Source organism: Delphinus delphis, chromosome X (assembly GCF_949987515.2).
Source record: "Delphinus delphis chromosome X, mDelDel1.2, whole genome shotgun sequence".
NCBI lineage: Eukaryota > Metazoa > Chordata > Mammalia > Artiodactyla > Delphinidae > Delphinus > Delphinus delphis.
In genome coordinates this window covers 97,307,508-97,379,596 of record NC_082704.1, presented here as the reverse complement: position 1 = coordinate 97,379,596, position 72,089 = coordinate 97,307,508, and the positions used below count along the sequence as shown (strand labels likewise).

The window sequence follows — 72,089 nt, the reverse complement described above, 5'->3', positions numbered from 1 at the left end:
GGTTGAGAGTTCGCCTGCCCATGCAGGGGACACGGGTTCGTGCCCCAGTCCGGGAGGATCCCACATGCCGCGGAGCGGCTGGGCCCGTGAGCCATGGCCGCTGAGCCTGCGCGTCCGGAGGCCTGTGCTCCGCAACGGGAGAGGCCACAACAGTGAGAGGCCCGAGTACCGCAAAAAAAAAAAAAAAAAAAAAGCAAGCTAACAACACAATTGTCCCAGGGTAGGGTGATTGTACATAAATAGAAAGTAAGAGGGTAAATAGGCCGGTCAAGATTCAGATCAAATGCCTACTCTGCTCTTCTCAGGGCCCGTTAAAAGTAGTTAAATTTCATTTATAACAAGCATGCACATCTGCCACACATTACCTGCTGGGGTCAAATCAAGCTCTCCATGTACATGGTAATGGGCATAAGCAGCTCTGTCAACATAACCCACGAAGCCCGTCATACTCCTTATCTCAGTGCTTTAGATACCTGCCTAGAAGTATTCCATCTGTCTTCAAAATAATCACCTAGTTAAGTACCTTGTGGTCTAAAGTTGGATTCTTTGGAATCAGAGAACCGTGATGAGCTCTCAGACTTTCTCTAGAAAATCAAAGTACTTTCCCCTTGCTGCAAACCTTTAGCTATCTCATGTAATTAGGGTGATTGGCATATCACGCGGCCTTATGCTGGGAGTTCGCCAGGTGCTTGGAGAGTGAGCTGAAGCCCGGGTGGGTCAGTGAGTTTCACACAGAGAAAACCCCTTCACAGCCACAAACTACACCCACAATTGTGGTCTCAAGACAAATTCTGTCAAATTAGCCCCAAAGGAGCCTGGATAAGCATGTCTATAGCTCTCCACAACCCATCATTGCTAATGGAAAAATGAGTCCTAACACTTCTCTTCCTGGTTACATCATCTCTCTGGGGTTCTGCCTACTCACACGCCGTCTTTCAGACACACTCTTCCCTAAACTATCACTACTTTACAACAGAAGAAATACCTACTAAAGAGCTGAATGCTTTTTATCAAAACTATCATGTTAATTGAGCCCTTTCCCCTGAGCTCTGAAGCCAGTAGTCACTGTCTGACAGAGCCTCTTCTCCTGATGTCCCAGAACTCCCAGGGCTCAATTAAAACACAGGTCATCACCTTTCTCCCCTATCTGCTTGGCCTCCTGCATGGCCAGGCTTGAGAATGGTGAATCAAAGCGTGAAATCTGGGAGTCCTAGACTCCTCTCTTTCCCTCATTACCCACATCCATCTTCAAATTCTAGTGCTCTTCCACCTCGATGACATTTGCCCCCCATCCTTCCTGTCTATTTCCCTTGCCACTGCCCTCCTCTGCCCAGAAGTTTCCCAGCTGTTTGTTCTCCTTCTCTGCAATCTCATGCCCTCCCGCAATCTACCTCTCACTCGTGCCAGAGAAACCTGTCTAAGACAAAAATCTGATTTTGACAGTCCTCTGTTTTGAAAAGTCTCAAGTATCCCATTAGGTAGAGAATAAATCCCAGAGCCGGGCTCCTGGATTTCCAGATTTCTCTCAAAATACTTGTGGCTCTCCCCCTTGCATTCCCACATCATCCATCACAAACTGCTAGGAGTTGTCTGTACATGTCACATACTTTCACACCTCCATGCTTTTCCTCCTGTGGGGTCACTAACTGGAAAGCCCTTCCCTTCAAGTCCTACCTGGGGAATTTCTACTCATCAGCTCGAATGTCAACTCTCTGAGGGCACTCCTCAGCTTCCTTCATGCTTTTCCTTCCTCTGTGGACCCACTGTTCTGGTAAAACTTTCTGACCCTGTGTTTCAGTTACCTTTTGCTGCAAATCAACTCCCTCCCCCTGCAAAACATAGTAGATTAAAACAACCACCATTTTCTTATGGTTCATAATTCTCAGTGTGAACTGGCTCAGCTCAATAGTTATTCTGTTCTTTGTGATGTCAGCTAGGCTGCGATCATCTAGAATATTTAAAACGGCTCACTTGGGCTTCCCTGGTGGCGCAGTGGTTGAGAATCTGCCTGCCAGTGCAGGGGACACGGGTTCGAGCCCTGGTCTGGGAGGATCCCACATGCCGCGGAGCAACTGGGCCCGTGAGCCACAACTACTGCGCCTGCGCGTCTGGAGCCTGTGCTCCGCAACAAGAGAGGCCGCAATAGTGAGAGGCCCGCGCACCTCGATGAAGAGTGGCCCCCGCTCGCCGGAACTGGAGAAAGCCCTCGCACAGAAACGAAGACCCAACACAGCCATAAATAAATAAATTTTAAAAATAAATAAATAAAAAATTAAAAAATAAAATAAACGGCTCACTCACATGACCTGAAACTAATACAACATCGTAACTCTACTATATTCCAATATAAAATAAAAATTAAAAATAAAATAAAATGGCTCACTCATGTGGCCTTGCACTTGGTGTTGGCTGTTGTCTGGGAACTCAGCCTCTCTTCCCCTCCTTCATGTGGTTCGATTTTCTCACAGCATGCTGGCTAAATTCAGAGGGAAGGGAGTGTCCCAAGAGCAAAACTTCCAAATGAAAGGAAGAAAAGTCTGCCCGTCCTCTTTGAAGTCCCAGAATGCCACTTCCATCACATTGGTCAAGGCAGTCACCGGATGGGAAAAATAAGTGCCAACTCTTTAAATGAGGAGCAGCGTGCTCCAACAGGGAGGGGAGGAATTGTTGGGGCCGTCTTTGCAGACTAGCTACCACACCCTGCTGGCGTGTATTCAGACTCTCCTGACCATTCTAAACGCCTCCTGATGATAAGCACTGTGTTTTAATCATCTCTTTACCCACAGCTCTTAGCACAGCTCCTAGAACATGGTACTCATTTTCAGATACTTCAAAATGTGTTTGCTGACTCTATCAATCCAATTACATCCGATCAAATCAGCCCATCGTTTCTGAGCTCCTATTCTGTGCTATTCTGTCTTCTTGGGTGTTGTGGAGTCGAAGAAAGGGTCTTTGCCCTCCAGAAGCTTATGAGTCGGGGACAACATTGCACCAAAGGGACATAACAGAAAAGGAGATGATTAATAGTTCGAGGCAATAACAAACAAGCCATCACTGGAGAATCCACGATTGATTTCCAAGCTAATTGTGTGGGCACTAATCCCTATAGATCTTCGAGGAGGCTGTGTTCACTTCATAGAGAAGAGGTTTTAGGTAAGAGATGGGGTTGGATTTGAATCTGAACGTCAAGCTAGGACTGGGATGGGAAAGAAATATGACCATGGTGGAATACTAGAAGCAATGATGTGGAGATGGGACCACACAAGTTGCATTACTTAGCATGCTTACACACACAAACGCACACACACACAATTGTACATTTTTTTCAATAGGATCCTTGCTATAACCACACTCTAATAAGTGAGAAAGTAAATAACAGTGGTCAAAAATGTGAGTTCTAAATAATTTTAAAATATAACTAGGAGAAATAGATAAAACATGCACAGCATAGATTAGATTGCTCACTAAATATCACGTTTTCCCAGCCTCTTTTTTTTTTTTTTTTTTTTTTTTTTTTTGCGGTACGCGGGCCTCTCACTGTTGTGGCCTCTGCGGAGCACAGGCTCCGGACGCGCAGGCTCAGTGGCCATGGCTCACGGGCCCAGCCGCTCCGCGGCATGTGGGATCTTCCCGGACCGGGGCACGAACCCGCGTCCCCTGCATCTGCAGGCGGACCCTCAACCACTGTGCCACCAGGGAAGCCCCCAGCCTCTTTTGAAGTTGGTTTGGGCTGAAGTGAGTTTGACTTCTGGTCCAAGGCAAGAAAGAGCTCGTGGGAGGTCTCCATGCATCCTGTTTCCCTTCTGTGTAGCTGGAAGTAAAGAATTCTGAGATGGGAGAACTGCAGGATGGAACTTAGCCTGCATCTGTAAGTTAACCATCCTTGGAGAGCCATGAAGGAGAGTCACTTCACCTGTCTCAGACTGCGATGTGGCCAAGAAATAAATATTGTCTTCAGCCATTGAGAAATTTCAGTTTTATTTGTTACTGCAGCATAGCTTACCCTATTCTATTATACCTAGTGTTCTCTATGAAGGAATTGCAATATCACATAATAAAAATTATTCATCCTCTATTTAGAAAAGACAGCAAGCAAAGAAAACTTTTAAAATCTACTTTTGGCCATCTGCAATAGAGAGGTATGCCTTCCTGCCTAGGAGCAAGTGACTACGAGGTATCTAATTAAACAGTCAGCATCTATACCCCTTGTGTACATTGATTGGACTCACTTATGCATTGCTGTGCAGAACATTCTGCAATAGCTCTAATCAGTGGCAACAGAAGGTGAGCAAGGGAAGACAAAGGTTATTTGAAATAAACAGATAATTCTCAAACCTTATTAAGTCAACATCTTCCCCAACCAGACTTTTTAACATGGCTACTAACAAGTAGAATATGACTCTCCTGCTTCCTCTTCCCTGTTCCTCATCTAATTACATGAGCGATAACCAAAGGACCAATCACCTAAGAAGGGAGCCAGAGGCCAGAGAAATCCACAAGCTAGAACACTGGAGCCAGAAGCTTGGGTGGCAGCTCCACCTGGACCATTATTTTATTGCCTGAGACTGTCCTAGATGATACACTATTTTTTCTATCAGCTCCATTTATTCTCTGGCTGGAAGGAACGTCCAGCTGCATACTGGTTTCTGGGTCCTCATGAGTTTCTTAGGCTGTGCATTAAACTTGAGACAGAGAACACTTGTTTTTTGGAATAGACGCCTCTGAAGTGAGCAGTGTTCGCAAAAGGCCCATTCTGAGAATGGTCCTACTTGATCCAGGGAGCAAGGGATGTAAAAGAGTAATAGATTTGCCTCTTAATTATTTGCCCTGAAGAGAGGAAGCCAAGAGAATAAACATCCCAACCTCACTCTCCTCTTGCCCTCCCATCTCCTGCCAGTGCCTCCCATTGGCTAACCCAATCAGAAGCCAGAGGGCAGAGGGGCCCATGGATGCAGTCCACACAAGCCACGCTCCCAGGAATCAGAGTAAGATGGAGAAGGACAGAGAATAGTCCTGGAGAGGCAAGTGGAGACCATCCAGCACAATGATGAAAACCGAAAGGTTACAACCTTAGAGAAAAGTCATATTTAGCTGAATTAGTATCAGTCATCAACTTACACACACCAGTATATACAACGGGCATGTTTAAATTTAGAGGACTTTCCTTTGCCCAACATAGCGATTCTCCTTTCTTTCCCCCAAGGCGGAACGGTGAGGAAGTGGAGACTGGAAGGATGTGGGTGTCGGACATGTCTCATTGGCACCCAACCAGATAGGAGCCACCACAAAACTCTCTTATGGCCTTTGTGCTAAAAAGATGCCCTTTAGTGGAGCCGACCCGGATGCATTAGAACTTCCCTGTCTCTGATTACCAACTGGAAGAGCCTTCCCTGGAAGGTGGAGCCCATGGCCCAGTCCTGAATACTTCACACCCTCAGTATCTGGGGGTCCCAACACCCCTTTCAGGAGTATGACTCAGCACAAAAGTGCTGATGAAGAAAGCCTTTCTCCTGGCTCCAAAGGTTCATGTTTCTACCTCATTCCAGCGTTAATTTTACCCAGATCGTGCATCTCAGCCTGTGAGAATCCCATGCGAGTCAGTCAACCGTCCACTCCTCAAATCTCTGCTGACTGCTTTCCATGCCTGGAAGCTCTCACCAATGCCCTGGTTCTCAGCTGCTTCTGGTTCTCCATGGGCCTTTACTGGCCACGGCTACTTCCCTGCCAGCCCTAGCACGCACTGAGCCAGCCTCACCCCACAGTGTACAGTGTCCTGCTAATGAGGTCCCTCCTGTGGCTTACTCTCTAAATGCCTCCTTCCTCCCCTGGTTTGCATTGGTCCCCTGCTTCCCCAGAGTCCCCCCTGCCTCCTTCTCCTCAGAGATGCTATCCTTCCAGTCTACATCCCCGTCAGGAATTCTATGCCTTTAGATCCCCATCTTTTCTGGAATCGTATATCTGATGAGCAGCCCATAAAAGCAGTTAATGTACTAAGCCAACTCCTGCGAGCTTCGACTGTGTTCTTAGTGGGGGTGGGGGTGAGAATGAGAAATGTTTTAACATTTTTAAAAAATAAAATAAAATCATGGCTCTCATGTAAATATAAAATAAAAACATGTCAAAGATTTTATTTAACTCATTAATTAATGAGGAAACCAGTAAGATGTTACACATCATTCAAAGGAAAACTCAGAGAGCCATACATATAGAGGCAGGCGATAAGTAACGTTGGGATGAATGCACAAACAGCTGCAAAACTAGTCCCAAATAAGTCGCATTCCACCAGACACAATTCATTTGCATTTCTGTGGACAAGAATAATTTGCATTATTATTAGTTTTCTAAAATTTCGTTATAAAATAGCTCAAAATCAATGAAAGGTGGAAATAATCACGAAGGGTACTCTAAAAAGGACACCCAGTAAACCTTTTCTTTGCCAATTTTAAAATCTTTCACAATTTTTCCTGATAGGAGAAAGGCCTCTCCCCTTTCCCATAGGAACCCACATCTAACATAACTACTGGAAGCACTGTCTGTGAGTGGGAACGGGCATTTCTGCTTGTGGAGACCAATATATGTGTCTTCAAATCCAAACCTCAATAAGTGCTATAGACTGAATGTTTGTGTTCCCCACCCAAAATCTGTACGTTGAAATCCTAACCCCCCAGTGTGACGGTATTAGGTGGTGGGGCCTTTGGGAGGGAGGTGAGTACATCGTGAGACTGGGGCCCTCATAAATGGAATTAGTACCCTTATAAAAGAGACCCTGGAGAGCTCCCTCGAAGAACCCGACCACACCGGCATCCTGACCTTGAACTTCCAGCCTCCAGGTACTTTGTTACAGCAGCCTGAACAGACTAAGACAACAAAACATGGCAGCTTCCTCCCTTTTAGAGCATTGTTATTAAGAGTGTGGTCTGGCATCACCTAAAACGCTGGTTTAGAAATTCAAATTTTGGGACTTCCCTGGTGGCGGTGGTTAAGAATCCGCCTGCCAATGCAGGAGACACGGGTTTGGTCCAGGTCCATGTGGGATCTTCCTGGTCCAGGAAGATCCCACATGCCGCGGAGCAACTAAGCCCGTGTGCACAACTACTGAGCCTGTGCTCTAGAGCCCACGTGCCACAACTACTGAAGCCCACATGCCTAGAGCCTGTGCTCCCTAACAAGAGGAGCCACTGCAATGAGAAGCCCGCACACTGCAATGAAGAGTAGCCCTCGCTCACCACAACTAGAGAAAGCCCACGCGCAGCAATGAAGACCCAATGCAGCCAAGAACAAAATATTAATTAATTTAAAAAAAAAGAAATTCAAATTTTAGCTTCAGTCTAAATTAGAATCTATATTTTAAAAGGTCCCAGACCTAAATAAATGGAAAGATATCCCACGTTTATGGATCAGAAGACTTAATATTGTTAAGATATCAATACTCCCCCAAATTATCTACAGATTCAACACAATCCCTATCAATATCCCAGCAAGCTTTTTGGGGAAAAAAACTGTCAAGCTTATCCTAAAATTCATATGGAAATACAAGGGACCCAGAACAGCCAAAACAATCTTGAAAAAGAAGAATAAAGTTGGATGACTCACACTTTCCTATTTCAAAACTTATTACAAAGCTACAGTAGTCAAGGCAGTGTTGTACTATCGTAAGTTTAGATATATAGATTTACAGAATCGAACTGGGAGTCCAGAAATAGGCCCATATATTTACGACCAATTGATTTTCAACAAGTATGCCAAGACCATCCAATGGGGAAAGAATAGTCTTCTCAGCAAATGGTACTGGATAACTGAAGACCCTCACACAATAGAATGAAGTTAGATTCCCTACCTCACATCATATACAAAAATTAATTCAAAATGGATCAGAGATCTAAATGTACCTAAATCTAAGAGCTAAAACTATAAAATTCTTAAAAGAAAACCTAGGTGTAAATCTTTGTGACCTTAAATTAGGCAATGGTTTCTTGATATGACACCAAAAGCACAAGTGACAAAAGAAAAATAGATAAATTGTACTTCATCATAATTAAGAACTTTTGTGCTTCAAAGGAATCACCATTAAGAAAGTGAAAAGACAACCCACAGAATGGAAGAAAGTATTTGTGAATCATGTATCTGATAAGGGACTTATATCCAGAACAGATGCAGAACTCTTACAACACGACAATAAAAAGACAAACGATTCTATTTTTCAATGGGCAAGAGATTCGAGTAGACACTCCTCTAAAGAAGGCATGCAAATGGCCAATAACTACATACAAAGGTGCTAAACATCATTAGTCATTAGGGAAACGCAAATCAAAACCACAACCACTTACTATCCACTAAGAGGATTAAAATTTTAAAACAGACAGACAATAACAGTGTTAGAACCTTCACATCTTGCTGGTGGGAATGTAAAAATGGTGCTTTGGAAAACATTCTGGGAGTTCCTCAAAATATTAAACAGAGAGCTACCATATAACCCAGCAATTCCATGCCTATGTATATTCCCAAGATAATCAAAAACATGTATACACAAAAACCTGTACAAGAAGGTTCATAGCAACATTATTCATAATCGCCACAGAATGGAAACAACTCAAATGTCCATCAACTGATGAAAGGATAAATAAAATGTGATATATCCACATAATGGAATACAATTTAGCAATAAAAAGGATAAAAGATTTAAAACATTATGCTAAGTAAAAGAAGGCAGATACAAAAGGCCACATACTATATGATTGCATTTATTTGAAAAGTCCAGAACAGGCAAATCTACAGAGATAGAAAGTTGATTAGTGGTGGCCAAACCTGGGGGGAGGCAGGATGGGGAGTGAGTGCTAATGGGCAGAGAAGTTCATTTTGGAGTGATGAAAATACTCTGAGATGTGGTAATGGTTGCACAACTCCATGAATATACAAAAAAACAGGTAAATGTTCACTTTCCAAAGGTGAATTTTATAGTATATGAATTATATCTCAAAAGGGTTATTATTATTTTTTTAATGGTCTCAAGACAGTGCAGAGGTGCCCTGGGTTTCCGGCCTCACCCAGGTTCCTAGGGAACCTAGAGCATGGTGCCCCGCCCCCTTCCGGCCACCGTCACCCCCTTCCGGCCACCGTCACCCCCTTCCAGTAATGGACTCGCCCCCCACCCTCTGTCCCCTCCCCTTCCCATCCCATAACGGACTCCATATCCGGCCCATCCTAGAGAGGGTGCCCAGCGCTTCCGGCCGCCCTCTTCGACCACGGGGGAGAGCCCCGAGGCAGCTACCGCGGGCCCCGCGGCTTCGCCTTCACCTTGGCCTTCACGCCCGCCACGCTGCCCGTGCCGTCCGCCATGCTGCCCGCGCCGCCCTCGCAGGTGCGCCAGAGCTACCACCCCGACTGCGAGGCCGCCATCAACAGCCATTTCAACCTGGAGTTCCACGCCTCCTCAGTGTGCCTGGCCGCGGCCGTTTACCTCTACCGCTACGACGTGGCCTTGAAACACTTCAGCTGGTTCTTCGTGCGCCGCTCCCTCGAGCACAGCGGTTGGGCCCGGCGCCTGATGCGCCTGCAGAACCAGCGCGGGAGCCGCATCCGCTTCCAAGACATCGGGAGACCAGTCAGTATCGAGTGGAAGAGCGGCCTCAAGGCCATGAAGTGCACCTTGTTCCTGGAGAAGTTCGTGAACCGCAGCCTGCGCCACCTGCACCAGCTGGCCATCGACAAGAGCGACCCCCACCTGCACCGCTTCCTGGCAACTCACTACTCCAGCCAGCAGGTGGCGTTCATCAGCGAGCTGGAGGGTCATGTCACCACCCTGAGCATGATGGGGGCCCCGGACGTCGACCTGGCAGGGTCCCTCTTTGACAAGCTCACCCTGGGCGACAGCGACAAGAAGAACTGAGCCTGGACTGGACTTCCCCAGAGCCACGGGGTGACCAGAGCCCTGGTCACCGTGCCTGCCATGCACACGGCAATAGTGCCCTTGCAGAAGAAGTTCACTTAAGTTTTTTTCTTCCAGTTTTGCCACTTCTTCCAATAAAGTTATTTGGTTCCTAAAGAAATAAAGGTCTCTCCTTGGTTCCTGTGTGCAAATCGCTCACTTTTTAAAACAGGTATCCAGGAGGCTCTCCACGCACCCATGCCCCACCCACATGCCGCTCAGGATCTCCACAGAGGGAGGGAGAAGGCATTCCATGGGGCCCCGGAAAGTGCAACATCCATCTTCCCCTTATAAACAGTGTGTGTGGGCTGGGGTGAGATGGGTGGCCTGGGGCCCTAATGGGTGGGTGGGTGGTGTCTGCGGGTGCCCATATATGGTAAAGATATAAAAGAACATGGTCTAGAATTCATCACAGTAGTTGCCTCTGGGGAAGAAGTGAAGGGAATGGGCAGGGATTAAAAGAAAGGGGATCTTGGGCTTCCCTGGTGGCGCAGTGGTTGAGAGTCCGCCTGCCGATGCAGGGGACACGGGTTCGTGCCCCGGTCCGGGAGGATCCCACATGCCGCGGAGCGGCTGGGCCCGTGAGCCATGGCCGCTGAGCCTGCGCGTCCGGAGCCTGTGCTCCGCAACGGGAGAGGCCACAACAGTGAGAGGCCCGCGTAACGCCAAAAAAAAAAAAAAAAGAAAAAAGGGGATCTTCAGCATTATCTGATGTATCTTAATTCAATAAATTACGCAAATGTTAATGGTTGTTGATTCTCAGTAGCACGCTGGGGGCCCTGGAAGCCAACATGTCAGTCTGTTGTTGACAAGCTCACCCTGGGCTACAGTGATAATGGGGAATGAGCCTTGGGCTGTCTTCCCCATAGCCAGGGGTTGACCAACTAAAATAATAATAATGGCACTTTGCAAGTCCAAGTCCTCTTATTTACATTCTTGTATTTTATTTATATAAGAACCTCAAGAAGTAAGAAGGATAGGTGTTATCAGTGAGGAAAAGGTAGGCCACACAGGTAAGAAGTAGCAATGTGGAATGTGGACATGAACATAGATTTTCTGATGCCGTGTGTGTGTGTGTGTGTGTGTGTGTGTGTGTGTGTGCGCGCGCGCGCGCGCGCGCGCGCGCGCGCGCCCTACCCCACAGGTTAACAATGGGTTAAGAAAGATTGTGTGGGTAGACTGGGAATCCAGCCAGATAACTAGCCTCAGAAGGGAGGGAAATCCCCGACACTCTTAAAGACATCCCTGATCACTGCAGTCTCTCTAATTACAGGTGTGCCTTCCAGCCTAGGGTGGGAATGGCTGCTAAACCTCCGCCAGAATCCTTCTCATAGGAAAGAAGTCTTCGGAATTGGCCACCGGATGCATAAGAGGTCGCAGGGCACCTCGCAGGAAGGCAGTCACCACCTATGCACATGAATCCCTCTGTTCAGGCTCTCTCCCTCACACACGCAGCGACACTGCTGCCTGAGTTGGCCCTGAATACCTGGAAAGAACTTGGGACTGGAAATCCCCAGAGATTGCATCTTTGCCTGTGGTGGCTTCTCTTCAGGCACAAAAGGTGAGGGGAGTGGCTGCAAAACACACATGTTCTGCCTGCGAATTCACCTCATCTGGACTGAGAAACCCTGTATTTTTGCCATGCGTGGGGTACTGTAATCTATATACCAAAGCACTGCCTGTCATGGGCTCTGCACCTGGGTTCTAAAGCTGACTCCAGTCTTGGGCGCCGGGCCCCCCTTTTTATCCCATCTTTTCCTTTTGTGTGATTCAGAGGGACTCCCCGGGATAACGCAGAGAAGTCTACTTAGAGCTACATCCTCTTATTTTACCTGGAAAAGAAGGATTTCCTCACCTGCAAGACTCAAAGAGACTTGTGATTATAACACTCCAGTGCCTATTACAAGCCACTACTTGTAGTGTCACATTTCCCAGCTTTTCTTTAAGAATCCCTGGCAGGGAAGTTTAAATACGGGGGCAGCTCAATTATTTCTCTCCTTGTTCTTCTACAAGACAAAAGTGAACATTCTAAATCCCCCTTTTCCTAGTTCAGTTTTGGGGTCCACAGTCTTTTGAACATGTGGGGCAGTGATGGAAAGAAGTAAGAAACATTCAGACTAATGGAGTTTGCCCCCTTGTACTTTACATCTTGACTTTGTCCATCACTGTAAGTCTCCTCATTTTCCCACCCTCCCCTGCTTGCCGTATACCTCTCAAAAGGGGTGAGCAAACTTCTGGTGGGTGTGTCACCTTCCTGCATACTCACAGCCTTCCCGACTCCTCGATAACCTGACTTTCAAGACATGGGAGTGAGTTGTGACTTGGTCTTCCAGCCCTGGAAAATACCACCCTGAGATGCACAGCTGGATGGCTGTCAGTCATTGGCCGTGCTCTGTTGCTTGGGGGAATAATGTCTGAAATAGTGGCTGTTGCTATGGGTACTGGAGTCTCAGGCAATGATAATATCAGGACAGACTGAGGGAAAATGATAATAAAATTGATAACTTCATCTCAGGCTCAAACACAGATTCAGATTAACTGTGTTGAATAATTTACCTCTGGGGGAAAAAAATCCTCACTCTATCACAAAAGGAAATTTCTTAATAGATGGTTGTCACTGACAAATTGTACTTCATTTTCCAGAAAAAGGAAAAGTTATTTTTTTCCCTCAGAAATGTGTGACAAGCAGTACAAAGCACCCATTAATTTCTCCTGAATCATCTCTACTCTTGAAATTTGTTCTACATTTCTGATTTTTAAATTCTCCTTTAATTTTTTTTCATTTGCCAGCAATTCCAGTTTCTTTTCACAAGCCCAAGAGACATATCTAATCAAGTATTCAGGAGAGGAAGGCATTATCACTAATCTTGGAAGTGATACTATGCTCCAGGTTTTAAAATAAAAATTTTTATTACAGATTTTTTTTTTTGCAGTCCTGAGTTCATCTTCAGAGGGATATTGATGGAGAATATGCTTCAGGAAAGCTGAAGTGAAGGTGATTAGAAAAGCATTAGGACACCTAAAAAGTAAAGAAATGTATGCCTTGATTCATTTGGTCAAGAAGGATGTAAGAGTGGAATACGTTACAGTGAGAAAGCAAAGTAGTAAGGGCTGACATAATAATCGTGTATCAGTTTGGATTGGGTTTGGTTATGAGTAACTGAGATCAGAAAAGCAGTGGCTTTAAGAAAAAAAAAAAAAGGTTTTCCTCTCCCATATGTAAAACAAGTATGGAGGAAAACAGTTCAGGCTGCTGAGGAAATTCCTTCCATTTCATTTCACTCATTCCAAGAGGTGCATTTTTTTCCACATCTTTAAAATTGGGATACATCTTACAATCACTGTTGGCTACAGCTGTCATTGCCTGAGCAAGCGCATCAGGACTCAATGGAGTGGTCTCACTGGCTAGGAACAAACTTCTAGCGCCATTAGAAGAGTACTCAAGAAATTCTGCATCACCAACACTCTTGATGGTACGGAGGACGATATTAAGAGATACCAATATTATTAAGAGATACTGAGTACAAAACTGATTAGAAGAGTTGAAATTTGTTTTACTTAAAGCATTTGTTTATCTATTCCAGCTCTATTGAGATAGAATTGACATATACTATTGTGTAAGTTTAAGGTGTACAACATGATGACGTGATACACATATATATTGTGAAATGATTACCATAATGAAGTTAGTTAACACATCCTTCACCTCACATAATTACCTTTTTGGGGGGTGGTGAGAACATTTAAGATTTACTTGAAACCATCGACAAAACAAAAAGACAACCTACTGAATGGGAGAAAATATTTGCAAATGATATGACCAAAACGGATTAATATCCAAAATATATAAACAGCTCATACAACTCAGTATAAAAAAAAACATAAAACCTGATTTTAAAATGGGCAGAAGACCTGAATAGACATTTTTCCAAAGAAGACATACAGATGGCTAACAGGCACATGAAAAGATGCTCAACATCACTAATTAGAGAAATGCAAATCAAAACTATAATGATCTCAAAACCACAATGATCACCTCACATCTATCAGAATGGCTCTTATCAAAAAGTCTACAAATAGCAAACGCTGGCAAGGAGGTAGAGAAAAGGGAACCCTCATACACTGTTGGCAGGAAGGTAAATTGGTGCAGCCACTATGGAAAGCAGTATGCAGGTTCCTCAAAAAACTAAAAATAGAACTACTATATGATCCAGCAATTCCACTCCTGGGTATATATCCAGACAACAACACAAACACTAATTCGAAAGGATACATGCACCCCAATGTTCATAGCAGCGTTACTGACAATAGCCAAGATATGGAAGCGACCCAAATGCCTATCACCAGATCAGTGGATAAAGAAGATGTGAGATATAAATATACATATATGGAATATTACTCAGCCATAAAAAAGAATGAAATTTTGCATGTGCAACAACATGGATGGACTTGGAGGGCATTATGCTTAGAGACAGAAGTCAGAGAAAGACAAATACTGTATGTTATCACTTATATGTGGAATCTAAAAGTATGAAACGTATATAACAAAACAGAAACAAACTCACAGATACAGAGAAGAAACTAGTGGTTACCAGTGGGGAAAGGGAAGCAGGGAGGGGCAAGATAGGGGTAGCGGATGAAGAGATACAAACTACTATGGATAAAACAGAGAAGCAACAAGGATATATTGAACAACACAGGGAACTACAGCCATTATTTTATAATAACTTTAAATGGAGTATAAGCTCTAAAAGTATCGATCACTATGTTGTACACCTGAAACTAATATAATATTGTAAATCGACTATACTTCAATAAAAGAAACATTTTTTAAAAGATTTACTCTCTTAGCAACTTTCAAGTATATAATACAATATTGTTAACTATAGTCACCATGCTATAGATTAGATCCCCAGAACTTATCTTATGACTGAACATTTGTACCCTTTGACAGATATCTCCCCATTTCCCCCAACCCCCAGCCCCGGGTAACCACCATTCTACTCTCTATTTCTATGAGTATGGCTTTTTTAGATTCCACACATAAGTGAGGTCACATAGAATTTATCTTTTCTGTCTGAGTTATTTCACTTAGCATAATGTCTTCAAGGTCCATCCTTGTTGCAAATGGCATGATTCCCTTCCTTTTTTCCATTGCACATATACCACATTTTCTTTATCCATGCATCTGTCAATGGACATTCAGTTTGTTTCTATGCCTTGGCTATTGTGAATAATGCTATAAACACGGGGGTGCAGATACCTTAGAAGAGTTGAAATTTGAATCTAGAGAAGTTCTATCAGTGCCTTAAACAATTTATTTAGTGCATAGTTTCCTTTTTTTGTGTATGCACAAGAGTGATTAACGACAAAAAATTCTGTCTAAATAAGTGTAAAAGAGATCTTTTAATAAGTATAAACTGAAAAATCTACGAAAAATGCAATGGATAAGAAAAGGTTGTGTCTCACTTTAATTGGTAGCATTTTCTTTGTTTCTTTGTGGTTCCTAAAATAATGGTGTGCCTTAAAATTGACATGTTTGATTTGATAAAATACATTCGTTTTTTGTTCCACTGTACAGGGGCTTCTGGTCTTAAGCCGTATTTTCCAATATGGCTACTGGAGCTCCAGCTACTTACACCAGCATACCAGGAAGAAGAAAGAATAGATAGATAGATACATATATAGATAGATACATATATAGATAGATAGATAGATAGGTAGATAGAATATAGATAGGAGTGGGGGAAGATCGGGACTTTGCTAGGAGGAGGGAAAAGATAATAAACCTGGGTGCCATGAATGGAGGGTTGATCTTTGAGTTAAGGGATGGTAGCTTACTGTGATTTCTGATTCAGGGGAATGTTGTCATGGGAACATTTATTTTCCTTCAAAATCAGAGGATCCAATAGAAAGGACCAGGCCACATTCACCTGCAGATGTGTTTTGTTTGAACTAATGATTTTTTAAATAATTTTTCAATTTTGGAATAAGTTTAGATTTACATAAATGTTGCAAAGATAGTACAGACAGTTTCTGTATATCCTTCACCCAGTTCCCTCTGTTAACATCTTACATAACCATGGTGCATTTGTCAAAAATAAGAAGTTAAAACTAGCACATTACGATTAACTAAATTCCACAGTATATTCAGACTTCACCAATTTTTCCACTGAAGTCCCTTTCTGTTCTGGGTTCCAATCCAGGATACCACATTGCATTTAATGTCATGTCTCCTTGGCCTCCCCTGTCTCAGTCTTTCCTTGTTTTTCATGACCTTGAGAGTTTTGAAGAGTACTGGGCAAGTATTTTATAGAACGTTTACCAACCTGGGTTTGTCTGAAGTTTTCTCCTGATTAGACCGGGTTATGGGTTTGGGCTAAGAATACCACAAAGATGATGTGCTCTTCTCATCACATCATATCAGGAGGTACATGCTATACACATGACTTATCACTGGAGATGTTGACCTTGATCATCTGGTTGAGGTGGGGTCTGCCAGCTTTCTCCCCTGAAAAGTTAATATTTTTCCCTTTCTATTCTCTACTCTTTAGAAGCCAGTCACTAAGTCCAGTTCAACCTCAAGGGATGGGGAGGAGGAATTAAGTACCACCTCCTGGATGGTGAGAATATCTACCTGTAATATTTGAAATTCTTCTGAAAAGAAAACTTGTAGCTTCTCTGCCATTTATGTATTTATTCAGTCATTTATTGTATTTATACCAGTACGGACTCAGAGATATTTACTTCCTACTTTGGGTTATAATCCAACACTACATTATCTATTTAGTTGCTCAAGTTCTTCCAGATTTGGTCATTGGGAACTCTTTCAGTTGGTTCTTGCGTCCCTTTGACATTCTCCCATCACTCTGTGCGTGTGTGTGTGTGCATGTGTGTGTACGTGTGTGTGTGTGCATGTGTATGTAGTACTTCCTTTCTGACACTACAAGATGCTTCAAGCTCATGATGTATTTTCTCTGCCCCAGCCCTAGAACCAGCCACTTCTCCAAGGAGTCCCAGTTCCTTTTATTGGATAAATCGTATTTAGAAACTAAGATCTTGGCAAACTAGTGAGTTTTTAACTGGAAGAATTCTCATAAAATTCTATTTTTCTGGCTTCTCTTAAAAATATTAACTGTCTGGCCACACTGGGCCCTGTCCCATGGAAGCGTTCATATGGAACTGAGTTTCAGTGGCCATCTTAATGTAATTACATTCTTCAATTCACCACAGAAAATGCCATCCAAGCAATGTAATTTAGGTACCCAAATGCACCTCTTCATTAATTTAAATTACCCACTGGGCCCTGCTGGTACTCACTTTTGTATTGTTGTTCTTAGATTCTGTCTCAAGCACCATGGAGAGTGCAGGAGTCAGTGACTTAGAATGGATCCTCTGCCCCAGAAAAAGGATGGTCCCTGTCCCTTAGGTTGATGTGCCCCTGTGTCTCTGGGCCTCTAATGGTATTTGGGAGGTGAAACTTGGATCACTGGGTTGTCTATTTCCTTGCTGCTTAGAAGTCAAAAGAGCTCAGCTTATAGCTTCATCTACAGGTGTCTCTGTCAGTTTCTTGTCCCCCTGTTAACCAAAGCACTCAACTGCTTTTACCTTCTGTTATCACTTTATGTCATGATGAGAAATTACCTTGATGCTTGTGTAGACTTCACCTGCATCACCAGGCAGGATATATGAAATGTCACAGACCAAAAGGCTCACAGATCAAACTAATATGGCTTGGATCACACTGTTTACTGAATGATTAAGAGCAGTGAGAATCAAGGGGGTGGGGAGACAGGGAAAGAGGGAGGGGGAGAGAGGGGGGGGGAGGGAGGGAGGGCACGAGCGAGCCCAATGGAAGGACCATACAGCCTGAATCCTATGTCATGCAATGTTCACACGTCCATTCTCTGCTGCTTTAGCTTTCCCCACTTCATATGATTATAAAGACCAGGGATGAAGATATGTAGAGCCAATATACACCAGTTCTGTCAGAGACACCAAGGTGCAAGTACTCCTAGTGTATAGGGCAGAGGACATATGGGACCAAAATTGGTGTCCCCAGTTGGCGGCTGATCTAAGGATGCGACAACTGTCATGAATACTTGGTGTCTACTTGGTCCTTCCATCCCTTCCTATTCAGAACACATATATTCTGCTGACTTTATCCATGTCTAATATATCTCACAAGAATTATCTATACTTAGTTTTGTCTAACCTCCTTATTTGTTTTTCTTCTCTATTGCACAGTATTCTTAAATTCTTGCTTAAACAGTGAACAAACATGTCCCTATACAAGCAACTTCTAATCTGTTCTTCAGGATGAAGTGGCCCAGAGAGGTGTCATGAATGCTTTGCAGGGTACTGTTAGGTTGGTTCCTGTCCTGGCTCTGTTGACTACAATCTTTGTTGCCCACCTTGATGATCATCTGAAAACCCTCTCAGGAGCATATCCAGCTCACAATAAAGGGACTCATGACCCCATTTTCTTTAAGGACCTTGATTCCATAGCCCCTTAGCTTCCAATGCCTTGAAGAAATCATTCTCTTCAGCAATCTGGAAAGGAGAGGAAAAAAAATTCTTCCTAAAAAAAAGATATCCCTGCCTAGTTGCCCCACCTCTGTACAGGTCTGATATCTGTAGTGGACTAGGTCCAGGAGGCTCTTGGAAGAAGAAAGATGGGGGCAGAAAGTTGATTTCCTAAGCTAAGAGTAAATGGAAAGGAAAGGAAAATACAGGAGAGGGAGGAACACTCCCAAACTCATTCTATGAGGCCACCATCACCCTGATACCAAAACCAGACAAAGATGTCACAAAGAAAGAAAACTATAGGCCAATATCACTGATGAACATAGATGCAAAATTCCTCAACAAAATACTAGCAAACAGAATCCAACAGCACATTAAAAGGATCATACACCATGATCAAGTGGGGTTTATCCCAGGAATGCAAGGATTCTTCAATATATGCAAATCAATCAATGTGATACACCATATTAACTATTTGAAGGAGAAAAACATGATCATCTCAATAGACGCAGAAAAAGCTTTCAACAAAATTCAACACCCATTTATGATAAAAACCCTCCAGAATGCAGGCATAGAGGGAACTTTCCTCAACATAATAAGGGCCATGTATGACAAACCCACAGCCAACATTGTTCCCAATGGTGAAAAACTGAAACCATGTCCTGTAAGATCAGGAATAAGACAAGGTTGTCCACTCTCACCACTATTATTCAACATAGTCTTGGAAGTTTTAGCCACAGCAATCTGAGAACAAAAAGAAATAAAAGGAATGCAAATCAGAAAAGAAGAAGTAAAGCTGTCACTGTTTGCAGATGACATGATAGTATACATAGAGAATCCTAAAGATACTACCAGAAAACTACTAGGGCTAATCAATGAATCTGGTAAAGTAGCAGGATACAAAATTAAAGCACAGAAACCTTTTGCATTCCTATACACTAATGATGAAAAATCTGAAAGAGAAATTAAGGAAACATTCCCATTTACCATTGCAACAAAAAGAATAAAATACCTAGGAATAAACCTACCTAAGGAGACAAAAGACCTGTATGCAGAAAACTACAAGACAGTGATGAAAGAAATTAAAGATGATACAAACAGATGGAGAGATATATCATGTTCTTGGATTGGAAGAATCAACATTGTGAAAATAACTATACTACTTAAAGCAATCTACAGACTCAATACAATCCCTATCAAACTACCGATGGCATTTTTCACGGAACTAGAACAAAAAATTTCACAATTTGTATGGAAACACAAAAGACACCGAATAGCCAAAGCAATCTTGAGAAAGAAAAACAGAGCTGGAGGAATCAGACTCCCAGACTTCGGACTATACTACAAAGCTACAGTAATCAACACAGCATGGTACTGGCACAAAAACAGAAATATAGATCAGTGGAACAGTATAGAAAGCCCAGAGATAAATCCACGCACATATGGTCACCTTATCTTTGATAAAGGAGGCAAGAATATACAGTAGAGAAAAGACAGCCTCTTCAATAAGTGGTGCTGGGAAAACTGGACAACTACATGTAAAAGAATGAAATTAGAACACTCCCTAACGCCACACACAAAAATAAACTCAAAATGGATTAAAGACCTAAATGTAAGGCCAGACACTATAAAACCCTCAAGGAAAACATAGGCAGAACACTGTACATAAATCACAGCAAGATCCTTTCTGACCCACCTCCTAGAGAAATGGAAATAAAAACAAAAATAACCAAAGGGACCTAATGAAACTTAAAAGCTTTTGCACAGCAAAGGAAACCGTAAACAAGACATAAAGACAATCCTCAGAATGGGAGAAAATATTTGCAAATGAAGCAACTGACAAAGGATTAATCTCCAAAATTTACAATCAGCTCATGCAGCTCAATATCAAAAAAAAAAAACAAAAAAAACAACCCAATCCGAAATTGGGCAGAAGACCTAAATAGACATTTCTCCAAAGAAGATATACAGATTGCCAGCAAACACATGAAAGGATGCTCAACATCACTAATCATTAGAGAAATGCAAATCAAAACTACAATGAGATATCACCTCACACCAGTTAGAATGGCCATCATCAAAAAATCTACAAACAATAAATGTTGGAGAGGGTATGGAGGAAACTGAACCCTTTTGCACTGTTGGTGGGAAGGTAAATTGGTACAGTCACTATAGAGAACGGTATGGAGGTTCCTTAGAAAACGAAAAAGAGAACTACCATACGACCCAGCAAACCCACTACTGGGCATATACCCTGAGAAAACCGTAATTCAAAAAGAGTCATGTACCACAATGTTCACTGCAGCTCTATTTACAATAACCAGGACATGGAAGCAACCTCAGTGTCCATGGACAGATGAATGGATAAAGAAGATGTGGCACATATATACAATGGAATATTACTCAGCCATAAAAAGAAACGAAATTGAGTTTTTTGTAGTGAGGTGGGTGGACCTAGAGTCTGTCCTACAGAGTGAAGTAAGTCAAAGAGAAAAACAAATACAGTATGCTAACACATATATATGGAATCTTAAAAAAAACATGGTTCTGAAGAACTTAGGGGCAGGACAGGAATAAAGACACAGAACTTAGGGGCAGGACAGGAATAAAGACGCAGATGTAGGGAATGGACTTGAGGACACAGGGAGGGGGAAGTGTAAGCTGGGATGAAGCAAGAGAGTGGCACAGACATATACACACTACCAAATGTAAAGTAGCTAGTGGGAAGCAGCTGCATAGCACAGGGAGATCAGCTCGGTGCTTTGCGACCACCTAGAGGGGTGGGATAGGGAGGGTGGGAGGGAGACGCAAGAGGGAGGGGATATGGGGATATATGTATATGTATAGCTGATTCACTTTGTTATACAGCAGAAACTAACACACCATTGTAAAGCAATTATATTCCAATAAAGATGTTAAAAAAAAAGAGTAAATGGAAAGGGAAGACATGGCTACATGGGGTGTAGACATGGATGCAGGGAGTTCCAAGAAGCCATTGGATGTTCACTGAATAGCTATTTATGAGAACAAAGAAAGAAGGCAACATGGGACTGGTTAACTGTAGTCCTGAATATGCAATATTAAGTGTCACTAAAATTACATTTTCTCAGGCAACTTTGGTCTTGCCCATTAGGAGAGGAGATTAGGAGAGTGGCTTAAGGCCAATAAATCCAGAGACCAATGAAGAGCAAAAAAACTCATCCGAGCTCTCAGAAATGGGAGTAACCAGAAACGTATCTTTCTGGTCCTCTAGTGAAGACATGCTGTGGGCTTCACAACCAGGCAGCTGAGCTACCTTCTCTAACAGTTTGTTCTGGAAGGATCTCTTCTTTATAAACAGAATTACCTCTATCAGAGAGAACCCCCACTTTGTCATCTGAACGCTCCCAAGACGGACCTACTAAAGAAGCTAAAAAAGCAGACTGGGGGCCTGAAGTGTTTGGGGTCTGTCCCCGCTCTGGAGAGTCCTCTGGCAGGCCTCCTTGGTTAGAAACAATCCAAGATACAGCAGACCTTAAATGCAGAATTGCTGCTAGCATAGGGGAGCTCAGTGATGCCAGGGCAGGACTCCTGGTGACACAGTTAACAACAGACCCAGGGGCCTTGGGAGAAGGCTGCTGTGGCACTGGATTAACTGGATTCCAGGGAGCCTCTGATAGTTGCAGGGACACCCACACTAGGGTTTCACTGCTACCTGTCAACTTACATCTTACTGGAAATAACGATGTTACAAGAAGGGGGTTTGTGGAAGGAGATGAAGGGGTGCTTTCCCCTCAACAAATCAAGAAAATCCACTTCAGCTATCTGATCTGTTCATGGCAGCAAAAGAGAGTAGCCTTTAGGAAAAGAAGTTTGGGAGAAAAGGAAAATACCCAACTTGTCTAAGATGTTAGGAAGAGAAGTGGAGACCTGAGGTATTAAGGTTAGCAGAGATGCATGCTCTGTCTGGGAGGATTTCACATTGAACAAAGCAACTTTAATACCAAAGAAAATTGTTCACTTTTCCCCCTCCATTCATTCTTAAAGGATGTGAACGTATATGGAAAGCAGAGGTTAAAGAAGTGAAGGGAAGAGGGTCCATTGATTGAAAAGCTGTGATCTGGATCATTCTCTGGGAGATGGTTAGCTTGAAGACGAACACTGTGAGAGGAAGAAGAGCTCGCCCGACAGACGTGAAGGTGAAAACAACACGAGGCAGACCCAAATCAGGATCTGTGGGACCTGAGGACAAAGGCCAGAGAGAGAGCTCATGTGCTGTGAAGGCAAGAAGTGTAACTCAAGGTGAGATGATAAAAGATGAAGTGTGAAGGGCAGCCTAAGGCCGGGCATATAGTTGTTATGTTTAAGTAAAAGGCCATTTGGAGGAAACAGTCGATTTGGATCTGGGCTTCAGGAGTGGGTTGGTAAATCCCTTCTTGGAGAAATCCTGGGACGCTAAGGGTGCCCAGTGACAGACACCTGGCATGAATAATAAAATGTGAAACTGATGATCGTGTGTTTGAAGAGGCAGAGAGAGCATTCTCTCTAATCAGGCGAGTGGCATCACAAAGTTCTGTATACGGTCTTGCTGTCCTTTTTCTTTTTATACCAGAGTTTGACTATTGTTTCAATTTGCTGCTTCAGAAGAGTACAAGTCCAGATGTCAGAACTCCAGAAGCGCTAGAAGAACATCAGAGCCCCTGGCGGTGTGGGCACAAGTGTTCTAGAGCAGCATCAAAGAGATGCAGGGCTTACGCCCTTCTGCCCAGAGAAAGAACATCAGACTCAGATGTGGCACCTTCTGCCTCTCTTCCAAAACCGGTCACCGTTTTTGTCAGACGTTTGGAAGAAGGAAGTTGATCAGCAAAGCCCTGGAGTTTAAAAGATGCCAGTGTCCCTTATCCAGCCAATCACCCCAGGGAATGCATGTGTATCAGGACAGAATCAAGGCACAAGGGCGGGCTTAGGCGGCATGGCATTTACCCTCCCCAGACCTGTACATTTCCACAGGCAGACGTGAAGGGGGGTCCCCTGGAAATTCCCCAGCCTCTAAAGCTGACATCACTGTCTGCCTTGCGGCCCCGGGCTCTAACCTCAAATGGCCTTTTCTCTCTGCTCACGTTCATCGCCAGGAGAGCTGCCCCACCCAGCTCCCACCCAGCTCCCACCCAGCTTCCCAGGACACACCTCATCCTTCACACTCTAATTCTCAAAAGGCTGGGCACTTTCCCTTCCGGTCCCCTTCTCCCACTCGGCCACAACTTTTGAAATCTTTCCCTGTGCTGTCTGGAACTCGTGGACCGTTATCAGCCCCATCTCCTATGTTGTCAACCTCTTTCCTGAACATTCTCTTCACCTTCTTGCTCTAACTGCAATCTGTGCAGCCCTCTCAAGTCATGGTCATGTGTTCCCCACCCACGATACGACCGGGCCTGAGAGTAAGGCAGGCCTCCTCCTTCTTCCCTGAAGACACTTCCAGGCCATCCTTCCTTGGGTCCCTCCTCCTTTACCGCCCCAGTTTAGAATTTAATGTCATCACATTATGCCCACTCTCTCCTCTCTTGTTATAGTTATCTTGGGACCCCCACCCCCACCCCCCACTGCTAGGTTACCTTAGCTCCTGGCTGATGGCAATCTACTCCAGTGTTAGCCCTGTCCTAATTCCTGGCGATTCCAGTACCTGCAGAGATGATCCTTCTGCAGCCTGGCCTCTTATTTTCTTGTTTCTTCTCCTCCCCTGATCTTGGCCTCCAATCTATTCAGCCACTCGTTGCTACAGTCATATCACAGACCTTGTCATATGCGATAACTGTTCTCTTTCCATAATCTCTAATTCATGTATCAGACTCCCTGACCACCACCTCCTCTTTTTCTAATTCATCCTCCCTAGTGTCCCGATGCCAAAACTCCTTGAACCCCTCTGAGAAATCCAATCAGTTGGTCCAACAACGTTCTCATCGCATTTCAACTTCATGATCTCCTCTATTTTCTGAAGTTAAATGCCATGGTAAATGAGGATAATCATTCCCTTGGATGCATTTCCATCTTACCTGACTCACTGACTTTGTTGTGTTTGCTTGGCCGAAGTCCCTACCCTGGGACTTCCCTGGTGGTGCAGTGGTTAAGAATCTGCCTGCCAAGGCAGGGGACACGGGTTCGATCCCTGGTCCCGGAAGATCCCACATGCCGCAGAGCAACTAAGCCCGTGCGCCACAATGACTGAGCCTGCGCTCTAGAGCCCATAAGCCTCAACTACTGAGCCCGCATGCTGCAACTACTGAAGCCCACACACCTAGAGCCCATGCTCCGCAACAAGAGAAGCCACGACAATGAGAAGCCCGCGCACCACAACGAAGAGTAGCCCCCGCTCGCCGCAATTAGAGAAAGCCCACGCGCAGCAACGAAGACCCAACAAAGCCAAAAAAAAAAAAATTGGAAAAAAAAGTCCCTAACCTGACTAAATCCATTTTTCCCCTACACCACACCAGCAACCATGCAACTGACATGTGGCCAGAGAAAAACCCAACCATACTGACTGAGTGCACTGAAACTTAACAACTGCGACTCTTAGTGGGCCCTCGGTACTGCCAGCAATCATACTGTATACATTTTCCCTATTCTACTTTCTCTCCTACTCTCCCTGTCCATCATACATACATTCTCCTCTGTATCTGTCAGCCTTAGCTATGTATCAAGCCATCCCAATAAATAGTGGCTTAAAGCTGTAACTATTTTATTTGCTCATGATTTTGTGGGTCAGCAATTTGGGTCGGGATCAGTTGGGTACTTCTTCTGCTGGACTTGCTTGGTGTCACTCATGTGCCTGTGGTCATCTGGTGACTTAAACGGGGCTGTTTGGTCTCAGATGGCAGTTGGTCTTTGCCATTGAAAGGGCCACCTGTCTCCAGCAAGCTAGCTTGAGCTTCTTCAAGTGGTGGTGGAAGAGTTCCCAGAAACAAGCATTTTTTAAGCCACTGCATGTATTATATTTGCCAATGTCCTGTTAGCTAGAGAAAATCATATGGCCAAGCCCAGAATCAGCGTGGGAGAGGAATAGCAAGGGGCTGAGGCACTGAGAGTTATTACCGGGACAATCCACCCTTCCACAGACTTCCATACCTCCCGCCCACCAGCATCTGGGTGCATATACTCTACCCCCTCTTCTGTTACTAGAAGAACCCTCCATGCCTCTAAGGCTAACCCCTCCATTTTGGCCCTAGAGCCCATCCCTTCTTGTCCACTCAAGGCCCTTGCTTCTGTTCCTCCTCTGGAGTCACTCATGCCCATACAGTCATCTGGTGGCTTGAACGGGCTGCATCGTCTAAGGTGGCCTCACTCTCTTTCCTGCATCATCATTTTCCCTCTCTTTATTGGAGTATTCTCTTCAGAATAAAACCACGATTTCTTTTATCTTACTCTAAAACATCCCTCTAATTACCCTCTGGTAACTGATCCGTTACCGATCCATTTCTCTGTTCTCCTGCACAGCTAACTGCCTTGAAAGTGCTCTCCTTACTCACAGTCTCCATTTCCTCTCCTCCCAGCTTCTCTTCACCCCATGCCTATTGGGCTTTCATGTCCCTAACTCCACCAAAGCTGATTCTGTCACAGTCTCCAACTTCCTCCACACTGATAAGTCCAAGGGTTAATTCTCAGTTTTTGTCTTACTTGAACACTTTCTTGAGCTGACCTTCAAGATATTGTACTCTCTTGGTTTTCTTTATATCTCTCTGGCCTCTCCTTCCCAGTCTCCTGCCCCTTTACTGTTCCTCGATTCCTCTCCATCATCTCCCTGACAGCTTAGTGTTGGAATGCCCCAAGGCTCACTTCTTAAGGCTTTTCTCTGCGCTGTGTATGTGCGCTCCCTAGGCAATCTCATCAATCTCGTGGATTTCAAATGCCCTCTAATGTGCTGATGATTCCAAATTGGTACCTCCAGGCTAATCCTCTTCTCTGAACTCCAGACCCACGTATACAAATACCTACTCGAATGCCCAACAGACATCTTATACTTAATGTGCCACATAGAACTCCTCATGTTTTCCCCAAAACCTTTTCTACCTACAGTCTCCTCCAACTCAAATGAATGGCAATTTGCAATTTTTCAAGACAAAAACCATTAAGTCATCTTTAATTACCTTCTTTCTTATATACCCCACATCCAAATTATGAGTTCATCTTATCTAAAATATCCCCAAATTCAGACCCTTTCTCACAACCTCCATTGCTACCACCCATATCCAACCTCCCACCTGGGTTATCTCAATAGACTCTTTTTTTGCGGTACGTGGGCCTCTCACTGCTGTGGCCTCTCCCGTTGCGGAGCACAGGCTCCGGACACGCAGGCTCAGCGGCCATGGCTCACGGGCCCAGCCACTCCGCGGCATGTGGGATCTTCCCGGACTGGGGCACGAACCCGTGTCCCCTGAATCGGCAGGCGGACTCTCAACCACTGCGCCACCAGGGAAGCCCTCAATAGACTCTTAACTCATCTCCCTGTTTCTGCCCTTGTACGCTAGGGTCTATTTTCAACATAGCAGCTAGACTGAGCTTTTAAAAACATAAGTGACAGAGCATGTCGCTCCTCTGCTACAATGGGCCTCACAGCTCTTACAAGCTGCCTGTCCCATCCCTTCTATCTTGCTGATTCTGCACTTACTTCTTATGACTCTACCCCTTGTCCATCTGGCTCCAGCAACATTGCTCTATTTCTAATTCCTAGAGTATCCCAAGCATACTCCCTTGTCAGGATGTTTGTATCTGGTTTCTTCTGTCTGGAACACTGTAGCAGTTAGCTTCTGTGTGTAACGAATCAATCCAAAACATAAAGGCTTAAAATAACAATTATCATTTCTCCTGGTTCTCTGAGTTGACTGGACAGTTCTTGTCTACACCAGCTTGACGGAGGCTGTACGGTCTAGGATAGGAGTTGGCAAGCTACAGGCTGCTGGCCAAATCTGACCTGCCACCTCTTTTTGCAAATAAACTTTTATCGGCACACGACCAGACCTACGTGTTTATGTATTATCTATGACCGCTTTCATACTACAAGACCAGTGGCTTGATACTGATGGGTCAGCGGGGACTGCTTAGCCACGTGTTTCTCATCATCTCTCAGGGTAGCTCAGGCTCGTTTACATATGGTGGTCACAAGAGCTTCTGAGATCAAAAAGCCAGGTCACACTTGATATTGTCCCATTTTTCAAAGTAGGTCACATGGCTAAGCCTAGAACCAAGTGTGGAAGGGGCTACCCAAAGACGTGGCTATAAGGATAGGAAGTCTGTGGCCATTTTTGTGAACAATCTACCATTACACCTTATTCCTCCTTCATGACTTTTTGCCCCACCTCGTACAACTCTACGCCCGAATATCACTTTTTTAGTGAACCTTCCTTGATGAGCTCCCTCTCCCCACTCCCTGTGCCTCTTTCCTGCTTAATATCCCTCTGTGACATCTATCACTTTCTTACCTTACTTATTTATTTTGTTCACTGTCTGTCTTCTCCTTCTAGAATATAAACTCCACGAGGACAGGGATTTTTGTCTGTGTTGTCCACTGTTTTATCTCAAATGCCTAGAACACTTACTAGAACAGAGTAGGAAATTAAAACACAGTTTTGAATGAATGGATGGTCTGATGGTGTTTATGATTCGAAGCAGGAGCGCTCCTTGCTGGCTATAACAGTGCTATTGATGTTTGGGTCCAGAGCCCACCATTTATCCTTCTTGGTGTAACATTGCTACATTATGATGGAATAATACATATTAAGCACTTTGAAAATACTAAGAATTTAAAAACAGAATTACTATTGCTTTGCTTTTTATACCTTAGATAAGGTTGGTCTTAACTCACTCAATAGGTAACAGTCACCAATCATATTTAATCCTCTTAAATGGACCAGAGCATTGCAATTATCTATTTTGGCATAGTAATCTCTTGGAGGAGGGGCTATTTCTAAAACAATACTCTGATCACATTGAACATAACCCCACCCACCACCTTGGGCTTTTTTTCTGCCTACAGAATAAAGTCCTCCCAAAGTAGTACCCATTTTGCCTTTCAGGATTTATGCATTCTTCATTGGTTTAGTTAGGCTTGAAGAAAGGGCATGACTTAGAAAAGGGTGAAATGGGCGGGGGGCGGGGGGGGGAATTGAGACAGGAGCCAGAATGTGAGATCTTTTCAGAAACAAGTTGTGGAGCAATTTGGCTGGGATAGAGGAGCCATATGACACAATATAATATAGCAGGAGTCTGGCAAATGCATGGGCAGTGCCACGTTTTGAATTATCATAAAATCAGGCCCTAGGCCCACCAGATGTCCAAAAGAATACATGAAACCAGACTAAGTCTGACAACATGATGAGCTTTTCTTATGCCTTTGGTTCTTGTATTTACTCCTCTTACCGAATTACATCTATTTTCTTTTTCATTCTAAATTCTGTATGAATTTAAGAAAGTGAAACCACTGAGCCAATAGATTTTTCTAGTTTCATCAAGAGCAGAATTCTGGTTGTTGGATTGTTGATCTATTATGTCTCTATCACACCACTTCCTCAATGGTTATTTATACCTCATCAACAGCTCCCAGACATTAAAATGAAGGGTTTTGAAACTTATGGGAGAAGTTTAGAGAGAGAGAGCTCTATATCTTGTGAAACAGACAAGGTCACTGCTTAGTCAACCTTTCTTACAAAAGAGTTCAATGATAACAGCCAAATTAGAGCCCTGGTCAACTGCAGCTGATGATGGGCTCTGTTGATGGGTGCCCTTGGCTAGACCTGAAAGTGATGTCCTGAGAAATGATTACACTTCTGCTCAATAAGCCAAAGATGTATCCATTAAAGGCTGAGCAGAAAGGAGGAATAAAGGTGGAAATGCATCCTCCTGATCAGTCCACATATTTGACCTCTCACTCTCAGTCATGGTCTCCAGTGTATCTATCACACTCCGTCACGTGGATGGATTATTCTAGTGCAGTTTCAGACACACAGAATCCTTGATTGTTGAGCTCCTTATAATCTTAGAAAGATATACTCAGGTATGTAAACCAATGAATAGTTCTTAAAAAGCCATATGGAGAAATTAGGACCACGTGCTATTCACTCATTCAATAATTATTTATGAGGACTGTGTTAGATGCTAGGTGTTCTAGCCTCAAGATGAACATACTTTAGTTGGAGAGACCAACATTAAGAGTGATAGGTAACTGCTGTGATAGAATGAAGTACACACAGAGAAATGGAGTGTTATCTTGACTTGGGAGTTGTGGGTGTCCTGGAAGCTTCCTCGGGTGTGATACCTGAAAAAGAATTTTGAAGACTGAACAGGAGATGTTAAGGAGAATAAACATTGCAGGTAGAGAGTGGTGTGGGCGACAATGGACCTTTCCATGTTCATAGTCAAAGTGGAGGAGGACAGGGAAGAGTAAGGAAAGAGAAAAGATGCTGGAAAAGAAACAGGACAGATCAGAGAGAACCTGGCAGTTCAACTACAAAGTTTTAATTGGATGTGAAAAACAATGTAATGCCACTGCTGAATTTTTTTGTGATCAGATTTTCCCTTCGGAACATAGACAAATGTGGAAGATGAATAAAGCATCTGAGTATGGATGAGGCTAGAGGCCTGAGATCTATTGGGGACTGCTGGAAAAAAGTCTGGAGAGACATGATGAAGGCTCAGCTAAGACAGAGCAGTGAAGAAGACGGGAGTGATGCTGAGAGATACTGATGACCAGAAATTAGAGTTCTTGGTGACCAGATGGGCAGCAAAGGAAAGAATTCTGAAGGGTAATGTTTGGATTTCTAGCTTTGGGCATCTGGGTAGACAGTGACATCATTGTCAGACAGAGAGAACACAAGAAGATAAATGGGGACTTTGGGAAAAAGTAGTGACTCTTCTCAAGTTCAAGATGCTGTGGAACATCTAGGTGGAGCTGGAAATGGAATGAAATGCGGCGATTCAGGCTACATGGAATTAAAAGGGAAGGGTAAACTTTCCCACACCTAATCCCCTTTTGTGTTTGTCTATCCTGGCCTTTTGTAGAAAAGGTCTCCATCTGAATGATAGGAAGATAAAGAAAGAGGGGCCTCATGGATGGCGTGGAGGGTGGGTGGGGACTGGAGGAAAGGCAGGGATTTGATAGGTAGAGGGGAAAAGAAAAGGCAGTTCAGGGAGGGAACAGAAAACCGACAAACGTTAAGACACTATTACCAAGCAAGGCAAGAGCAGAGGGTTCAAGGTGTGGAAAAGAGGAAAGTAAGCATTACCAAGAGGATGGTGCTGGATTTCTGAATGAATTTATTCTCCGGATGGATGCTGGGAAGTTTAGACTTTACACAACCAGCAGTAAGAAGCCATGGAAAGTTCCTGAACAGAGGAGGAGCTTTATAAGATTCATATTTCACGAATATGCTTTGGAAACAGCATCCACGAGAAAAGTAGGCCTAAGGGGAGGCAGAGATCTGTTTAACAGGTGATTGGAATCTTCCCGCACCTCCAGTGCTGTGTCAGGGAGAGAACAGCCTCCAGGGGTTCCTTCAAAGGGGACCTGGCCACGGCCCTCTTGAAGAACCAGGGAGATAGCCATGAGTATTTTTTTCCTTTAGAGAAATACAGAAGCAAATAAAAATAAAGCTTGCAGTAATGACAATTTTTTGCCCAATCACACGTGCATTACTAAGTGTCTTCCGTGGGCTGGAAGGTATGATTTTCTGAGTCGGCTGCTGAGTTGAGATGACAGGAATTGCTCAGTGTTGATAACACTTGGATGTTGCTAATGTAATTACAGTTTCCCAAACCAGTCTCAAAAACTAAGGTTCTGGGTTCTGCGGCCCGGCGCTGTTGCGGAGGGGAGACCACTTGTTACTGCTGCCACCGTCTCTGCCGCTTTACGGCGGCCATCGGGGTTCACCTGCACATCCGTCTATAAGGAGGGCCGGGCTGATGTGGTTGCCAGTGATGCAGACGACAGAGCTACTCCAGCTGTGCCGCTCACGCAGAAAGTGAAGAGGTTGTTGGACTGGCAACAAAACAAAGTAGAATGAGGAATATTTCAAATACAGTAACGAAAGTAAAGCAGACCCTTGGCAGAAGCCAGAAATGCGGTCCTCGGACCTGGCTTCTCGGCAATCAGCCCTGAAAGGGAAGAATCGCCTGGCTCCTGAGATAGACCGGAGCACACAGAGCCTCCCCACACCTCCAGATCGGCACCTTGCTGCCCAGGAGCCTCCTCCAGCTGGCCTTCCTTCGCAGTCCACTACGGTCCCTTCCAATAGCAGTGCGGGCATCCGGTGGTCCAGACAGGAGACACGGACGCTTTTCTCCATACTAGGTGAGGCACAGTATATTCAGCGCCTCCAGACCGTGCATCACAATGCGGACGTCTACCAGACTGCGTCTAAGCGGATGCAGCAGGAAGGCTTCCGCCGCACCGAGCGTCAGTGCCGCTCCAAGTTCAAAGTCCTGAAGGCATTATATTTAAAGGCCTATGTGGCCCACGCCACAAGTATGGGTGATCCACCACGCTGTCCCTTTTATGATACGATGGATCACTTTCTCCGAAATCAGATCGTGACTGACGCACATAACTTAACGAAGGATGCTGCTTGGGCCCAGCACTGTGATCAGAAGTCAGCAGCCCCTGACACCCCAGGGGAAGAGGGAACCAGCATTCTGGGAGCAAGAATGACTCAGGCAGCAGATCGTCAGCCTATCCTGAAAACAGTTAAGGAATCAGATGAGGATTGTCAACTGAGGATCAGTGACCAGATGCGAGAAACCAGCGACCTTGAGGACTCCTGGGATGAATCCTCAGGTGCAGGGTGCTCTCAAGGGACCCCCAGCTACAGCAGCTCCCACCGCCTTTTCAGAGGTGCAGCCGCTCCCTGTCAGAGCAGCCCCATGACCAGACTGGGAGTGTGTGCTGAGCCCAGCCCCTGCACCAGCTCCGGCCGAAACACTCCCGGGGTGGCCTCGGCACAGCGGCCTCCGGGCTCCTCCTCCAGAGTTCCTTTTGTTCCTGGTGGGGATGGGCCTTTGACCAGTGCGGCCCCTCCCAGGTGGGCAAGGCGAAGAAGGCGGTCAGTGGCCAGGATTATCGCAGCCCAGTCGGCAGAAAACAGGAGATTGGCGCGAGAACTTTCAAAGCGGGAGGAAGAAAAACTGGACCGGCTGATTGCCATTGGCGAGGAGGCCAGTGCTCAGCAGGACACCGCCAAAGAGCTGCGCAGGGATGCCGTGGCCGCGGTCAGACGCCTGGCCACAGCGGAGGAAGAGGCAACCGGTGCTTTTCAGCTGGCGCTTGAAAAGTTGCTTCAGAGGTTAATTTCAAACACCAGAAGTTAGGAGCTGATCACACAAGGGTGTATTTCCTACTCTGGCAGAGGCCCGGGTCCAACAGCTGCCTTCTTGTAGCCTGCCTCCTTTTCTGTGTCCTCAGAAGAAGAGTGGATGGACCATTAACGTGCAGAAGGGTAGGAATATACTTGCTTCTCCCAAGCGTCTCCACTAGTTGAAAGACCTTTCAGAAACGTGAGAGGTAGCCTAGTAGACAACGGAAGCGGCCAAGTCCAGAGAGCTAGTTAGCCCTGGTTTCATCACGGATGTGCGACAATTTAGTTTACCTCTCAGCACCAGTTTCCTTGGCTGTTAAAAGGGAGCAACCTGCCTACCTCACAGGGTTGCTGTGAGGATCAGATGCCTTAAATACATGTGAAAGGGTTTAAAAGCACTAGACACATGTAAGTTATTAAACCATATGACCTTGGCCGAGGTCAGACTAGGGTGAGGCACAGTAGCTGACAACATACATACGGAATCAGGGTTGTATACCGAGACCTCATTGCTAGAATCTACTAGTTTAACTTGACTGCTTCCTGGAGTTTACAGTCTTCATTTCTTTAAATCTCTCTATAGCTCATTAGGCTAATATAGACACAACACGTATTGGTACCTTTATCGCTTATATTTTCACTGCTTTGTCTGTGACATACCCACTAGCAAACACTCAATAGTCAAACCATCTTTCCCTCCATTTTACTAGTCCTTAGTCTCTTATCACTATGGATATATTTCAGAACTGACAGGGAGCCACAATCGTGCGTTTTAGTTCATATTTATAATCTTTGATATAATGAGAAATTGGCTGTCGTATGAAATATTACATGTAAGTAAATTATTTGCATTCCATATCTTTTAGGTTCCTTGATTATGCGTAATTATATATCTTTAGCTTTGGTTTGCCATTTGGACATTGTGGAAACAATTCAGATTATATCGGTTTTAGCTAATTAGCTTTTAGCTAATTTTGTTCTTCTCTGTTAGCCTTTTTTCTGTCTGGTATGTTACAGAAGGCCAGCCCTAGAAAACTTTTCTTCTAGGGAACTTTCCAAAGTCACTCTTTCTCACAAGATATAGACAAAAATTCACCTCATTAATGGCACATGATGGAATAGAACAGCTTTGGGAACAGTTGGGTGGTGTGGATAAGGATAAGTTACCTGCAATAGGTAACTCTTTTTAAGCACCAACCCTCCACAAATCCATTCCCTTTTCCCTCCAAAACACACACACTTCCTAGAGGAGATACGATGGTGTTGAGCCATGCTTCCAATTTACTCTAGAAGGGAAGCCATTACCGGCCATCGTTAACCTAACTTAGAGCTCTTAGCGGTTATTTAGTACTTTCAGAAAGTACAAAAAGGAGACTTGGAATTTAAAAAGCCTTCCTTTAATCAAGAGGCTGGAAAAAAAGTGCAGGCGTGTTGGGAGAGGTTTTATTTTCTATTTTGCCACCTTGGTTCCTTACCTAAATGCTGGAAATACCAATAGGTGGAGAAACGGTCCAAACCACAGCGGGAACATAGTGGAAGCAGGAATAGATGGCAGGCCTCTCTGGGGAATGGGCGATTACGTAGGAAGCAGCGTGAGGTAGAACACATTGGAATCTAGTCAGAACCCCCAGATTCTAATGCTGCCACACTTGGTTACACTGAGCAGATCGCTTGCCCTTTTCGTGCCTCAGTTTATCTCTAAAATGAGAGGTTTGTACAAGATGACTTTGCTCGTACCTTCCAGTTCTAAAAAATTAGATGAATAGCATAGCAAAAGGCAAAGTGAAACTCTGACTGCGATATTTTCAGTCACAGCAGCGTATTAATGGATGTGAAGTCCTGGTAACAATTGTGTTTGAAGGAAGCATTCTATGGCATTAATATTTATGAATGTGCTCGTGAACTTCTATAAGCACCACACCCAGACAGATTCCTTGCTTTAAAGAAGCATATGTTTAGGGCACAGAAATGGAGATATACAATTTTTTTTTCTCAGTTGTTTTAGGCCCTTACATTGAGGGGTCCATGTCAGTTACAACTGGATAACACTACTGTAGATAGGTAGACTTTCTGGAAAAACAGGGAAGTACTTGAAAGAGTTAGACCTGTACTATATTAATCTATTAATGGTAGCAAAGTACACAGGCAGGGATTTATTTGAGATAAGAGAAGTGCTGAAGAGTAGAAGTCAACGTGAATTTTGGAGGTAGTAGTGTGCAGATCTAATGGGTAGAGCAACTTCAAGGTTGGGAATAAAACTCAAGGGAAAAATCTTTAAAAAGTAAACACAAAAAACAGGCCAAATCTTGTGAAGAGGAGGGAAGTCGTAATAAGGGGAGGCTGTAGAGAAACAGGCCCAGAAATCCTGTCTGAGCTCTAGGAGGCCCAGGCGTGACCCCCTGTCGGTCTGCAGGCAGGTCACTTGACCATTCTGTACCGCAGGCCCCTCACCTATCCAGTGGGAGGCTATCCCAGCTACCTCGCGGGAGCTGTGTGAGGGCCCAGTGGACAGATGAATGTAAAGACAGGCGCTTCCAGACCTGGCGGGCTCTGTACTGGGACAGCAGGGGGAAGAAGTCCGGTAGCATGAGAGTGCTGGTGAGTGCGGGGCAGGGCCTGCTGACCACAAGGGGCACTTCAGCAGGGTGGAGGAGGATGAAGGCCGTGGTACCCTGGCAGGAGCGATGCTCTGCCTCCTGATGCCCTCGACGTAAACGGTGCTGTGTATGGCAACCTCCCACCACCCTCTGTGTCTCTCTGTTCAGTAACTTAATCCTGGTGTGGACAAATAAAGTTGTTATCTGTACCTAAAAAAAAAAAATTAAGGTTTTTGTATTTTTTTCTATTTTCCTGTCCATTTTGGGAAGATAATAATAATAAAAATGTACAAACTTGCTTGGTTTGACTTCACACCCTGTTGTCACGACATTTTTATTGTGTCTTATCCTGACTGGATTGATTTATTTCAACTTGTCTTTGAAAATGCCATTTATACAGAGAGACTGAACGGACTTAATTTGTTTAGTCTTGCAAAATGATGCTTATCAGTGGACCATGATAATTCACTAAATATATCCTGTGAAGGGAGATGGTACGAACAACTGAAAGAATTATTCGTAGTGTGTGGAGAACAAAAATGGATACAAGGAAGTTCACTAACAAACAGGACCGAGATGTTAGAATAAAGATGGATGTAAGGTATTCTTATTAGTCGTCCCATTAAAACAAAATGTTAATTGAGAGAATTTCTTTATGTCATTAGGGCTTTATTGCTGCTGCTGTGGTTGTTATTTAAGTATATACAGAAGTGGCCCAACACAACTAATGTAAATTTCTCCTCCATGCTTCTTCGAGCATCATAAACGCTCAAGCTTAAATGAATTTCTGCTTCACAGAATTACAAAGTACCATTATAAGACTTAATATGTTTCCCATTTCCTGTCTTTTCCACTGTCTCTCTTCTAACACAGCATCCACATTTGGTCCACTTTTAAAACAACCTTAAACTTCCTAATTCATTATTATTATGTGTGTCGCAACTGCTGACAACCATAGATTAACCAAGTTTTAAGATACTTTGTAAAGGAAGTATAAATGATCAGAAAAGCAACTGTTTTGTTGTTGTTGTTGTTGCTTTTCATTGGATGAAATATTCTTTAAATTCTATAGTGCTTTACAATTTTCAAAAGTTTCACACACTTCATTTCATATAATCCCATAACAACCCCTTTCTTTTTGCCTACCCCTATACTGCCCCTTCCCACTTCCCTCTCCCCACTGGTAACCAATCTCTAGTTTGTTCTCTCTATCTGTGAGTCTGGGGAAGCAAAGGTTTAAAATGGTGTTTTTAGGCATGTAAAAGTCATGAATAATCTGAGATGCTATAAGCAGGTACAATGTATTCAGCCTCTGCAAAGTGCTCTCACGTATAACACCTCATGGAAACCTGTCACTTAACATTTGAATCAAGCCACAGCATAGCATGGTCAAAGTGGCTAAGTTAAGAAAAAATGGCAACTATGTGGCCTTAAACATGGGAACTCTTCTTTCCCCCTTTAGATCACCTTAAGGTACCAATGTTCCATGGAATGGACCTTGGAAACGTGGGGAAGAGAAACTTTAAGATAAGTTCTTACTCAGATCTTTTCTTTTAGGGAAAAACAACCAATTAACATAAGTAATGTTTTCCAACTATGCACTATCCAGGGAGGTGAGGTAGTATAGAGTTTGGAGTCAGCCTTCCTGGGTCCAGAACCACTTGCTAGCTGGATGACCTTGGACAGGCTAATAAACCTCTCTGTGCCTCAGTATCCTTATCTGTAAAATGGGAATAATAATAGTCTTACCTCACAGGGCTATTGTGCATATAAAACACTTTATAAGCAGAGAGGAGGGTAAAAAACTCAATAAAGTTAAAAAAAAATCACGAGAGAGAAGAGCTTGACACCTAGCATTTTATCTTTTGCATAAATATAACATATGGAATATCATGGCTCCAATTAGAGTGAATGGACACCTCTGGTTTCTACATAACAATAAGCAATTCATTTTTGATAGTTTAACTTAAACCCTACAGTCTTACTGAAAATAAGTTAGTTTGTGGAAGTTCTTGACATACCAATGAAAACCAGCTTATTGGCTCTTGCTAGAGAATTAATGGACTGCGATGCAACTCTCTAAATCCAGTGACAGCACCCATTTTGTTAAGGCAATGAGCCTCTTGGTGACATCACACTGTCCAGACCTCTATGGTGGAAATAGATCCCGAGTACTGGGGACTGGAATTTTAGCCAGTAGAAAAGGATGACCCAGAAGCTATTCAGAAACATCAAAGAGCTGTCCCAGGTGAGAAGAATGGGACTTGTTCAGGAAGTCATCGGAAGTAGTAGGGGAACATTATGTGTCATTTTGCACAAAACAAGACATCTGGCAATGAAATGGGTTGCTTCTCAAAATAGCAAGTACCCAATACTAAGAGAGTGATTAAGATAAGATTCCTTCTTTGTAAAGGGAACCCTCTTACACTGTTGGTGGGAATGTAAACTGGTGCAGCCACTATGGAAAACAGGATGGAGGTTCCTCAGAAAACTAAAAATAGAGTTGCCATATGATCCAGCCATCCCACTCCTGGGCATACACCAGACAAAACTATAATTCAGAAAGATACATGCACCCCAATGTCCACTGCAGCACTATTCACAATAGCCAAGACATGGAAGCAACCTAAATGCCCATCGACAGATGAATGGATAAAGAATGTGTGGTACATATATACAATGGAATGTTACCCAGCCGTCAAAAAGAATGAAATAACACCATCTGCAGCAACATGGATGGACCTAGAGATTATCACACTAAGTAAGTCAGAAAGAGGAAGATAAGTATCATATGATATCACTTATGTATGGAATCTAAAGAATGATACAAATCAACATATCTATGAAACAAAAACAGACTCACAGATATAGAGAACAGACTTGTGGTTGCCAAGGGGGAGAGGGGTGGGTGGGGGAAAGGATTGGGAGTTTGGGATTAGCAGAGGCAAAGTATTATATATAGGATGGATAAACAACAAGGTCCTACTGTATAGCACAGGGAACTATATTCAATATCCTGTGACAAACCATAATGGAAAAGAATATATATATATATATAGAGAGAGAGAGAGAGACAGAGAGAGACAGAGAGAGAGAGAGAGAGAATATATGTATAACTGAGTCACTTTGCTGTACAGAAGAAATTAAGACAACATTGTAAATCAACTATAGCTCAATAAAATTTTTTTAAAAAAGATAAGATTCCTTCTTTGTATGGGAAACTTGAATGATAATTTCTGGATCCTAGAGCCTAAGAACTCTTTTCACTCTATTTTAATTCTAATTTCATTTTAATATTGCAAATAAGTTTTCAGATGCTATCCCTTCCTCCAAAGCCTCTTTGGGGTATGTGCTATAGCTGAGAGATGTAGATACTGTCAGCATTCTCTGTGCCAACATTACCAAGATATTTTTACCAAGAGGCTAATTAGAACCTCTTGGAGAGTTTCATAAGATTTCAAACTTCTAATGCTTCAGTTAACATTTCCCATCATTTTATTTTGGCCTGGTGTTAAATGGAAGAAGAGCTGCCATTTTATGGAAATAACAGTTCCCTGAAGACTAAAAAAATCCCTCGAGTAGGAGACATTTGCAGTCTGTTTACATTGTTTTATGCCCTTTGATCCCTCATGGGGGGGCAGTAATATCATTATTTCCATGTTACAGATGAGGTCCTGATGCTTAAGTAGCAGAGTTCAGATCTGAGTCCAGACCTTCTGACTCCAAATCCAGGGCTCCTTCCCTTGGGCCTTACTCACTGCTTCAAACTGTTTAGTCAACATACATCTGAGGACCAAAAGCAGGGGTGAAAAGCCTTGTCAATGAAACTCAGTGATGAAAGAAAAAAGCAACCAGGTAAAGGCTGGTTTCCTCAAAAGGAAATACGGAGCTGGAAATTCAATCAGAGAAAATTGTGGAGAGATTTTCAGACTACAAAAGGGATTAATGAAGGAATAAAATTAGTCAACCAAAAGGGTCAACGTTTAGAAACAATATATTGGAGTCGAGAAAAGATATGTCTGGGATCTGGGAAACTAAGAGAGGGCGGAGAATTAGGAAAGAATGCAGCTAAAGTGAATGGACACGGTGAAGGAAGACACTCATCCGGAGCAATATGAAAATGAGCTAGAGCCAGAGCCTCGCGTGGACCCGTAGGAGTATCCAGACAGGCAGAAGGAGAGGTAAATAAAGGAACGCTCCTAAATGGCAAATCACTATTAAACAAAGAAGACGATAGACACGAAAAGACAGCCATGAGAACCAAAACCTAAATTCAGAACAATAGATTTGGTTTTGTACATTGTTTTCCACAGGGGCAAAATTCTATTTCCTTTCTTTGGGCTTATTTTCTTCCCACTATGCCTCCCTCCGAGCTCTCCAAAAGGGAAATGCAGAGGGTGTGAAGGGGATGAAAAGTCAAGCTGCATATTTTTAATGTGTTTCCAAATGCCACTGAGAAAGCTACTGCACCCTACTTGGTATGTAACATATATTTTAAAACTGCTAAACCGTGATAGTCATGATGAGAGCACAAGCTGGCATCGGTTGGGGTAGGACCATGACTCAGATTTGAAAAAAAAAGAATTAAATACCGGCAGTTTGCTGCTCACACACTTGATCTTGTAGAGCATGATGAGTCCATATTTAAAACTAGATCATGTTTTTTGAAATTGATATATTGAAAAAGAACTTTTAGACCTTTGGATTAAAAAAATACCCTATAACTAAAGTACAGTATTATCGGGCTTCCCTGGTGGTGCAGTGATTAAGAATCCGCCTGCCAATGCAGGGGACACGGGCTCAAGCCCTGGTCTGGGAAGATCCCACATGCAGCGGAGCAACTAAGTCCGTGTGCCACAGCTACTGAGCCTGCGCTCTAGAGCCCACGAGCCACAACTACGCCTAGAGCCTGTGCTCTGCAACAAGAGAAGCCACCGCGATGAGAAGCCCGCGCACCGCAACGAAGAGTAGCCCCCGCTCGCCTCAACTAGAGAAAGCCCGCGCGCGCAGCACCGAAGACCCAACCCAGCCAAAAATAAATAAATACATAAATAAATTTTTTTAAGTTTTAAAAAAAAATAAAGTACAGCATTATCATGTATATTAGAATGAGGAGAACAGTGCTTTTGAACCTGCCTCAGCATATCATCCAAACACACACAGACTGCCACAGAGATATACTTATGCTTGGAATCAGGCAACTTGATTTGCCCTTGGCCACTCCATCAGATATGTGCTCTAGAAGCAGCTTCTCCCTAGGGAGCAATGTCCTCAAAAAACGTCCAGAACAAAGTGACTTCTCTCTGACATTGACATCGGGAATTTTCTCCACAGAGAGAAGGTGAGTGTAGATACAAAATGGATAGAGGAGGGAGAAGGGAGCAGAACGAATAGGAGAGAAGCTGTTCCGTGACTGAAAAATGTTACTAGCTACGGAACCTTCTTTCAACCCGCTAAAGCGTCAGTTTTCTTAGCTATTAAATGGGGTAAGGATAGGACTTGCCTTAGGGGTGTGGTAAGAACTGAATGGCATAACACATGCAAAGCAGTTAATGCACTGCCTAGCGTTACATAGATTAAATGCTCAATGAGGATTAGATATTACAATTTTTACCATTCCTGTGCGTCTACTTTTGCCTTCATTCATTCTTTACTTTTCAACAAATGTTTGTTGAATGCCTGCTACATGGCACGCACTGTGCTGGGTACTGGGGATGCGGATCTGTGTAAGTCAGACATCTCTCTGCCCCCTCCCCCCGTAGACCTTCCAGTGTAGTAGAGAAGACATAATATGAAAATTAACTATTCAATTAATTATTAAATTACATCTATGATAGATGCTATGAAAGAGAAGTCCCGGATGCCAGGAGAGAGTATAATGGGGGACCTGAGCTAATCTAGGTCTTACTTCCTTCAGGAAGTAAGTCTTGAGCTAAGTTCTGAAGGATGAGTAAAAATTAACTAGAAAGGGTGGGGGCGTAGTTTGACGTGAGAGGGGAAGACGGAAGAGCATTTCAAATAAAGGGAACAGCATTCACCAAGGCTCAGAGGCGGGATTTACAGGAATTTACAGATTTACAGAAATTTGTAAATTTACAGAAATTTACAGATTTACCGATATCGGTTATCGGTAGATAACCGATAGAGCTTTTATTACCTTCTCTACGCGTGGCCTTATTTTAGTGGAAGCAAATGAACCTACCTGGTAACCCCAGTCATTTACTTCTTGCTGGAAGAAACAGCCAGAGCAAATCAGAATGAAACCTTTGTTGGCCCATCCTAAATCCAGAACTCTCTTTTGTCAGAGGGAAAGAAGTGATGAAAGTCCACTCTAGAACCCCAAACCTGAATCTATTCTGTGGGCTAAAATATACGTAGAGGTTTATAATTCAGTTTTACACATAGTTTTGCATCGTGTCTGAAGGTTCGGAGATGAGAATCGTATACACGGAAGAGTTCCACTGACTACTGAAACATCTTTCATGCAGAAGAGAATCAAAATAATAAACGGGGTGTGTGCCAAGCCTGCCTTGTGCTGTTAGAGTTAATGCTGCTAGGATGTTTATGTTATAGACTTCATCTTGAAGGCTCTAAGATTTGGTCATAAAAACTCTTCCCAGCTGAAATGTGGCATATAAATAAGGTCTCCGCTTAAGGGCTGAATCGCTCTGTGGCTCTTTTAAGCTGTCCTTTCACTGGATACAACTCTGGGTGACTTTTTAAAACTGTTTGACGCCACCATCCACTTTTAACCCTTCATGCTTAGGAAACGTGCCCTTATCGTGGCTGCCTAGAACTTTGAAGTGGGCAGAAAATTAGACATTTCTGTAATGGAGCCAGAAAATCAGACATTTGTATAATGAGAAGAAAACTATATTGTGATCAGAGAATAATTTCAACACAAAATTCCTTTTAAAAAATGTATTCCCACTCTAGTCTTTAGGATGTTAAAGCTCTGATGATAACGTGACATACAGCCAGCCCAAGAAAGAAAAACCACAGCCTAGTAACTGTCTTAAGAAAAATTCAGTATCAATCATGTGTCTCTTCAAAATCTAGGGTTTACCCAATTAATTCAAGATGAAAACCCACGTGAGGACCCTGTGAGAAAGCTATGAGCCAGAAAGGGAGCGTTCACCAGAATGTGACCATGCTGGTACCTTGATCTTGGACTTCCCAGCCTCCAGAACCATGAAAAGTAAATTTCTGTTGTTTATAAGCTACTCATACTGTCCTATTTTGTTACAGCAGCCCAAACAGACTAGGACACTCAACATAATGCCCTTAAAATCCATCCAAGTTGTTGTATCAATAGTTCCTTCCTTTTTATTGCTGAGCAGTGTCCCAAGGTATTAATATACCGTAATTTGTTCAACTATTGACTCGCTGAAGGACATGTGGGTTGTTTCTAGTTTTGGGCTACTACAAATAAAGTGTCTATGAATATTCATGTGTAGGTTTTTGCATAAACACAAGTTTCCATTTTTCTAAGATAAATGCCCAGGTATGTAGTGACTACTCAGTTGTACGCTAAGTATATGTTTAACTTTTTAAACGAAACTACCATACTGCTTTCCAAGTGATTGTACCATTTCACATTTCTACCAGCAACGTATGAAAGATTCAGTATCTCTGTGTCCTTGCCAGAATATGGTATTTTCAGTAATTTTTATTTTAGCCATTCTAATGTAGTGGTATCCCATCATGAATTTAATTTGCATTTCCCTAATGGCTGGCAATGTTGAATAACTTATCATGTGTTCATTTGCCACCCATACATCTTTTTTGGTGAAGTTTCTTTCAAGTCTTTTGCCCATTTTCTAATTGGACTTTTTGCCTTTTTTTTTTTTTAGATGTTGAGTTTCGAGAGTTCTTTATATATTCTGGATATGAGTCTTTTGTTGGATATGTGATCTGCAAATATTTTCTGCCAGTCATTGGCTTGTCTTTCCATCCTCATAACAGAGTCTTTTGCAAAGCAAAAGTTTTTAATCTGATGAAGTCCAATGTGTTCTTTTTTTCTTTTGTGGGGTGTACTTTTGGTACCATATAGGGACTGAAGTTTTCTTCAGTGGGTTGAAATGCTACCATTAGTGACAATTGATACCATGTATTATGCACTTCCCAGGGGTGGGAACCGTGCTAAGCCCTTTATAAACATTAGCTACTTTCATCTTTACCTCAGCCCTATGAGGTCCCCATGATGAGCTGCATTTTTACAAATGAGGTCAGTCACTTGCCAAAGCTCCCATAGCAAGCAAGCAGTCAAGTCAGGCTTCCAACTCAGGTACGCCTGACTCCAAAGTGCAGTGTATAATGAGGAATTAAGGGGGAAATGCTTAGGGAATGTTAACAGAGAGAGAATTTCCTTAGGATTTGGAGAGGAATAGAGGAGGTGGCAGGGACCCTAAGGCAATGACTGGACTTAACCCATCCAGCAAAAAGGTGCAAAGAAGCAGCGCCTAGGAAGCACCAGTTAAAAAAGTTAAGTTAGGGCTTCCCTGGTGGTGCAGTGGTTGGGAGTCCGCCTGCCGATGCAGGGGACACGGGTTCGTGCCCCGGTCCGGGAAGATCCCACATGCCGCGGAGCGGCTGGGCCCGTGAGCCATGGCCACTGAGCCTGCGCGTCTGGAGCCTGTTCTCCGCAACGGGAGAGGCCACAACAGTGAGAGGCCCGCATACCAAAAAAAAAAAAAAAAAAGGTTAAGTTAGTAGTCACCTGGGGTAGAAAACCACCAATGAAGTCCTGATTTCAATCCAGCATTTTGGCATATGATGAGAATGAACACATTTGTCCTTTCCACATACATAGGTTTTGCTTCACAGGAGATACAAGAAAAGGGTCTTTTGTCCAGCACGAACGAGGAGAATGGAATGCTTTTGCCTCCATCTTGAACTCAGCCTGAACTGACTACCGTGAAGGAATTCCCTGTGGAAGGTAAGTGGCTCCTCTGGAAGTTGTTTGCACATTTTGGTGAAGAGGTTGAGAGAGGAATTACTAATGGGGGGAAGGAAGCAGTCATGGACGGCCCAGCTATAGCACTGTTCCTACATCAAGTAATCTAAAAGCAAGCCAACAGGGCTTCCCTGGTGGCACAGTGGTTGAGAGTCTGCCTGCCAATGCAGCGGACACGGGTTCGAGCCCTGGTCCGGGAAGATCCCCCATGCCGTGCAGCAACTGGGCCCGTGAGCCACAACTACTGAGCCTGTGCGTCTGGAGCCTGTGCTCCACAGCAAGAGAGGCCGCGACAGTGAGAGGCCCGCGCACCGCTATGAAGAGTGGCCCCCGCTTGCCACAACTAGAGAAAGCCCTCGCACAGAAACGAAGACCCAACACAGCCAAAAATAAAAATAAATAAATTTATAAAAGCAAGCCAACAGACGGTAGCATTTGTCGTAATTCTATTGAGGTGGGGACGAAACTCTTACAGTATCAACTGAGGGATGTGAAATTAGTTGACCTAGGCTGATCCTAAATAATTGGGAACTTGCCTTGAAATTTAAGATGATTTTGACAGAACAGTGGTTCTCAAAAGTGTAGTCTCACGGCTAGCGACATTAGTATCACATGGGAGGCTGTTAGAAGTGACTCAAAAACCCTGGGGAGGGGGCCCAGCAGTCTGTGTTTTTAAGTTTTCCAAGTGATCCTGACACAGGCTAAAGTTTGGGAACCGCTATAGTAGAAGGAGGTTTATAATGTATTTCAGCTAGGACTAGTTTTAACTGCATATAAAAGGTAAAACTCAAATATTAGTGGCAAAAAAAACCGACTTGTAATTTTATATAGAAGAAGTCGGAAGGTGGTCTGCCCGGGGCTGGTGTGGTGGTACCACAAAGCCATGAGAAACCTCAACTCTGGCTCTCTGTTTTGCCATCTTCAGCACTCGTTTGCATCCCCAAGGCTGCCTCATACTCCAAGATGACCACTTAAGCTTTAGCCCTCACACCTCACATTCAAGGCAACAGGAAGGAAGGAGGGGAAAGGACGAAAGGAGGTCCCTCCCCAATGAGTCAGTGACCTTTAAGCAGAAATCCCACATACACAACATTTCCCTTCCGCTGTCCAGAACTTAGTTACATGGCCAAAACCATCCACAAAGGAGGCTGGGAAATGTGGCTTTTAATTGGATCTGGGGCAGTCTTTGAACACCTTGAATACAACGAAGGTTCTGTTACTAAGCCAAAGGGGAGAACTGGTATCAGGTGACATCTAGAAGCTTCTGCCACAAGTCCTGCAGATGCAGCTAGGAGAATTCTAGAAATTTGGAAAACATCTTGGAACCAGCCAAATCTCTGCATTTCGAAGCTCATTTTCTATTCCAGGCAGTAAGTATTTTGGCTTTTTGTTACAAGTCTCTGGTCATAGATGATAAATATTAGGGTCTTCAAACATATGTGGAACGAGAGAGAGGTTGTCTGTAGTGTCTTATCAAACCACTTACCTCCCATAAGATGCCAGCCATGGTTCTGATAAAGTTTCAGGACAAATGTCCTTTATCTGACCACCACAGAAACAAGTGGTTGACTTCCCTCGAAGAGAAATTGGTTCAAATGAGCTTTTCTGACCTATTTTTACAAAAGAAAATCCCAGCCCTCACTCAGAAAAATATACAATAACTTGGCGCTATTGGTTCCCAGCCCCAAGGTCTGCAGAGAACATGGTTCCTAAGCTTCGCTTTCCCCAGAATGGAGGTGGAAAGTGAAGGAGGCCCAGCCCAAAGAGGTGACGTGCATCAAAGGATCCACGGTCCTCAACACGTTTCAGCCGTAAGTTCTCAAACTTCAGGAGAATGAGCTTCACCTGGGGAAACTGGTTAAAGATGCGAATTCCAAAGCCCTAAGCTAAGAGCTTCTAATGCTACAGAAACAGAATAGGACCCAGGAATCTGTACTTTTTTTCTTGTGCCCCAGTTGATTCTCATGGACCTTTGAGAAACTCTAACAAGTACCCAAACGCACATGCCACTGCAGCAGGCAACATACGGAACAAATTGGTTCAAAAGCTGACGCTTGCATCTTCCCCAGCATACAGCAAACTTAAAACAGCTGGTTGATTTGATGAAAAAGATCACATCAGCTGTTTGACAGCATTGTTCGGTAACTTTAGTTAAAACAGGCCAGTTGGGAGACTCTCCAGGCCGCGAGCCCACCATTAAGGGATCCCAGCTTAACAGCAACGACAGCAAGGAGGGCGGCAACAGCCTGATCAAAGACAAGGGCTGCCCCAAATGCCAACATGAATCCTTGGTTAACCTGGGCCCTATTGCTTTCACTATTAGATGACACTTAAGTTTCCTTCCAGCTCTAACAAGCTATGATTTTACTTTGAGGTCTTCAGACAAGGGCACACCTCTGTGTACTGGGAGCCATGACACTAGGGGGAAAGAGCAGAAGGTGAAGTCTGGATATCCGAAAGGAAGGGTGGGAAGGAGAGGAAGGGAGAGAAGGGTGAGAAAGGGGACCTTTGGCACGAAGCTGCTAACTCTTCCCAAAGCGAACGTGCACCACACAAGCGCACACATGCACAACCCTCATTATTTTTCACCTGTCTAGATCAGCTGCTGGTAAGCCCCGCATCGCTGACATGAGTCAGAAAAGTATATGCTCCAGTCTAGCCAAGATTAGAAGTTTTGCTTTGTATTACACCAGCTTCCAACTACGATTTCACTGCAGCAAAAATGACAGATGAGGGGGAAAACAACCCACCCTACGACCTACGATGGTGTTTAGTACAGGAGATGTGCTCCATCTACTGGTACAGATGACAACCGCAGAGAGAGATGCAAACACCATACAACAGACTAAAGGCACCAGCTTTAAACTGGACTGTGGTCGTTTGGATTAATAAAGGGCACCTTTTCTTCTTTAAAAACAGTAAAGAAGGAACAAGGAAAGAAAGCTGTGAAACATACAAAGACAGAAGCTACGAAGAAAAAAGAGAAACAGACTAGACACAGACACAATGGGAGAAGCAACATAAAAAATAGGGAAGAAAATGCCCAAATGGCAAAACTGTAAGAAACAAGCTATTTGGTCATCATGTTAACACAGAAGCTTCAAACAAAGCCCCCAGAAGCTCTGGAAGTAACATAGTACATGTCATGTTTTAGAGCCTTCATTTAAATTAGTTAAAGGAAATATTTTGTAGGGATTTTATCCACATTGATCCAATCGACTTGGGTAAGGCTAAGTCTTAATACAGAATCACTGTACATTTTGTCACTGTCTGGGGACAGAAAGACAATAGTGCTAATGCCGGAAGTTCACAGCAGTTTGGGAAAGACTGGAGGGGTTGAGGCATGACCAGCCCTTCTGTGCCTCCTGTGCATATAGTTGGTCTCTAATGATATCAGCTGTTGCCTCCCAGGCCTGTCACTGTTTCCAGTTACGATTCTTAGGCTTCTGAAGAATCTGATACCTTTATTTCCTCAGACGGCTATGTACTTTCTGAGATGCTGATGAATATTTGACTTATCATTTCTCATTCATGGGCATTGACAGTGCAAGTCTGCCAAACATTCTAGAAACAGTTTTTCCGCTTCTCATAGGCTTGCCTTATCAAGGGTTCCTACAGCCTCTCAGGATGAAGAGACAAGAAAAATAGCACTTACTGAGCATCTACAAGGCACCAGGCTCAGTGCTTCAGGCGTTATTCATTTCAGCGTCACCCCTGCCCTGTGGCAGTCCTTCTTAGTAAACCTATTTTGCAGATGTCAAGACAAAGGCTCAGGGCTTCCCTGGTGGCGCAGTGGTTAAGAATCCGCCTGCCAATGCAGGGGACACGGGTTCGAGCCCTGGTCCGGGAAGATCCCACATGCCGCGGAGCAACTAAGCCCGTGCACCATAGCTACTGAGCCTGCACTCTAGAGCTCACGAGCCACAACTACTGAGCCCGCGTGCCACAACTACTGAAGCCTGCGCACCTAGAGCCCGTGCTCCGCAACAAGAGAAGCCACTGCAATGAGAAGCCCACGCACCGCAACGAAGAGTAGCCCCCGCTCACCGCAGCTAGAGAAAGCCCGCGCGCAGCAATGAAGACCCAACACAGCCAAAAATAAATAAATAAATAAAATAATTTTTAAAAAGACAAAGGCTCAGAGAAGTTAAACAACCATCCCAATGCTAGTAGCTCATGGTTCTGGAAAGCTGACCAAATGAACTGTAGTACGCAGGGCTCTCTGCTACAGCACAAAAATGTGCCATGCTGGGAACACTCAGTTTCTTAAGTGTCAGGGAATTCCCTGGTGGTTAAGAGGTTAGGACTCAGCGCTTTCACTGCTGTGGCCCAGGTTCAATCCCTGGTTGGGGAACTAAGAGCCCGCAAGCCATGCAGCATGGCCAAAAACTTAATTAATTACTTACTTAATTAAAAGTTTTAAAAATATATGTGTTTCCCAATGTGAGAAGCTGCATCAGGCTCTCCTGTGGTTGGCTGTTAAAAATGCAAATGCCAGATCCCGAGCAGACTGACTGAATCAGAACCTTCACTGGAGCCCTAGAATCTGCATTTTAACACGTGTCAGGAGATGACTGATTCTCGTTAAATGACAGAAGAAGAAAAAGGACCAAGGACCTGGTTTTAGAGCTAACAGTATAACAGAGGTTTTCTTCGCTGTGGTGTGGGGCAAGAATGCTATTGTTTATTATCTGGTTAAGCTACTCAGGTTTTCTGAGCCAGTTTACTCATCTATAAAATGGGAATCATAGTTTCTGTCTCACGTGGTTGTAGTAAGGAGTAATGCATGTGAAAACACTTTGCAAATTCTAAATGGCTCTGTGGTAGATTGTAAAAATAGCCCCCAATCCTCTCCTGACCCCCATACCCACATCATTGCAACATTGATGTTGCAGGTCTTCCCACCAATATGTGAGGTATTTTCTCCTATTCTTTGAACCTGGGACATGTGATTTGCTTTGGCCAATGGGACAAGAGCCAATATGACCCAAGCAGAGGCTTCAAGAGCCCTTGCGTACTGGGGGTTGCACTATTGTGATACTTGGGATCCTGAGGCCACCATGTGATTGAGTCCCAGCTAGCCTTCTGGAAGATAAGAGATCACATAAAGAAGAGCCACAGTCAGTCAGCCAGCTACCAGCCAACAGCCAGCCAACTGCCAGACATGTAAGTGAGGCTATTCTGGATCATCCAGCCACCTCCTGACTTTCTAGCTAACTGTAGACTCATGAAGGAATCCAGCAGAAATCAATAGAGCCAGCCTACATCAGAAGAACTGCCCATACAGCCTAGCAAATTGTGAGCTAAACAAATGATCATCAAAGCCACCAAGTTTTGGGAAAGTTTGTTATGCGGCAAAAACTAACTGATACAGGCTCTATGCACATGCTACCAGTTAGGTTGTCCAGTGTTTTGAGCATGGCTTCTGTGGTTTTCAAAGCTGCCGCCCAGAGGGGCAGACCACAGATGAGCAGACATTATTGTGCAAATTTTCAGTCAAGCTCTTTCATCTCGTGGAGACAATGCCCACCAGAAACTGTTTTACAGTCTCTGCTGACCAAAGCACATTCTGGAAGTGCCAAGGGGCTGAGATGAAAGAACCCCTCCCAATTTCCCTCTCATTGTTTCCAGAAAGGCCGTTCAGCAGCCCTGTGCAGAAGGACATATAACCTAAATCTTCTCCAAGCCTATTGTCAATAATAATCTCCTGGCTCCACAAAGGCATGCATAATCCTCTGCATACCTTCCCATGTGCACTCTTTCAACGTGCTGCTGCTGGCACCAAGATAAACGGCTTCATCAAAGGCAGCCATGGAGGCTTGCGACCTGTTGAGGCAGAAAAGCTTCCTGGGGGATCAGAAACATCCTAATGGCCAAATCAAGCATCCTCACTGCCGTATGAAGCATTACTGTGCAAAATACATTAAATAAACCCATAATGGTGAACAGGGCACGATTGTGCTACCCAGGCTCACCCCAGGAGTCTTTATACTATGACTAAATTCCTTTGATAGGCATTTTCAAAGTGTGTGGTGCCTCTTGCTGAACATGTTTGGCGAGAGAAGACTCGTCATCTGGAAACATTATCTGAGGAGTCTCATTCCGTGGAACAAGGTGCAAGCATTGTCTGTCAAATCGACATTCTGCAACCTGAAAAGTAAGTATAAAACCGAGAATTTTTAAACCTTCTTTTCCTTCCCTCAAGAAATTCAGAGATCGTGAAATGAACGAATTCAGCTCTTTTACCATTCATTTGACATACAGCAAATTGCAACTTGCTCTGGGAGCGACGATTTACAAGCTGATGCACCATATCCAAATCACATACTCATTCTGCACCCCTTGACACACACACTTCATTAGATGGTTACGGAGCTATTGTTGGTTGAGTATAACCATATAACCCATTTTCTTATACCTATCTCCAATCTGTACTGAATCAGGGGGACATCTCAGAATGCCACTGGTCAACCCGAAGTAAGTCTCAGGCTCCTTCTGCTTATTATACATCAGCTTGAATATGTTTATTTTCACTGAAGAATTTAAAATGCCTTTTTTTTTTAAAAGCCTAACAGATCTTCTGGATATAATTTGGAATTTTAAGCTTCATTCAAGAAATCAAAATAAGTCTATATATAAATGATCATCATTAAATCAATTAATATGAGTTCTCGAACCAGGATCTTACTGGAAATTTTCTCAGACCAGATCAACTGCCACTGAACCATGGTTCGTTAACAATAAACTTTTATTTGGCCAATAGGTTAAAAAACTAAAGTTGTGTTAGAAATATTTAAGTGCTGGATACAGTCCTTGGTTGAAAAGGATGTAAGCACCAGATGATGAAGGAACTGAATAACAAGTAGAAAATGAAGAAAAAGAGAAACCATCCCATGAACACAACCAAAGACAGAGCCACGCAGATGACAGATAAAGCCATGTGGATGGATAAGCTCTCTCCAGGACATTTACTGCCTGACAACAGAAGGTTGCCAAGGACAGAACTTGCCAAGCACAGGCTGGGCAGGAGACTGACAAGGAGTGGCCAGAATGGTAGAAAGAAAAGCTGGAGTGGTCTATCTCACCAAACCAAAGGAAAAGTGTGTTTCAATACAAGGAGGATGCCAAGGGAGCAAGTAAGAAACGAGGGGAAGGGACTTCATTGGATTTAACAAGAAAAATGATTGGTGACTTTGGCCAGAGAAATTTTCGTGGTATGGTGAGGACAGAAGTGAGACTGTAGTGGGTCAAGGAGTCCACGGTAGGTAGGAAATGAAGACTTAGCCTTGAAACGTGGGAGGGAATGTGGAAAAAAAAGAAGAAGCAACGGGAGGAGAATGGGATGAAAAAAGCTTAAGAGTAGAAAGGCTTAAGTGTTTTTAAATGTTGCTAGGAAGGAGGGAGACCTCTTCCATCCTTACAGGAGGGAATGAGAGAGAAGGGTGCAACTGAAGAGATATCTGTTGGTCTGGCAGGCAGAAATTTTGTGTGCTCCCACCTGATGATATTTTTCTTCATGGTGAAGTAGGAGTCAAGGTACCTCTGCAGAGACTGGAGAGACACGGGAGAGACCAGAGGTAAGATGAGGGTGGAGACAGTTTGAAACAGTCACTATGGAAAGTGAGAAGGACACAGTTGACTATGGAAACAGGGAGGGATTTCTAGGCACCATGGAGGGTGGCCTCAGGTGGAGTCAGACATCATGGGTTTATGGTCACACTGGTGGTGTGATCTAGACAGCAGTGCTCAGCTGTCTAGATGGAAGCAAAAAGCAGAAGTTGTATCCATCCCAGAATAGGGTTTTGGCACATGGATTCAATGGAAGGGATGGAACAAAGATGTTAAGGATCTTGGCAAGAGAGAAGTTAAGAGTGATGGACCTCGGATGAATGGATAAAGAAGATGTGGCACATATATACAATGGAATATTACTCAGCCATAAAAAGAAACGAAATTCAGTTATTTGTAGTGAGGTGGATGGACCTAGAGTCTGTCATACAGAGTGAAGTAAGTCAGAAAGAGAAAGACAAATACCGTGTGCTAACACATATATATGGAAGTTAAGAAAAAAAAATGTCATGAAGAACCTAGGGGTAAGATGGGAATAAAGACACAGACCTACTAGAGAATGGACTTGAGGATAGGGGGAGGGGGAAGGGTAAGCTGTGACAAAGCGAGAGAGTGGCATGGACACACATACACTACCAAACGTAAAATAGCTAGCTAGTGGGAAGCAGCCGCATAGCACAGGGAGATCAGCTGGGTGCTTTGTGACCACCTAGAGGGGTGGGATAGGGAGGGTGGGAGGGAGGGAGATGCAAGAGGGAAGAGATATGGGGATATATGTTTAACTGATTCACTTTGTTATAAAGCAGAAACTAACACACCATTGTAAAGCAATTATACTCCAATAAAGATGTAAAAAAAAAAAAAGAGTGATGGACCACAGAATATAAGCTAGATAGGCAAGGGAAGATAGGAGGGAGCTGATATTATATAAGGAGAAATTAGGGCGTCAGGTGGGGAGAGTTCCCTTGAGTTTGACGAACATAAGATGTCACAGGTGATGCAGTTCTAAGAGCGATGAGTTCCAGAACAAGGCCATGGAGTGACTAAACGGAGGGGAGTGTGCCTGAAGGTCATGTAAAAAGAGAAGATGTGCAACTTGAAAGGATGGGGGCTGGGGTTGTTGTCTACATGGGTGGTGAAGCTCAAAGGATGGCAGCCCTGGGGTGGAAAAGAACCAACGGGCAGCCACTGACTGAGGAGGGAGAGTGACCAGCAAGCTGGAAGCTCACAGAGATGAGATTGAGGGCATGAAGAGCCCTAAAAGAAGCATGAAGAGCCAGGTGATGACCTGCCTGATACCCCACAAGTGAGGGATGAAGCACCTCCACCTGAGAGACGCACAAAGGAGAGGAGTTTGGTTAGGGCTGAGGGGGCAGTGAGCGAGGCTATGGGGAAGTGTACTGGGGGTTCCCAGCTGCACACGGTCCAGTGGAAAGGGTGCGGTAGGAGTGGAGAGGCAAGATAAGTGGAAGGATTCCCATACCACGGCAAAGAGGGGCCAGAGGAAGCTGGCGTGGAGGGTGTGGCTGGCTACAAGTTTACAAAGAATTGACCCCAGCTTTCTTCTGGCGACTGGGGAGAAGTGTGAGGGCTGGCTCTCCTGGAACCCAGCATCCTGCAAATGGCACTCTAAGCTTCCATGTGAACCGTTCAGTTTGAAGCCCATGGAATTGCTACTATTCACTCTTTTTGACCTACAAAGATGACAACGTCATATGGTCCACCTAAGAGTACCTACATACTAAAGGGAACGATTCTTTTTGTTTTAGCAGTGACCTGGGATTAACGGACTACTACTGGCTGCTAATTCAAGACCCCAATAGATGGAGCTACAAGTGGAGCTCTGGTCTCTTAAGTCACCAAATCAGGGAGCAGTCATCTCCAGCGCCGTGCCGCGTTCTGCTCCGCAGGGTGGGTAGCAGCGGGAGTGCCTGAGAGGAAGGCTCACTTCCCAAGAACAGACATCGAGCTGTTTCTTGACCACTTGGAGCCCAGAGGTGAGAGAACGATCCAGCTGGCCATGCTGGACCAAAAGGAGGGCTATGTGGGATTGAGGATACCTAGAGGCGGGGGGGTGGGGGTGATGAGTGCAGGTCTGAGCAGGAATAAAGAAACAGAAGGCGACAGGAGGCTGCAGGGGATGAGATCAAAAGAAGAAACAAAGGTAAAACCTCAGAAAAGTGCCTCATACCAGAAACAGCACCTTCTTTTCCCAAGGAAAGGAAGTGCTGCCGCCCCCAAAACCAATTACAGTGGCGGGAGAGAAGGTACGGCACATGGTAAGGAGAGAAAAATGACTGTAAAGCACTTTGCAAAAATAAAGAGTTATATAAAGTCCCAATAATAATAAATCACCTTGCCTGAGGTATGAAAACCTTAAAATAACCTGAAAAATCAAAACGTGGAGGAGAAGCAGAAGGCATGGAAGAGCTTCCAGAAAGTTTGTATGCTCGCTTTAAATTCCTCCCCCTCGACTCTGCCGGCCAGGCTCTTTAAGAGCAGTCCTCAATCAGGTTGTGGGATGAAAATGGGTCTGGCCCCTGTTTAAACCTGCCACTCCCACCCCGTTCCCACCCCCAGGTCCATGAAAGGAGGGCACAGACTCTGGGGGAACCTCTTTTCTGAATCTGGCATGTGGCTTCTTGAATAGTGATGCATCTGTTTTGCGAAGGTTTTCTTCCTTTTGTTGTATAAAGAGAGAGAGTGAAAAAAAAATCTTCATTCCTGGCGGGGGGGGGGGGGAAGAGGAAAGAAAAATAGGTCTTTCTAAATTCTCAGTATTGGAGCTCTGTTCTTTATATATCTTCTTGTTCCATCGTTAAATAAACCCACATACTTAAGGGTGACACATTCTCTTTAACTAATGCCTTGTCAGGCCCATGTGCCTTACTAAAAATGGACCTTGATGACCGCTGTTTCCTTTTTTTTCTAAGAAATAATTTGATTATTTTTATCCTGCTTCTCGCTATCACCGCTCACAAGAAAATGGTTATCCTTTTGCAAAAACCATTTTTTAAACAAACCAAGTAAGTGCTCAACCATGGACGAGGCAGCAAGTTTTCTTAAAAACATCTGTATAAGTCACACACACATACTCCCTGCCCTGTGAAAACTGGCTTTACATTTAGAGTAAATGCTCTTCTGCAGTAAAACTGTTTTCTGTTCAACCTCTTACAATATTACGTGCATCCCGACATCTTACTTTGTGCAGACCTGAATATCTCCCAGAAAATAGATAATTTAATAAAAGCGGGCGATATGAATCACCCAGGGACGATTTGAATTATTATCTGTAGATAATTCATTATGCACATATTTCCAGTGAGATTCTTAAATCAGCAGGGCTTCTTAATCAGAGACTTTCAAATTTTGTCTGTAATAACTAGAGACTTGACCCATAAATCAGCAAATAGGCCAGCAGGCTCACCACATGCTTCACATTTCTTCTTGGGAGAAAAAGACACTTAATTATCCTGAGGTCACAGAAGAAGGGAAAAATGGACATGCAAGTTGTGGGGGGTTTTATAGCAAAGTATAACTAATTTCAATATTGTCTTCAAAGTGAGCTCATGAAAAGAAGACAATGAAAACACGTGGAAGTCAAGGTAGGTGTTTTATACGGAGAAAGATGTTTTAAATGTTCACAGGAACAATCTTACCAACCAACCCTGCTTCTCATTTCCATTAAGGCCATCGTCTCGAATTTGAGCATTTTTTCTTCATGTTTCATGTTACCAGTTTTGTAAATTAAATTTCTAATATGGAAGACATGGAAAATGAGGCTGAATGTAAGGGTGAAAACATCTAGTCACAGACTTGGAACATAAGTGTTAATAAAAGAATCAAGCTTATCCTCTATTTCTGGTATCTTTCCTTACCCCTACTTCACTAGAACTTCTCACTTATTACTCTGTTCTCCTCCTACTCTTCAGGTCTTATTCTTCTACCTCCTATGGTAAAAGCCTGCACTCAGTGAAGGACCCTATAGTGATCTCATAGTGCAGTGTGAAGCTGGTGAGCTTCACACTGACCCTAACTCCACGGGATAAAGGCCCGGAAGACTTGGGCTCAAATCCCAATGCCCATTAGCACTATGTAGTGGTACAGTTGGTACAATGCCCAGATACCCCCTCCCCTGGCTGGTGCACTCATCTCCTAGCTGCTTTAACTGTCCTCTTCTCTAAGAAATTGCTCTCAGACACATGGGAGCTCCTTCTCCCAGGAGATTAAGGCCCCCTCCCCTCCCAGGAGCAGCCATTAGGCAATAACTGACTGACAAAAGAGTACAAAGGCCAACCATCCACCTCAAGGGGGGACCAATGCTGTGGTGCTACTTGTGCCCCACGGCTGCCCTGGGATCAGGCTGCGATCCGCTTTAGTCGAGACCACTTCCTTGTGTGGCTCTCTCCCCCTGCCCTACCCTGCTTCCCTTTTTCCCCTTCTCCTAAGAGCAGTTACTCAATAAGCCACTGGGAAAAGAATCTCTGCTTCAGCCTCTGCTTTTAGGGAACCCAGCCTAAGATGCGCTGAGACCCTGGACACTCACTTAACATGTCTATAAGCAGCTCCCTCACAGGCAAAGTGAAGATGCTAATACACAGCTCACAAGATTGTTGTACAGGTTACATGAGAAAACTAGTGTAAAACCCCTTAATCTACTAAAGTGCTATTTGAATTTAAAGGATTATTATGACCTAATGTAAACGTAAGACAATGGCTGTGTGACTTTTCCTGTCGATGGAGTGGAGGGGAGCTGAGTGTACTTCCTTGATAATAGAGTTTCTTCACTTGGCTTCTGGTTCTCCTCTTACTTCGCTAGGTCCCCACTGCTGGCTCCAACTCCCTTGCCCAGCCTCTAAATCCAGGCAGCACAAGTAGCTAGGGAAAAGCACAGGCCACCTCTTTCCATTCCCAGTACAAGCTGAGGTTCTCCATATACTGAAGAATCCCAGCTCTCAACCCCCAGCTCTGACCTCTGTCTACAACTCCAGACTCACATTTCCTAGTGTCTCTTTGGCAAATCCATGTGGCTATCTGGCAGACATCTGACTTCACACGGCCAAAGCGTTACTGTTGACTCCCTGTCTCTCAGCTGACTTCCCCACTGCTGCCCGCCTTCCTCAACTCAGTAAACGGTTGCCTTCCAGAGAGCTGCTCAAGTCAAAACTCTAGCAATTAGGGCTTCCCTGGTGGCGCAGTGGTTGGCAGTCCGCCTGCCGATGAAGGGGACGCGGGTTCGTGCTCCGGTTTGGGAGGGTCCCGCGTGCCGCGGAGCGGCTGGGCCCGTGGGTCATGGCTTCTGAGCCTGCGCGTCCGGAGCCTGTGCTCCGCAGCGGGAGAGGCCACAGCAGTGAGAGGCCCGCATACCGGAAAAACAAAAAACAAAAAAAACCTCTAGCAATTACACTTGATTCCTTTTTTCTTTCACCCTTTACGTACAATCCAGCAGTAAACTCTGCCAACTCTTCCTCCAAGTTCCACTTCCCTCCGTCTCCACTACCAGTGACATAATCCAAATCTCTATCGTCTCTTACTTGAGCCACTGCACACAAGACTTTCAATGCTAAATCTGGGAGAGAACTAGGCAAAGTGGGACCCTTGGTCACCCTCCTACAAGGTGACGCAGAACTCCTTCAGCTCTAGGGCGAGGAGCACCACAGAGGAACCTCGGTAGGGAAAGCAGTGTCTGAGTAGCAAGAGGGGTTAGTTACGAGCCCGATGGGGCATGGTGCTGCATAGGAAATGTCCTTGGACAGGCTTTAAATCCTGGTGGGCTTTATTATTATTGTTATCATTATTTTACTTTTTACTTTGGAGAAAGTTTCAACTAGAGAAATCATCAAGAATGGTACAAAGGGGCTTCCCTGGTGGCACAGTGGTTGAGAGTCTGCCTGCCGATGCAGGGGACACGGGTTCATGCCCCGGTCTGGGAGGATCCCACATGCCGCGGAGCGGCTGGACCCGTGAGCCATGGCCACTGGGCCTGAGTGTCCGGAGCCTGTGCTCCGCAACGGGAGAGGCCACAGCGGTGACAGGCCCGTGTACCACCAAAAAAAAAAAAAAAACTGGTACAAAGAACTTCCATATATTTTTACCCAGATATGACAATTTTTAACACTTTGCCATATTTGCTTTGTTATTCTGTCATTTTTTCTGGACAATTTGAGAGCAGACTGTATCTTTATGCTTCTTAACCCCTTAATATTTTCAGTGTGGATGTCCGAAGAACAAAATATTCTCTTATATGACTATGACACAGTTATCAAATTTAGGAAATTTAACATCGATAGAATACTTTCACTTAATCAGCAGCCTATATTCCAAACAAACTAATTGTCCCAATGATGTGCTTTATAATAAAAAAGAAAATTTCATTCCAAGATCACATATTGCATTTAGTTTTCATCTAGGTCACAAAGAAGAAAGAAAAACGTGGACTTTGCAAGATACTTCTCTGTGGAAGGATTTTAAGTTTAAATATGTATAAAAGGGAACCACTGGAAATTAAGATGATGAGACAGACTTGAGGTCTATTTTTATAACTTATTAGTTGTTTTATTTTTATTCATTTAGCAAATACTTATGGGTGCCTAGAATGTGTCTAGAAACCTCAGGCAAATTTCTTCCCCCATCTCAAATCTTATGGTTTTATCTGTAAATTTGGGTTATTAATAATATTTTCAAGTAATTTTTGAGAAGATTGGATAAGAAGAATATAGATCTTTAAGCAGATTCAAAACTAGAAAGGTCTATACAAATATAAATCAATGTTTATGTCCTTGATAATGATATTCAGTGTCAAGGCCATTCAGGTTGAACTTGAGAAGCAAGTGACCAAAAAACCCTTGATGAGGATGACAAAAACTCTTATTTAAAACTAGTCTTGGGCTTCCCTGGTGGCGCAGTGGTTGAGAGTCCGCCTGCCAATGCAGGGGACACAGGTTCGTGCCCCCGTCCGGGAAGATCCCACATGCCGTGGAGCGGCTGGGCCCGTGAGCCATGGCGGCTGAGCCTGCGCGTCCGGAGCCTGTGCTCCGCAACGGGAGAGGCCACAACAGTGAGAGGCCTGTGTACCGCAAAAAAACAAAAACAAAAACAAAAAAACTAGTCTTGTGTACATGATTTTTATGCTGAACTAAATTGCACTGTATCCCCATTGAACTAACTTTCATGGAAAACAGTGTGTGGGTATATGAGGGTAGATGGAAATCGCAGCAGGACCATTTGACACTATGGAATTGTCCAAAGTCAAGACAAAGCTAAAGATGAAGAGTTTGGCTTTTGGCATATGACCATCAAAGCTACATACAGAATAGAGGCGATGACAGTAGTGACTTGATAGCACTTGAATTAGATTCAACACATCTGACAGACAATACTTCATCAAAAGCCTTGCTGTGAACTTACAGACAACACATCTATCTGTACAAGACGTCACAGATTTTTATTTTCCTGGAACTCCAGGAAACCAATCATGTATCTCTTTCTCTCCACGCTTATCCAGCATTTCAAGCCAGAAAGACCTGGGTTCAAAGTCCAACTTCCCAACAGACTATCTGTGTGAATTTGAGAAATTTACATTACTTGTCTAGGTGTATTTTCTCATCTGTAGAGTAAGACCTACCTCACAGAGTTGTTATAACAAAGTAACTCTCAAAGTGTGGTCACAGGGCTTCCCTGGTGGCGCAGTGGTTGAGAGTCCGCCTGCCGATACAGGGGACACGGGTTCGTGCCCCCGTCCGGGAAGATCCCACATGCCGCGGAGCGGCTGGGCCCGTGAGCCATGGCCGCTGAGCCTGCGCGTCCGGAGCCTGTGCTCTGCAACGGGAGAGGCCACAACAGTGAGAGGCCCACGTACCGCAAAAAAAAAAAAAAAAAAAAAAAAAGTGTGGTCACAGATCAGCAGCTGCAGCATCATTTGGGCACTTGTTTGAGATGCAAATTCTTGGGCCCCATCCAAGACCTACTGAATCAAAAACTTTGAGGGTGGGACCCTGACGTTTGTACCTTAACAAGCCCTTCAGGTGATACTAGGCAGGCTAGAGTTTGAGAAGCACTGTTACAATGGACTAAATGATGTAATGTATGTAAATAACTCTGGCACAACGCCAGGCAGCCACATCACAGTGTAACTGCACAGTAAGTGTTAGTTCCCTCCTCCGCTCCCACCCTCCACAACTCAACCAACACACAAACACATGCACACGCACACAGATGCGCGTGCACACCCCAATCAATAATTGTTTGGAATACTGTACATGAAAGAAAACACTACTGTTTCAAAATTGCATACATAAGAGCTGGAAGTATACCTATAAAACTTGGTATGTTTCAAGACAATTAGTAATCGTTCTCACATTTTGCCAACTTGATACTGGGAAAATAGTCCATCAGTAAGTATTTGTCAAATGTTTATCATATGTCTAGCATATGATAAACTCTGGTTGCTAGAGAGGATATTAGAAAAGTAGAAAAATTGTTGCTGCCTTCAAAGAGCTTAGTGGGGGAAAAAAGTGAAGGTAATTAACATTGATTGAACGTCCACTATGTGATAGGGACTGTCACGGTGGGAAATTATCCTGACGAATTGGGAGATTCCACATACACTGTCAGAAAAGCTATCCGAGAGGATACAGAAACAGAAAGGCTCACAGATCAAATTACAATGTTCAAATCATATAATTTGAGTTGACTCAAAATACACAATGAGAAGGAAAGGGAAAGAGACTGGGTTAACACATTTGGGATAGGATGCATGTGGGATGGAAGGACCACGATACCTGAATCATAAGTTATGCAAAGTTTATATGTCCTGTATCTCTCGGTCACATCACCTACTGATGTGGTTACAAAGATCAGAGTTGAGAATGAACAAGGAGACTCAGCAAATGGAAGTTACCTGGAGACGGTACCTTCTCGGTCTATCAAATGTGATGCAGGGACAAGTATGCCTGGTTACTGCTATAATATGCCAATAATCTACTGAACAGCCACTGTACCGCCTTCGTCTGTGTGTCCCAATCAGAGGACATGTGGGGCCAGAACAGGTGTCACTAATGGGTGGCTGATTTAAGAAATCTACAATTCTTGTGAATATTCGGTCTGACTTGGTCCTTTTTGTCAATGTCCAGCATATGTCCTCTACTTACCTTATCACTGAGATGTATCTAATACATCTCAATCTATTAGCAATCTGTTATTTCTCTATTCCACCTATTAGCTTGATTTCTCTTGCTCTCTATACTGTAAAAGTGAATATTCTTAAATAATAAAGCAAACACACATTTCAGGTACTATGTAGGAGGTTTCCACATAGCTTCTCACTTAATTCTGATACTTAAGGAGGTAAAAAGACATGTTATATGCACTGAACAATGTGAGAACACGCCAATGCAATACCCAGTCAGTCAATGGCTTGGTGATATGGAGGCCATACTTTAGAGATTCTAGTATGGAAAAGGGGGCTTATTCAATGAAGAGTTCATGGAGGAGTTGCTTCTCCACCTAACCTTGAAGAAAGTAAGGGACTCTACCTGAAAGACAGTAGGGGTATGTATATTACCAACAGAGCAAGGAGCATAAATCTGGAGAGGTATAAGGAGAGATCACTGACGGGGAAACAAGGCCAGGTTTGGCTGCAGGAAGAGGTGCAGTCAGCTAGGAGAAGGTGGAGCTGATAGAAGGAGAAAGCCGAAATGACTCAAAGAGAAAGTTGGACTTGCTCCTGTAAACCAGTGGTTTTCAAACATTTTTGAAGATACACTCCTACTAGTAAAACATTGGGGGCACACCTTCTTTGGTAGACTTATTACTGCTCAAAATGTTTGCTGACACTCCCTGTTTAGAATTATACTTTCTCACCCTACTGGTGTCAGCCTTGGCCAAGAGTCTTGCTTTGGCTAATGAAATTGATTGGAAGTGATATGCCCCACTTCTGAAGAAGAGTTTAAGAACCGCAATGTGATTCCACCATATTTAACTTTCTAGCAATGCCCCAGATAGGGGATGCCCCTTCAGCCTTGGTTCTAAAATGAAAATGGCCTGGAGGCTACAGCCATCCTAACATGGATAAAAAATACAAATAAGAAATAAACTTTTTTTGTATGCCACTGAGATTTGCGGGTTGCTTGTTACTATATTATAACTTAGCTCACTGATACAGCTTCTAGTTAGCATTGTTTCGGAGGTTCTGGCCAGTACAGTAAGACCAAAAAAGAAAAAAGAAGTCTTCGGACTGATAAGGAAAAACAAACTTTTGGCAGGTGATTATAATTTCCTAGGCAGAAAAATCGAGAGAACTTACAGATAAAGTATTAGAATTCATAAGATGGACTGGCAAGATTGCTGAATACAAACTCAAGATACAAAAATCAATAGATTTTCTATACCCCAGAAAAAAGTACTTAGAAGGCGTAAGTTTCGAAAAAGTGCCACTTAAAGTAGCAGCAGAAATAAATGTTTCTAGTAAAAAAAATCCAGCAAAAGATGAGTAAGTCCTTTACGGGAAAATTATAATACTGTATAAGAACACACTAAAGAAAACTTAAATAAATGGAGAAATATAGCATATTCCTGGTTTGGAAGACTCAGTATTGTAAAGATGTCATTTCTTCCCAGTGGAACCTATACAGCTGATGTTATTTTTAATCAAAGATTCAACAGGGTTAGTGTGAAACCTGACAAGCTGATTCTAAAATTATATACAACAGAATTGGACCAACAGTAGCTGAAAGAAGAAAAATAAAGTAGGCAGACTTGCCCTATGAGGCATCGTTTTATTCAATGGCTATAATAGTTAAGACAATGGGATACTGACAAAGGGATATATACATGTCACCAAAGAGGAAATTAAAATGGCCATAACACATGAAGACATACTGAACCTTACAAGTATTCTGGAAAATAGAAATTAAAACCACAAGATGGTGGGAACATAAATTGGTACAGCCACTATAGAGAACAGTACGGAGGGAGGTTCCTTAAAAGACTAAAAGGAGAACTACCATATGACCCAGCAATCCCACTACTGGGCATATACCCTGAGAAAACCATAATTCAAAAAGAGTCAGGTACCACAATGTTCATTGCAGCTCTATTTACAATAGCCAGGACATGGAAGCAACCTAAGTGTCCACTGAAAGATGAACAGATAAAGAAGATGTGGCACATATATACAATGGACTATTACTCAGCCATAAAAAGAAACGAGGTTGAGTTATTTGTAGTGAGGTGGATGGACCTCGAGTCTGTCATACAGAGGGAAGTTAAGTCAGAAAGAGAAAAACAAATACCGTACGCTAACATATATATGGAATCTAAAAAAAAAAATTGTTCTGAAGAACCTAGGGGCAGGATGGGAATAAAGATGCAGACCTACTAGAGAATGGACTTGAGGACATGGGGAGGGGGAAGGGTAAGCTGGGACAAAGTGAGAGAGTGGCATGGACATATATACACTACCAAATGTAAAACTGATAGCTAGTGGGAAGCAGCCGCATAGCACAGGGAGATCAGCTCAGTGCTTTGTGACCACCTAGAGGGGTGGGATAGGGAGGGTGGGAGGGAGGGAGATGCAAGAGGGAAGAGATATGGGGATATATGTATATGTATAGCTGATTCACTTTGTTATAAAGCAGAAACTAACACACCATTGTAAAGCAATTATACTCCAATAAAGATGTTAAGAAAAACACAAGATACCATTTTCTATACAACAGATTGGCAAAATCTAAAAGTCAGATAATAAACAAAGTTTGACAAAAAACGTACAACAATGTACACTTTCATCTGCTGTTGGTAGAAGCTCATCAATTTTGGAAAAGTTGAACATGCACATATCTGTGACCTAATAATTTCATCTCTAGGTATATGCCCTAGAGAACCTCTTGCACATGTACCAGGAGATGTAGAAAGAATGCTTACAGCAGTCTCATTCCTGAGCGCAAAACACTGAAAACAACCAGCTCTCCATCATCAGCAGAAAGATCATTAGACAGAGATATATTCGTACACTGAGATGCTGTGCAACCGTGTACGTGAACAAACTACAGCCGCATGCATCAACATGAGTGAGGCTCAAAGATGCAAAGTTGAGTGAAAGGGCCAGGTCACCGAAGAATGCATCCAGTATGAACCCAACTGTCTACCATTCCAATCACAGAAAACTAAGCAACATATTGTTAAGGGACATATTCATGTGTGGTTAAAACAAAAAACAAAAAAACCCTATGAAGCAAATGAGCTAATGATCAATACAAAATCCAGGAGACTGGTCACCTGGGGGTTTAGGGACAGGATCTCCAGAGAGCTTCTAAGGTGGTGGTAATGTTCTATTTCTGAAGCTGGGTGGTAGGTCCATGAATGTGCATTTTATTAGTATCATTTACTTTGCATGTGTACATTTTACACTCTTACATATATGATATATTTCATAATAACTTTTAAGTTAATGGGCATAACCATATAGATATATATATTTTATACATAAGTACTGTACTCTATGTAGGAATAATAAAACACATAAAAACAGACATTTTTAAAGGGTAAAATAAAATACTCTTTTAATTTTGTCCATGGTCCCCCAAAATACTTCTGTTATCAAATTGTAGAAGTTTGGCTTCATGTTCTGAATATTTAGCTTTTAATGTCGTTAATCATGATAGCTTCATGTCAGCTAATTTTCTCAAGACTGATATACACTTAGGGTGATGTATACTGTTAATGACAGTGGATGTATATTATTTTTTCAAATGGTCTTCTTTAATAATTTCCAACTTTTTGGATAACTTCTTGTTAGATTTTATAAGATTGTCACTATTTTTACTTCATAATATGACTGATGAAGACCTGGTTCTAAGTGTAGGAGGAGTGTCAGCTTCTCCGTTTACTTGTATTATTCTTGGTATTTTCATCCATCTGAGGATCCTTTGTAAGAATCTCTTGAAGCCCCTATCAGTGTCTCAAGAGTTCATTTAAACTTCTTGAGATAATCTGTAAATCTCTTCAACTAGGCTTACAAAAACTGTAATTGTTTCTACTATCTACTGCTATATAACTACCCCAAAGCACAGGAGCTTAAAACAATACTTTAGCATTGTTATTACTATTAAATATTAAAATTTCGTCAGTTAAGAATCTGGACAAGACACTGTAGGAACAGCTAATTTGTTTCATGGTGTTTGGGACCTCAGCTGGGATAACTTGATTGTCTGGGAGACAGAACAGTAAAGTCAGCCAGGCATCTCTCTCTCCATACAGCTTCTCCATTTGGCTAGCTTGGGTTTCCTCAGAGCATGGTTGCCCCAAGGTTCTGAAAGTGCAATGCAGAAACTATTAGTTTTTTATAGCATAGACCCATAACTGGCATTGTGTCACTTCCACCATACACTATTGGTCAAGTAAGTCACTAAGGCCAGCCTAGATTCCAGTGGGAGGGCAATTAGATTCCACCTCTCAGGAGTAGAAAAGAATCTGCAGCCATATTTAGTCTTCCATAGAAACGTATCCCCAAAAGGGAGCTGTTGTAAACCCTCCTCACTGTAGAACCAAATCTTCCCCCAGAAGTGGGACACGAAGGTCTCATACGTTGCCCCAGTAAAGAAACCAGGCTTAGTCAGTTATTAAACACTAGCAAAGCTTGTTTCCTTTCTTTTTTGATAAAAATAAATACAATTAGAAATTCCTGCCTTCCTATGAGGGCACCTGCTCCTTTCTAAGTATAGACAGGCATTATGGATGCTTGAAAGAGGCAACGATCACACTGAGCTGAAAGAGACGAATTAGTGATTTGCTATGGCTCCACAACCCATGCAGCTGGGTTGCAGAAATTTGAACATTTGAAGTAAATGCTCTCAATTGGCTTCCAAATGCCAGTCTCTTGTTTCCATCACACAGTGGCCTGGCTTCGAGTGCTGGACTGGCTGCTAGGTGCAGTTTTAGCAGTCCTGCTGCCCACTCTGACAGGTGGATGGGTTACTTTCACGGAGCCAGAGGCCCCACAGCTGCTAATAGTAATTACACTTGTCAGCAATGCATTCCCCTCAGGAAACTCCTGCTGCTTCATTAGGGCTAATTGCCAATAGGCAGTGCAATTTCCTAGAAGAGGAGGGGACATCAACCCACAGGAGTTGACAGAACAGCTGTGTGAGCTCAGAGAAGCCAGATGTGGCCATGTGCCATTAAAGTGTAGCTAAGAGCTGCTGAATTCATTCAACCCAGTCCAGGGAACAGAAGAAAATAAAGAATTTGGTGAGGTAGGCCAAACTCCTCTCCATCTTGACTCTCCTACCAGCTTTTGCAGAAAATATGAACACACCTTCCTGGACTTCCAACTTAAAAAAAAAAACAACTCTATTTTGAAAAGACATTCCTTAACCTTATATAGGATGTGGGGTTTGAAGAATTTCCCTATAATTGGTTGCATTAATTTATTATTATTTATGTACCTACAATGTGTCTAGATCTATGCCCACACTCAGGGTATAAGATGAGGTACTCTGTCTGGCGGGAGTCACACCATATGTAGGGTCTTGAAAGTTAAAGTAAGGACTTTGGCTTTCAATATGAAATGAAAAGCCACCGAAGCAGACAAATGCCACGATCTTACATTTCAAACTATCAGTCTGTTTACTCTGTTGACAACTGACTACAAGGGAGCAAAGGCAGAAGCAAGAACACGGATAGGGAAGCAACCGCAGTGGGCAGGGGGAGAGATGATGGGGGCTCAGAACAGGGTGGTCATGGGGAGGTAATGGGAAGTGAGAAGACTGTGGATATATTTGGAAGGTAGAATCAATAGAATATCTGGATGCATTGAATGTGGAGTACAAAAGAGAGGAATGTAGATGATTCCAAGGTTTGGGGCATAAGTAACTCCCCCAAAGGATGGAGTTGCCATCAACTGAGATGAAAAAAGCCATGAGTAGCAGAGTGGTAGGAAATCAGGAATTCAGCTTGAAATGGTGATTCTGAGATGTCTGTCTGACATCCAAATGGAAATGTCCAATAAGCATTTAATGTGTGTGTCTGGAGTTGAGGAGAGAGGTCTGGACTGCATGTAAACTTTGGAGTCATTGATATATTCACAGTATTTGATTATTTAAAAATGAAATGAGTTCACCAAGGGAGTGAGCGTACATAGAGGAAAGAAAATGACGGAAGACAAAGCTCCGGGACACTCCACCACTGAGAGCAGGGAGAAAAGGAGGTGCTGGCAAAGAGACTGGGAAGAAACAACCAGGGAGGTTAGGAGGAAACCCAAGGGCACAGTGTGTCAGAAGCCACATGAAGGAAGTGTGATTAATGGATGAGGGATACTCAGCCCTGTCTCATAATGCTGACTGGTCGGGTAACGTGAAAACTGAGAGCTGACCACTGGACTGCTATACAGGAAACTCTCAATATTTAAAATTAAATTTTTAGTAGTTTTCTCTGTGTCAATCTTTAACATCAGCAAAACTTTTACAGTGCTCATTTGGAAGAGTACGTCACTCCCTTACAGAGTAATCTAGTTCTAATATTCCTTTTTTTCCCCCAGATTTAAAAAAAAATTATAAATAATGAAATTAGAAAGTAAAAGCGTCCTCAATTAGGGTGGGAGCTAAGGTAGAGCGGAGGTGAGAGATGTGTTGCACGTATTAGTTGAATCAGCACTTGTCCAGCTTCTGAGTTGATCAAATTTGATCACATCTCCTGATAATTGTTAAATGTCTTGCTATAGCCTCTACCTCTTCACATTTGCAGAACGTCTCTCTTAGCACCTTCCTGACACTCCCAATTTGTCTCAGAACCCTCAAGGCCTCCTTAATCCAAAGTTTAAATACTGCTTTCAGGTAAAATGTACAATACAGTGGCTAAGGGCCTGGATTCTCAAACTACATTGCTTGAGTTCAAATCCCAGCTCCAACACCATATTAGTCAGCTATCACTAGGTTATGGTGCCTAACAACAAATATTAATTACAACAGCAAATATATATTTCTCCTGCATTTGACATGTGGGCGGCTATAGGTACCTGTGACTATGCTCCTGAGTCTGGGTCATGGTGGGGTCTGTTCCAAGTGTCTCCTTGACTGAAGGAGCAATCTTGAGAAATGTCTGTTCTAGTGGAAGACAAAAGAGAGTAATCTGTACTACACAAACACTTTTAAAGCTTCTGCTTGGAGGTCACGTCCATTCACATTCCTTTGGCTAAAGTAAGTCACATAGCATGGTTTCTACCATCAATTCCTCCCTTCCCTATATGTGTGTACCGCTCCACATTTCAAAGAGTAGGACTTATTTCCGACCCTCATGAATCTGGACTGACCCTGTGAACTTGCCTGGACCAACAGAGTGTGGCAGGAAGAGTCACTTTAGGATTTTCAAGCCCAGGTCTTAAGAAGGCTGGCAGCTGGCATCTCCTCTGTTTTAGGACCCGGTTGGCATGCTGGAAGAAATTCCAGACTGGACTACAGAAGGAACAGAATCAACGTGAGGGGAAGTTCTGAAGGATGAGAGACCGTCCTGGACATTCCAGTCTCAGCTGGATCCCAGGTGATGTGGGTGCATGAAGAGACCCCAAGTAAGGCCACCAGAAGAACTTCCAGCTGAGCCCCAGCAAAACCACCAAATCATGAGAAATAATGAAGTGGTGTTTTAAGCCACTAACTTTTGGGGTAGTTTTGCAAGAACAGCTAATTGGCGGTCATTGGTCAAGTCCTAAATCAATGGAGCAGGGACGTCTATTTCTCCCATGAGATACGTGCACAGGAAAGTATTTTTTAACAGCAGTACAATTTAACACAGTCCTTCGGTAACACTGTTAACTACTTCAGCACTCTGTGTTTCACCTGCTGATCTGGAAACGGGAGTTGATTTTTAATTGTAACCACCTCACTAGATTGTTGTGAGGGTTAGATAAGTAAATAGGGTTAAATAAATAAACGCATGGACTTTATTTATTTAACTTGGAATAAAATGCTAGATACTTTTTGTTCAGTCCCTTATACACTTTCTTGCTGGTATCGCTTTGTGGCACCCATAAAGTCATTTGCAAGCCATGACCCTTCCCCTAGTCCAGATCTCTGCAGGCCACAGACATTCCTCAAGCAAGGACAATAGCACTCCAGCCAATTAACTCTAGCCAGGTTGACACATACATGCTCAGTTATTACCCCCAAAGCACCTTTTGTCAGGAAGGACCTCCAGCCTGGACCACACACACACTGTGTCAAACAATCTCTCATCCACCCCCATGTAGGGCCTGGTACTGGACCCCAATCACCCATCGAGGCTTCTTCTCTTGCAGTGGTGAGTCCCTTTGGGGCCTTTCATGTCCTTCCCCATGACAAAACTCCATCAGGACCATTTCAAACCATGAAAGAAGAGAGACAGAGGTCACGGCCTCTTTCCTCCCAGAAGATTCTTTTGTTCCTGAGGATATTTACCCACCTCCTCCTCAGAAACAGCTCTGTGCTGTACCAAGTATTGGGAGAGAGTTTTTACCAGAACCTAAAATGATAATGATAGTTGTTGTTTGATAGGGGAATTTCACCTGTTTTTTTCTTCTTTTTTTTCTCTTTCTCTCTCTCTCCTTTCTCAGAGTATTTTGTGTAGGTTTTTATTTTTTTACCGTGAGAACGTATTATTTATAACTAGAAAACAATAAATCAAAGGAGAAGAAAATGTGACGGCTTAAAAAAAATCCCCCCAGTGGTGTCTCAGTATTTAAACATGCAACTCTATTTAATTATGCAAATTTAAGGTTGTTTAACAAATTCTCTGTAATTCATGACATGTTAAGTTGATGTTGGAGTCCTGACCTACTGAGTTAGAAGAAAGCCTTATAATTTTCTTTACCAAACGTTTCTAAGAATCTCTAGGGATGCTTATCAGCATCTTTGAATCCATCTTGATAGTTCCCTGTCTTTTATATGCAGAACAAATCCCTTCTAATGCTCAGGCCCTGGGCAGAATAGAGCAACCTGTATAGACTCTCGGTTCCCTTCCTCTGTGAAGACTTGTCCTGAACTACAGTGAGCTGTTTGAAAATGTCGATTTTATCATTATTCAGGTAGTATACGATGAGGCCAAAAGATCAGGAGATGATTACCGTTGAAAAGATAGTTTGTTACTCAGATCCCAAGAGGAGGGGACACACCATACCACACAGGGCCACACAGAGAAGAACCGGGGTTGATCAGGAAGCAGAGGATGTGAGGGGAAAATATGGGCAGAAGCCTTCTTGTGGTTTCCATGGAAAGCAAAAGGCAAGGTAAGCAGGTTTAGGATTGGCTAATTTGAATAATTTCTGCAGGCGCTGGGGCAGAGGGGCTGCCCTGAGTTATCAAATATTTGGCCCCGGGGTGATGAGGGCAAGGGAATATTGGCCAGGAGTATAAGAGCCAGACAGAGGAGATGTTTGTTTGTTTGTTTGTTTTTTGGCCGTACCGCTCAGCATGCAGGATCTTAGTTCCCCAACCGGGGATCAAACCCGTGCCCCCTGCAGTGGAAGCGCGGAGTCCTAATCACTGGCCCGCCAGGCAACTCCCTAGATAGAGGAGATGGGGGAAGTGTGGGCTCTGGACTGGTTAGTTTGCACATGAAAGGCTGTTTGCTATCTCTAGGAATGAGCTGACTGTGGGAGGAACAGTTCCTCCCTGGTCAGCTGTCATTGAGGCCCCAGATGCCACAGCATCAAGAATAGAGAAAATAAGGGGCTTCCCCGGTGGTCCAGTGGCTAAGACTCTGCGCTCCCAATGCAGGGGGCCTGGGTTCCATTCCTGGTCAGGGAACTAGATCCCACATGCCACAGCTAAGACCTGTGCAGCCAAATAGATATTTGTTTTAAAAAAAAGAATAGAGAAAATAAGAAAATATAGTTAATATATGAGCCTTTGTTAGGGACCATCCTCATGCATTAGACCAGTTTCTACATCCCTGAACCTCAATGGTGGAGGAGTGGGGGGCACTGTCCAATTCTACCCACAGAAACCTTAAGCCCTCAAGGCTCTCAGGTCAGAGTACCCCATTCCATACATTGCTTTTTTTTTTTTTAAAGAAATCTATTTCTGAATTAAGAACTGAACTTATACTATTATTTCATTTCTAAGCATCCTTTGGTCATTCCTTGCCCCTTTTTCTGTTTCCTCCACTAGACTCTAATTTGCAGGAGGCAGGAACAGTGACTTCCTATTCATCCTTGCATCTCTAGATGCACACAGTACTAATTAATACTTAGATATTTATTAAATAATTTAATTAATAAATTTAGGAAATAGGACATCTGGGGAAAATATATGAGTACAGGTGTATAATTCTCTCTCCACTGTTTATGATCCTTGAAATTTTACCAAGCAAATTGAAAATAGGAGAAAACTGTTCCCTAAAATTAGTGCTCACTCCCTTCCCTGGACCAGTTTTTAAACAACTTTATCAATAGATAACTTACATACTATGAAGTTCACCCATTTAAAGTGCACTAATTCAATGGTTTTTAGTGTATTCACAGAGATGTACTCCCAACCACCATAAGCATCCTTAGAGACTCTCAGGAACTAAAAAAAAAAAAAAAAAAAAAAATCCAACTTAGACCTTTTTCCAGTTCAGTAGGTCAGGACTCCAACATCAACTTAGCATTTCATGGAGTACAGGAAATTTGATAAGCAACCTTAAGTCTACATAACTAAATAGAGTTGCATGTTTAAACACTGAGACACCACGGGGGAAGGAGTCTATTTTTAAAGGCCTCTCGTTTTTTCTCCTTTGATTTATTCTAGATATAAAAAGCTACACAAAACATTCTGAGAGATGGAGAAAGAAAAAGAAAGGAGAAAAAGCAGGTGTAATTTTCCTACCAAATTATAACTAGTTATCACCGAAGGTCCTGCCAAAAGCTCTCTCTCCAATACTTGGTTCAACACAGAGCTGTTTCTGGGGAGGAGGTGGGTAAATATCCTCAGGGACCAAAGAATCTCCTGGGAGAAAAGAGACTGTGACCTCTGGGGAAGGAAGGTGCATTGGAGGAAGGTTAGTGACAGAAATCTAGAATAAGAGAAGAAAGAAAGGAGAGATGATTTATATCTATCTCCCATAAATGTTGAGGGAAAGCTTGGGGAAGGAATAAGTTAAAAAAAAAGGCAATGTATGAATTGAAATGCTCATATATTACTGGTGGGAATGTAAAATGGTGCAGCCACTACGGAAAACAGTCTGATAGCTCTTCA

At 43.4% G+C, this 72,089-nt stretch overlaps 1 protein-coding gene and 1 pseudogene across 1 annotated transcript; both read left to right on the top strand.

Annotated features, from left to right (window-relative positions):
- LOC132418231 (ferritin heavy chain pseudogene) overlaps nt 1-9,886 on the top strand; it is a 17,024-nt pseudogene extending 7,138 nt beyond the window's left edge.
- Nucleotides 9,887-31,531: 21,645 nt separating this feature from the next.
- LOC132418804 (myb/SANT-like DNA-binding domain-containing protein 7) lies at nt 31,532-32,776 on the top strand. Its single transcript, XM_060002794.1, has 2 exons — nt 31,532-31,559; nt 31,986-32,776. Exons 1-2 carry the CDS (start codon nt 31,532-31,534, stop codon nt 32,774-32,776), a joined length of 819 nt encoding a protein of 272 aa, XP_059858777.1.
- The last annotated feature ends 39,313 nt before the right edge of the window (nt 32,777-72,089 follow it).

Excerpts from the sequence above, each read along its gene's own strand:
- LOC132418804 (XM_060002794.1), top strand. The coding sequence starts at position 31,532 with ATGCGGTCCTCGGACCTGGCTTCTCGGC. Across the intron at positions 31,560-31,985 it reads CTCGGACCTGGCTTCTCGGC|TTCTCCGAAATCAGATCGTG; the intron begins AATCAGCCCTGA and ends CGATGGATCACT.